This window comes from Anomaloglossus baeobatrachus, chromosome 6 (assembly GCF_048569485.1).
Source record: "Anomaloglossus baeobatrachus isolate aAnoBae1 chromosome 6, aAnoBae1.hap1, whole genome shotgun sequence".
NCBI classification, from domain to species: domain Eukaryota; kingdom Metazoa; phylum Chordata; class Amphibia; order Anura; family Aromobatidae; genus Anomaloglossus; species Anomaloglossus baeobatrachus.
Genome location: NC_134358.1, coordinates 210,233,747 through 210,305,835, shown reverse-complemented (window position 1 = coordinate 210,305,835; position 72,089 = coordinate 210,233,747).

Genomic DNA, 72,089 nt, shown 5'->3' with positions numbered 1-72,089 from the left:
CATTGAATATTTGGACATGTGCATTCAAAAGTTTTGAGAAAGTCACATTACGTTCACTTGAAAAGATCAGAAATCCTTTTAGGATCATACTGAAAAGCCAAATATCCCCAACTTTTCGTGAGTAATGTAAGTTGGATATGTAGCAATTCACAAATGTGGCTTAATGATAGTTTTTTTTGGCACTGTAATAAAAGCAGCTACTGTCTTGAAAAAAAGACACATGCAAGCAAAGCAGATAGACAAAGGAGGAACGGTTGGGCAGCGTAGTAAGAAACAGTCAAGGGCACTGAATCACAATTCATCAAGGCAATTTCACCAGAATTTTGGCATAAATTGCTTTGAAAAGTATCAATATTTCTGCATAACTCAAAGTTGCTCAAACATGTTGCTACTTATGGAATTTTCATAGCAGTTTCCCCCAGCTCTGCAAAAATGGGTGGAGGTCTGGCATTCTCTATGCAAAAAAATCTTACTATAGTCAGTGATTGGAGTAAAATTTGTGGACAGAATGTGCCACTGAATGAATCAAGAACATCTGACTTTAATACATCCCTCATCAAGACTGTAGAGAAAATCAATGGTCTTTATTAATTGGACTCATAGTTTGATAGGTAAAAATGTGGAGTAAAACTTGCAATTAAGGTGTTCTGACCCAGAACTTAGTGAGGGCCAAAGAATAGCATGTAAAACATTCGCCTGTTTAGCAGTGTGTATAGCTTGAATGAGAAGTGAAGAAGTTTGACGCAGACAAGCTCACCTGCACAAGAGATCTGCCATTGCTTGAAAAGTAAGATTGCAACTGCAAAGGGCAGCATAGAGATGTATTTCTATGAGTAAAGAGGACATCTGTCTGCTAAAAATGAATTAAGGCCCCGTTACACGCTACGATTTATCTGACAATCTCAGTAGCGATGTGACATGCCCAGATCGTAGTTACGATTTTCCGAGATCGCACATAGGTCGTTTAGTAGCGGTCACACATACAAATCTCACAAACGACGCAACATCGTTCAGCGATATATTGTTTGACCAAGGCAGTCGTCTGGATGTTGTTCGTCGTTGGCAGGGTGTCAAACGTAGCAATATGTCTGCTGCATTCCAAACGACGAACAATATTTTGAAACTGAACGACGTGTCAACGATCAACGATTTTCACCCTATTTGCGATCGTTCGGAGTCGCTCGTAGGTGTCACGCGCAACGACGTCGCTAACGATGATGGAAGTGCGTCACAGAAACCGTGACCCCGCTGACATATCGTCAGATAAATCGTAGTGTGTAACTGGGCCTTTAGACATCTAAGATGAGTGAAGGATGAAGAAAAGTGCCACCTCCAAAGCAGAAAGTCCTTAAGGGTATGACCGCACTTTGCGTTTCCACCTGCGTTTCAGCTGCTTTTTAGGTCCGTTTTGAACTGCAGCGTTTTCATGCCAAAAGGCATGGGTTTTGCTTTTCCATAATAGTCTATGGAAAATGTACATTTCTAGACCGCACTTTGCGTTTTAAAACGCTGCGTTTAATTTGCATAATTTGTAGCAAAAACCATGCGTTCGACGAAGCAGCATGTCAATTGTTTTTGCCATTTATGCAACACTTTGCTAACATTGAAGTCAACGAGAAATGGCAAAAACCAAGAAACTTCAAATTTCCTGCGTTTTACCTGCTTTTTAGGTGCAGAAAACATGCGTTTTTGACAAACAAAACGCATGCTTTTCTAACATTAAATTAATGGAATCATATGTCCCTTTACACACACACATAGTCCGACAATTAAATTAAAGAAAATTATGATTTTATTGCTATTTTAACATTAAATATTATAAAACCGCTATAATTTCATGAAATATAACTTTTTACTTTATTAATTCACAAAATATAAATGTATTGTTTTTTTTTATCTTTTTTCATTCTGTTTGACTGTGTAATCTTTATTTAGCAGTGTCTTGATGTTCAAAACGCATCTGTCAAAACGCAGGTGAAAAAGCATGTAAAAAGCGCTGAAAACGCATCTAAAACGCGGTAAATACGCATGCGTTTTTAGCGCTAAATTCCTGGAAAAGGCAACTTTGGCCAAATCAATTAAGGCAAAAACGTGCGTTTAGAAATGCAAGTAGGACGACGCAAAGTGCGGTCATACCCTTAAGGCTATGGGCACTCGCTGAGTATTTAACTGCAGAATTTTCAGCATCATATCTGTCTCTCTTGCAGGAAAAAGGCTGCATTTTTTTCAGTGCATTTTTGCCTCATTTCCGGTGCGTTTTTGATGCATTTATTGAATGCTTTTTTTTTTAATGCGCTTTTTAAGCATTTGTGGTGAAAAAACGATAGCAAAAAGGCTTAAAGAATTGACAGGCTGCAGGTTATTTTTTGCTGCAAATCTGCCAGGGAAAAAAAGCAACATGTGCACAAAACTTCAGGATTCTCATTGAGTTTGCTGGCATAAGGATTTCCATGCAGTTTTGTGACATAACTGCACTCAAAAACGCATCCAAATACATGATAAAAATGCACTGTGCACATAGCTTTATAGAATTAAAAAAAGAAGGAAAAGTGTATAAAAATTCAGATTCCTAAATCATCATCAACGCCCCCTCAAAACCCCCCCAAAAAATTCATTTTATATTTGCATACCTGTTTTATTAGTCCAAATTATCAATCGTACTCCCAACAACAGTATTGAATACTATTGAGGCTTAATCCTTTCCAGGTACATCCCTACCTAGAAATCTAGCTTTTTGTCAGTGTCCTTTTTGTCAAGCGATCCAAATACTCTAAATAAATAAAAGAAGAAAAAAAATGCCTGTTTTACTAATCCATTTTATCAACTGTACACACACTATAGTTTTTTTTATATGCTTCTGTGAAGCCCCACAGGTGTTGTATCGGTGCATACCTTCAGGGACTCCACGTAGCTGGTGCTGGTCACAGGTAGGGAATCTTCGGTTTTGATCGTGACGCCACTCTCAGTATTGCGGTCAGTGGGGACCGCCACTGCAGGTTAGGGGACGCCTGGGGCTGATGGTGGGTGCAGTCGGATGTAGTAGCCTCCTGAGAGTGAGGCAAGCCCCAGGGCCCTGTGTAGGTTTGTAGTACCACAAGTCGCAGAATGACTCACACAGGCAGAACTGTCTTTCAAGGGCTTTACTCACATTTGATGGCAGGGTGAGTAGCCCGGGCATAGCTGGGATGAACCAGATGGGAACCAGGTATCCTTCAGGCTGACTTTATGAGGGTGACTACTGACTCGCCTTCCTTAGCCCTTGGTGGTTTGGGGTGACCCCGACTTTGAGTCCCTATGGGGGTCACCCAGGGAAGATGCTGCAGCCTCTCTCCCCCTTTTGTTTGCCGTTTGCTTGTTCCCCGGACCAGGCCACTCCAGCTGCTTGCCTCCTGTGACCTATGGGCCCTCACTGCGGTTACGTGGCTGCGGCTTTTGTGGTGTTGTGGTGTGGGCTTTGAGAGCCCCACACCGGCAGGTTTAGCAGAAGAAAGCTGGATCTATCTTCGCTTCGGGATCTGCCGCCCGGTTGGGCCTGGTGCTCTCTAGCAGTCTCCTTACTTCCCACTCCGTGCTTTCTCTCTAGCTGAAGCTGGCTTTCAGGTAGCACTCCTAGTTAACTGTTCTCCCCCGTCAGTAGCCACTGCGCGGGCGCTGTTAGACAGCATCAACCCCACAGGTCTGCTCCTCACTGAGCCCTCTGGAGTTCTCCTCTAACTGACTCACTGCTCCTCCTCTCCTGTTCTTGCCTACGCCACCTAGCAACCAGACTCTCCACCACACCCCTTGAGAGGAGATGGAGGCTTTTGACCCCCTGCCACTATTCCAGTGGAGGTATAGGCTTTGCCCCCTCCTGGGACCCCCAGGGGTCCTCTCATGGGTACATGTGTGAGACCTGATCACTATGCGCCTGTGTTCCACACCCCGGTCAGCCTTCTGGATTACCTGTATTGTACTGTCCCCAGCATGGGTGCAGTACTCAGTGGTGCCTGACCAGGTCAGGGGCGCCACATTCCCCCTTAGTTATCACCAGCACGTCCTCGGGCTGCAAGACAACATTTTAAAAATGCATAAAACATTAAAACATGTAAAACATTTTTTTTAAAAGCACCAGGTACCATACATCACCACCCTCCACCCACAAGTCCGTTAACCCACCCAAAACCCTTTCACGTTGGCCGCGACTTCAGCCACTTCTGGCAGGATGTAGAGGCGGCTTACATGGGCTGGTGGTTTTCAGGGTATACCTGGCCTGGTGGATCCGCGCCTTCAGCCTCTTCTGGCAGGATGCAGAGGCGGCCTCCACAGTTGGTGCTGACCAGGTACCCTCTTTGTGGTGGTGAGCCAAGGCCCCATAAACAGGCGTGCTCTCTGGTCGCAGGTGAGCCAAGGCCCTATATACGGACGGGCTCCTCCTGGTTGCAGACGAGCCAAGCCCCTAAACAGGCTGACTCTGGTGGCGGTGGTGCCCTTTGGTGTAACTATTTACACTGCGAGAGTTTGTGGCTATAGCCAGTTCATAGCCTTAAGGTTTATGGTTTTCTCACAATAGTTTTTGTGGGCACATTACTTGAACTTGAGAATGTTGCAAACCAAAACTTTTCAAAACTTCATCTGGTAACTTCTTTCTTTACTTTACTTTACTCCTCTTTACCAGGGCTTGAGCCTGTATGGCGGTGGCACCTGCTGCTTTCCTGCTCTCTATCGTCGTCTGTGGTCGTCTCATCCGTAGGTTCTTTTTCTCTGCTTTGTCTTCCTTCTCTTTCTTTAGGACTTTGTGTTACGTCCAGGGCATACAATCCTCTTTCGCCTTGATGCATAGTAAACTGGACTGAATCTCCCATCTTTAGATTTCTGCCAGGGTGTCCTCTAGGCAGATGAGCTCTCACATCTCTTCTGTTGACAAATATCCCTTCTTTGATACCAGGTGCTACGATGAATCCATATCCACTTCTCAGATTAAAATCCTCCACTACTCCTCTGAAAAGGGGTCCTCTGGCCTGGGCTTTGGACCTTCTCAGGGCTCGTTTTTCTTGCAGGTCTCTGGCGGTGACTTCTCTCTGCTCTGGAGATGACGGTGCAGGGGATAGTTGCGTTCTGTTGCGGTGTGTCTTACGGGCTGGATTCTGTAGGGTGCAGCTCACAAACTCCCAGGTAAGGCTTTTGGGCAGTTCTTCTTCTGCAGATGGTGTCAGGTCTTCCTCATCCCAGCGAGAATAAGGCAGCATCTCTGGCTCTGGGTATGGCTCTGGAGTCAGCCCCTCAACCTCCTGGCCTCCTCCCCCCCTTAGTTCTTCCTGGCACTCCTTGGGTAGCAGTGCTGGGGATGGACTTCTTTCTGCCGGCCCAGGTGGGGAACTCTTTGCCGTGGTTGCTGCAGGAGCTGTCGGGATACTCTTTGGGGTGTGCGGAGGGAGCATGTACCGCTCCACCATCTCCCGTGGGAACTTAGCTTCCAGGTCGGCTTTTAGCTGCCAGTATGCGGAGTCCTCACCTACCAGGGATTGCCTAGCAGGGACTTCCTGAACCTGGGGAGCCTTGTCTGCTCTGGCCTTGCAGGCCGGGGTAAATGGTACGTCAGCCTTGTCTTGGCGGGCCGCGCCTGGCATGGCGGCGGCCTGGTCTTGGCGGGCCGCGCCTGGCATGGCGGCGGCCTGGTCTTGGCGGGCCGCGCCTGGCATGGCGGCGGCCTGGTCTTGGCGGGCCGCGCCCTGTATGGCGGCGGCCTGGATCGGCGTCGCAGCTGCGATGGGGTCTGTGCAGGCTGGGCTGGGCATCGCTGCAGCGGCCTGGGCTTGGCGGGCCGAGCAGGGCATCGTTGCGGCGGCCGGGGCTTGGCGGGCCGAGCAGGGCATCGCTGCGGCGGCCGGGGCTTGGCGGGCCGCACCTGGCGTGGCTGCGGCCTGGTTCAGCGTCGCCGCGCCGGGCGCCTCTTCAGGGACCGCGGGCGTGGCAGTAGGGGTCGGGGCACTTGCGCTAGCCGGGGCATCACTCGACTCACCCATCGTTGGCAGCATCGGGGTCTGAGTTGTCACCGCCCGATCTGGCACTCGGTGCGCGGCTCTCTCCTCGTAGGCCCGAACCGCCGCGGTCATCCATAGGAACTCCTCGCGTCCCTCCCTGATCAGCCTTCCGACCCTGGCTTCTAGTTGATCGCAGAACTCGGCAAGCTCCCGACACCACCAGGCAGCGGAGCCTGGCTCTGGGTCTCTGCTCTCAGACGCCATCTTCATTAGCAAGCTGCTGGCTTCTCTTCTGCTCCGCCGTCTCCGGACGCTTCCGCTCTCTTCGCTGGCAAGCTCAGAACTCTGCAGGGGATCTCTGGGTAGCCACACCTCTTCGTGGGCGGTAACTTCTCCCAGCGCGGGCTGCTGTTGTTTTTCAGCGCGCTTTTCATGGTGGCAATATGGCGGCGCTTCCAATTTTTCAAGCGGACCGCCCAGGCACATGGTCACCTGTCTGGACAGGTCTAGTCCTTATCCTGTTCGTGACGCCAGATGTGAAGCCCCACAGGTGTTGTATCGGTGCATACCTTCAGGGACTCCACGTAGCTGGTGCTGGTCACAGGTAGGGAATCTTCGGTTTTGATCGTGACGCCACTCTCAGTATTGCGGTCAGTGGGGACCGCCACTGCAGGTTAGGGGACGCCTGGGGCTGATGGTGGGTGCAGTCGGATGTAGTAGCCTCCTGAGAGTGAGGCAAGCCCCAGGGCCCTGTGTAGGTTTGTAGTACCACAAGTCGCAGAATGACTCACACAGGCAGAACTGTCTTTCAAGGGCTTTACTCACATTTGATGGCAGGGTGAGTAGCCCGGGCGTAGCTGGGATGAACCAGATGGGAACCAGGTATCCTTCAGGCTGACTTTATGAGGGTGACTACTGACTCGCCTTCCTTAGCCCTTGGTGGTTTGGGGTGACCCCGACTTTGAGTCCCTATGGGGGTCACCCAGGGAAGATGCTGCAGCCTCTCTCCCCCTTTTGTTTGCCGTTTGCTTGTTCCCCGGACCAGGCCACTCCAGCTGCTTGCCTCCTGTGACCTATGGGCCCTCACTGCGGTTACGTGGCTGCGGCTTTTGTGGTGTTGTGGTGTGGGCTTTGAGAGCCCCACACCGGCAGGTTTAGCAGAAGAAAGCTGGATCTATCTTCGCTTCGGGATCTGCCGCCCGGTTGGGCCTGGTGCTCTCTAGCAGTCTCCTTACTTCCCACTCCGTGCTTTCTCTCTAGCTGAAGCTGGCTTTCAGGTAGCACTCCTAGTTGACCGTTCTCCCCCGTCAGTAGCCACTGCGCGGGCGCTGTTAGACAGCATCAACCCCACAGGTCTGCTCCTCACTGAGCCCTCTGGAGTTCTCCTCTAACTGACTCACTGCTCCTCCTCTCCTGTTCTTGCCTACGCCACCTAGCAACCAGACTCTCCACCACACCCCTTGAGAGGAGATGGAGGCTTTTGACCCCCTGCCACTATTCCAGTGGAGGTATAGGCTTTGCCCCCTCCTGGGACCCCCAGGGGTCCTCTCATGGGTACATGTGTGAGACCTGATCACTATGCGCCTGTGTTCCACACCCCGGTCAGCCTTCTGGATTACCTGTATTGTACTGTCCCCAGCATGGGTGCAGTACTCAGTGGTGCCTGACCAGGTCAGGGGCGCCACACTTCTACCTATCAACCAAACGTAGCATTCCTGGTTATAGCATTTCGTTGGAGGAAGGCGGTTGACAATAATGTTTCAAATAACAAAAAAAAATAAAACACAGGCTTTCTTCTATTATAACTGTTTTACTATTTTTACTAGTCAATTTACAAACAGTACATGCCACAAGAATACTGTGAACAACAGATGGGATAATTGATTTGCAGGACTCTAGTCCATCAGTGAGGTCAATAATCTGTGACCACTGCAAACCTCCTTACATCCCAGCATTCCTAGCTCTCCTCTAGATTAGTTGGGTTGCCAAGATGTTGTGTGTGCATCGTAATGATGACATTGTGGCAGCCTGACTAACCAAGAGAAGAGCTGGCCAGTTAAAAAAGTTAAGTAGATTTACAGACCTCTCGCCCAGTGGTCACAAATAACTGATCAGGCCAATGGACTGAATTTCTGTAAATTAATTCTATTATTTATAATATGGTCTATTGCCATATGTTCCTTTACAGGCATAGACCCACCTATTAACGTAGCACGCTTGGTCTTTGGTTTTGGTCTTGGTCTTTGGTTGGAATGTTCTGGATAGTAGAATTTAAATTCTGTCAATTAAACCTTATTGATGGCAGGTGGGATGTGTGGATCCACTGCACCATGGGACTTGGGCTTAGCCTGGAGGGGCGTAGCTAAGTGACTACATTGTCTTCTCTAGAGCCTCTGGTGGTGAGGTTACGCTTGAGCCGGAGTTAGTCACCAGGTACTATTGCAGGGCAGTCTCTGGGCCTGCAGCAGGTGACCAGAGAATCAGGGGGAAGGAAACAAAAGGCAGAACCCAGAACCCACTGGTTGAGGATGGGACAAGCAGCACAGGTATACGAAGCAGACAAGGACTATATAGGAAAGGTCAGGAACAAACAGGAGGTAAGCCAAGGCTAAAACAGGCATGACAAAGCAGACACAAGGAAGGACTGAAAGGCAGAGTCCAATAGAACAGAACGAGAGGTAATACACAATGGGCAGACAGACAGAAGAGAACACAACTTGCAATTGAACAGAAACTAACTATGTAAAAGGTCAGACACTAGAGTGGAGGGAGGAGCAGTCAAATATGACACCTGCTTAACCCTAGAATGCATACCTGGGGCCTCGAAGGCCTGCTAGGTCATTTGTTTCCTATGGTAGATTGTTATGCTTGCGCGTTCTAGGGTTAAAAATGATTGGCCAGGTAAGTAGACTTTTGCTGGACACAATCATATAAATTCCAGTAGAGTCTGGATAAACCTCCCTATAGCAAGGTGGAGCATCTCCAGAGAGGAGGATGCAGCATAGCTGAGGGTGCTGCAAGGCAGCGCAGCAAAAAAACATTACTAGTGGGACAAGAGCAGAGAATGCGGTGAGTAGGACATTATTCAGAAGGCGTAAGACAACCTGTATTTTTGTTGCCTCTAAGTCCTCTACCCAAGATACCCAAGGGGGGTTAAAGAAAATATTTTACTAGAGAAATTCCTTACGGATGTTTTATTGCAGGAAATGAACAATCAGACTTAGTACTTGGATAACATGGGGCAGGCGGAAATAGAGGAGACCTGGTGATGTCATCAGAGGAGGAGATGCCTTCTCTCAACAGCAATTTTAAGATGTCTCCACAAGTGTTCATTGGGACTTAGATCCGGACTGATTGCTTCTGTTACAGAACTCTCCAGGACTTCATTTCCTTCCTTCTCTGTGTGTTTCTTGAAGTATGTTTGGGATCCTTCGCTTGCTGGAAGATCTATGACCTAGAAAGCAAACCCAGCTTTCTGACAATGGGCACTACAAAAATCCTTTGGTAGTCTTCAGATTTCATGATGCCTTGCACACAGTCAATGCACCCAGTGCCAGAGGCAGCAAGTCAACCCCAAAACATATTTGAACTTCCATCATATTTGACTATATGTACTGTGTTCTCTTTTTTGTAGACCTCATTCTGGTTTTGGAAAACAGTACAATGATCTGCTTTACCAAAAAGCTCTATTTTGGTCTAATCTGTCCTTAAGAATGATTTTGGCTTATGTACATATTGGCAAACTTGAGTCTAGCTTATTTATGTCTTTGTGTCAGTAATGGGGTATTCCTGAGACTCCTGCCATAGTGTTTCTTCAAATGCGGATGGTTCCTTTGCTCTGACACTGATGCACGGTCAGCCTGCAGGACACCTTGAATTTCTTTGCAACTTGAATGAGGCTGCTTATCCACTATTCAGACTATCTTGCTTTTCAGCCTTACATTTCTTTGCAATCCACATCCATGGAGATTACCTATAGTGTCATGGGTTGTAAACGTCTTGATTATATGAGTATTGCGCACTATGGAGAAAGGAATATCAAGATCTTTGAAAATGGACTTGTAACCTTGATATTGTTGATATTTTCACACTATTTTGGTTCTAAAGTCCTCAGACAGTTCTCTTTTACTCTCTCTCTCTGTTCCTCCACGCTCAATGTGCCACTATGTACAATATAGAGATTGAGTCAACTTCTTCCCTTTTTATCTGGTTTCAGGTGTGATTTTCATATTCAGCGCCTTGGCAGGGAGACTCGAGTGATAAAACTCCAAACTTTAATGTATCAAAATTAAAATACAAAAATACAGACCACTATGTGGGGGGACAAGAAAAAGTACCCCACGTACAGAGGAAAAATTCCTACATGTTTCGACCAGTAGAGGTCTTAGTCATGACTAAGACCTCTACTGGTCGAAACATGTAGGAATTTTTCCTCTGTCCGTGGATTACTTTTTCTTGTCCCCCCACATAGTGGTCTGTATTTTTGTATTTTAATTTTGATACAATAAAGTTTGGAGTTTTATCACTCGAGTCTCCCTGCCAAGGCACTGGATTTGCTTTCGTTTCTGCACCGTATGTTCCTGCCTAAGTCCGGGGCGTTTTCCTGTGCGCCGCCGGCTTTCCATGGAGTGAAGAGGGGTGAGCTGGAATTCTTTTCTATTGATTTTCATATTAGCCACACTTTTTACTTGTCATGGGTTAGTTTGATCGAATTTCTTGAAACAAAATTGTTCATCCAAAAGTTTGGAAAGGTGCCAACAATTTTGTCTGGCTTATTTTGTGGATTTTGTGTGAATTTACAACCACTTTACCTTTTTTTCCTCTGTTTTTTTGTTTGTTTTGTTTTTTTTGTGTACACACAAAAGAAATAACTGGGCATAACAAACCATGTGTAATTGCAATAATTTTATTGGAGAAATACTACATTTTCCTATGTGAATATGAAAGACTACCAGTAAGCAGTTAGTGATAATCTCCTGCTGATAAAATAGTGATTTTATTTAAAGTAAAGTGAGCAGCTCAGTAATTGCCATATTGATGCATAGCAAAAAGCTGGTGACCAATACCCTTTATGAACATTACTAGATGATAACTCAGCCTCCGCCTACTGTATTCTATGAAAGCATCAAGTATAGGATATATATGATTAGTTGTTTTTTTTGTTTATTTTAATAACAAAAGTTAAATTTTAATTATATTTTGTCATGAATACGGAAGTAAACTGACATTATCATTATCGTCATTGTTCCCTGATATTGATGCCAATGTTTTAATTCTATGTGATAATACAGCACACAAAATAAAGCCATATGATTACTTTATATGACTCTTAATTTAAAACTCATCGCAGAGTATTGCTGACTAGTGAGAAATATCTCGTCGAGTCCCGAATCTGCAGTCTTCAGTATTCTGAAATTAAAGTTTGGAAAAATGGATGCTTGTCTGGTCTTAAGATAACCTTTGCATTTCAGCCAGTTCAAAAAACATAAGCATAAGGAATCAGGAATGCTGAAACAAGCATAAAGCACTTGGATTCACTTACTGACAAGAGAATAGATAACTCTAAACACCCGAGGCTAGTTTATTCTGTGCACTTGGCACTTTACACAGCATATAACCCAAGCTTAGCTCTGTAAATGGTGACCCTGCCAACATTAAAAGGTGGAAAGTCTTCACTGAGCTGAACTGTTTTCTGCCTCAGTGTTGAATTATGTTCACAATTTTCTTTCAGTAATATAAAAATGCTGCGCTTACTTTGATAGACAAGAAAATTCTAAAGTAAGAAGATAATTTTTTATATTTATTTTACAAGTTTAATCAATGAACACTAAACTTGCTGTCAGGAGCAATTTTCGGTGATGCCATGAGAAATTGAGAAATAGCCCTGATACTATTATATCAGAAGACAATAAATATATATATAATATATATATATATATATATATATATATATATATATATGCACACACACACACACACAGTGGGTAGGGCTGAGCGGATCCGGACTGATGCAAAGATGCCTGGGTGCCGGACCCAGATCCAGGATTCCGGGTGCACGATCCGGATCCGGCACTGGGGAAAAAAATTGAAAAATAAAGAAAAACCGAAATAAAACAGCGTTTCATACTTACTGAGACTCAGTGTCATGGCGGCACACTACTTCCAGGTCGCGTATTCACTTCCTGTACTGTGCATCACATGCACACAGCTTTCCCTGTTTTCCCCTCCCACTGGCCGTCCTTTCATCTGTGATTGGTTGAAGGCAGACACGCCCCCAGCCTGTGACAGTATCTGCCTGCCGTGCAGTCATCGCGGTTCAGTCATTGTCTGCACAACCAGCGTTCATTCTCTATGGCTGCTGGCTGTGTTATGTAGCAGAGCTGAAGCGGTGTGGGAGCTTGTGTCGATTACATTGGACATGCAGGGTGTTGAGGTTAATAAAGAGGTGAAGGAGGGTTTGTTTTATACTTAACTCCAAATAAAGGATTTTTCTCTGTGTCTGTGTTTATTTACTATCATTTACAGGTTAGTGTGATGCAGGTATCTCGCTGATGCGTATGCTATCACTAACCTAGGGTTTAGTAGCAGCTGTATGCAGCTATTAACCCCTTATTACCTCAATTGGCACTGCTCCAGGCCAACGGGAAAAGCCGGTATTGCACCGGGATTGTCACATCTAATAGATGTGGTAATACCGGACGGCTGTGGGCTGAGAACACCAGCCCCCAGCCGGCTTTATCTTGGGTGGGTATAAAAATTAGGGAGGACCACACGTTGTTTTTTTAAAATTATTTATTTAAATAATAAAAAAATAAAAAGCCGCATGCGGTTTCTTTTAGGCCGGAGTCACACTTGCGAGGGATATCCGCGAGTCTGACATTGCAGCACAGCCGCGCACACTTCTGACAGGAGCGTGCATGTATTTCTAGGTACATGCACGCTCATGTTCGGAGAGTGGCAGGCCATGCCGGGTGCTGTCATGCCAGACTCACACGAGTCTGAGATTGCATCACCGCCACAGCCGCGCACACTTCTGAAACACATGCACGTTCACCATACTGACCAGCAGACACTTGCACTGCTTTCCTCGCCCACTGGCCGTCCTGCCGCCTGTGATTGGTTGCAGTCAGCTGACACGCTAACACTCAGGGTGGGGTCGCGTCTAACTGCAACCAATTAGACGCGCCGTGGGTGGGAAAAACAATGAATATTGAATTGTCGGCTCCGGAAGGGAAAAGCGTGACCCACAAGGAGTTTGCTGCCATGACACAGCCTCGGGTGAGTACACTGCGCGCTCCTACCCCCTATTCCCTCCACAAGCATTTTTACTATCCGGATTTTGGTCCCCACAGACTTATATAGGCACCGGAATCCGGAGCGGATCCAGACTTTTTTTTCAATCTGACAGTGATCCGCCGGTCCTGGATTTTGGTGGGTTCGATCAACTCTAAGGGGTACTTTGCACACTATAACATCGCAAGCCGATGCTGCGATGCCGAGCGCAATAGTCCCCGCCTCCGTCGCAGCCGCGATATCATTGTGATAGCTGCCGTAGCGAATATTATCGCTACAGCTGCTTCACATACACTCACCTGCCGTGCGAAGTCGCTCTGGCCGGCGAACCGCCTCCTTATTAAGGGGGCGGGTCGTGCGGCGTCACTGCGACATCACACGGCAGGCGGCCAATAGGGGCGGAGGGGCGGAGATGAGCGGGATGTAAACATCCCGCCCACCTCTTTCCTTCCGCATTGCAGCAGGGACGCAGGAAGGAGATGTTCCTCGCTCCTGCGACTTCACACACAGCGATGTGTGCTGCCGCTGGAGCGAGGAACAACATTGGACCGTCGCGTCAGCGTAATTATGTAATTCGCCAACGCTACACCGATGATACGATTACGACGCTTTTGCGCTCGTTAATCGTATCATTTAGGATTTACACACTACAATGTCGAGAGCGACGCAGGAAGTGCGTCACTTTCGACATGACCCCACCGACATTGCACCTGCGATGTCGTAGTGAGCAAAGTACCCTTTACAGTGAGGAAAAAAAAGTATTTATTCAGCCATCAATTGTGAAAGTTCTCCCTGTTAAAAAGATGAGAGAGGCCTGTAATTGACTTCATAGGTAAACCCCAACTATGAGAGACAAAATGAGAAAACAAATCAAGAAAATCACCTTGTCTGACTTTTCAATTTTTTTTTTTTTTAAATTATGGTGGAAAATAAGTATTTAGTTGTCTAAAAACATGCAAGATTTTTGGCTCTCACAGACCTGTAACTTCTTCTATAAGAGGCTCCTCTGTCCTCCACTCATTCAATGGCACCTGTTTGAACTTGTTATCAGTATAAAAGACACCTGTCCACAACTTCAGACAGTCACACTCCAAACTCTACAATGGTGAAGACTAAAGAGCTGTCAAAGGACACCAGAAACAAAATTGTAGCCCTGCACCAGGCTGGGAAGACTGAATCTGCAATAGTCAAGCAGCTTGGTGTGATGAAATAAACTGTGGGTGCTATAATAAGAAAATGGAAGACATACAAGACCACTGATAATCTTCCTCGATCTGGGGCTCTATGCAAGATCTCACCCCGTGGGGTCAAAATAATCACAAGAATGATGAGCAAAAATCCCAGAACCACATGGGGGACCTTGTGAGTGACCTTCGTGACCTTCATAAAGCTGGGACCACCATAAAAAAGTCCGCCATCAGTAACACACTACGCCGCTAGGGACTCAGATCCTGCAGTGCCAGACGTGTTAAGCCAGTATATGTCCGAGCACATCTAAAGTTTGCTAGAGAGCATTTGGATTATCCAGAAGTGTATTGGGAGAATGTCATATGGTCTGATGGAACCAAAGTAAAACTGTTTGGTAGAAACACAACTTGTTGTGTTTGGAGGAGACAGAATGCTGAGTTGCATCCAAAGAACACCATACCTACTGTGCAGCATTGGGGTGGCAACATCATGCTTTGGGGCTGTTTCTCTGCAAAGGGACCAGGACAATTGATCCGTGTACATGAAAGAATGAATGGGGCCATGTATCGGGAGATTTTGAGTGCAAACCTCCTTCCATCAGCAAGGGCATTGACGATAAAAAGCGTCTGGGTCTTTCAGCATGATAATGATCCCAAGCACACCACCAGGGCAATGAAGGAGTAACTTCATAAGAAGCATATGAAGGTCCTGGAGTGGCTCAGCTAGTGTCCAGATCTCAACCCCATAGAAAACCTTTGGAGGGATTTGAAAGTCTGTGTTGCCCAGCGGCAGGCCCAAAACATCATTGCTCTAGAGGAGATCTGCATGGAAGAATGGGCCAACATACCACCAACAGTATGTGCCAACCTTATGAAGACTTACAGAAAACATTTCACCTCTGTCATTGTCAACAAAGGATAAATAACAAAATATTGAGATGAACTTTTATTATTGATCAAATACTTATTTTCCACCATAATTTGCAAAAAAATCTTGGCAAATCAGAGAAGGTGATTTTCTGGATTTGTTTTCTCATTTTGTCTCTAATAGTTGTGGTCTACCTATGATGTCAATTACAGGCCTCCCTCATATTTATAAGTGGGAGAACTTGCACAATTGGTGACTGATTAAATACTTTTTTTCCCCACTATATATATATATATATATATATATATATATATATATATATATATATGTGACGTCCTGGGCAAGCCAGGGGTCACAGGTCATTGCACCACCACACCCTACACCCCAGTTAGGAACACCAAGGCTACCAAAATCCTTGTTGCCTTCCTCCAGGGGCTGATGTTCACACCAGGGGGTGGGCCAGGCGGTTGGCTCCGCCAACCAAGGAGTTCACAGCCCTGGAGGCGGGAGAAACCAGGCAGATGAGTGTTAGAGTTCAGTGAGGGAGGTGAAGGAGTAAACAGTGGAGTGAGGAAAGTGAAGTAAAGTAGAAGTGAAGTTGTAGTAAAGCTAAAGAGAGAAGCTGAAGTGACAGTAGTAAAGCCTGAAGTTGGTCCGGCTGTGTGCCAGGACAGTGACAGCAAGGTCAGCAGACGGCGGTGACAGTCTGAAGGGGGACTGCTCGGAGGTTGCTGGAAGGACCGCGGACGGGTAGTGGCCCGGCAGTCTGGAGCAGTATACGAAGAACAGTCAGCACCAGGGCAGGGGCCTTTCGGATCCCGGCAAGGCTAGGAGTCGCCATAATTTGCCAAATCCGTCAGTGAAGGGGACGTCTGTCTCCAAACAACCAAGTCCCGATTGAAGGCAACAGTCCGACCATTATGGAGAGACACTGCCACCGCCAGGACACCAGTTTCTCAGGGCCAGCGCCTGCGGGCAAAGTAGGGCTCTTCCGGCCCATATCCAAGCCGGGGAGCGGGTTACCGGTGGGAACCCATCGCTACCAATACAGAAACATTAGGTGCAGGAAAAGGGACATCACCGTCACCTACTGGGGAAAGCAAGTGCAGCCGTCCGTGGGAACCGTCTTTCCAGCCGTGTGTTTTACCGAAAACTGTGTCAACGTCTCAGGCTGAGTGAGTACCACAGTGCCGCAAGGCACAGCGCTGCCCCCGCGTCCCTGCGCCCACCAAGCCCTGCATCTCCCACCTCATCACTGGGCCCCGGGATCACCAACCCCTACCCACGGAGGGGCAACACAACAACTGGCTGCTCCATACCATCCTTCCCGGGATCCCCATACAGAGCAGCGGTGGTGTCAACAAATCACCACAACCGTGGGTGGCGTCACGGACAATAACCAATCCCCACACCCAAAATCCCCTTTCACTCACGGGCGAGGAGCGCCGCTAGAGTCCCCGGGATCCGGCCCACCGCTCGAGCCACCGAGCAGCAGCAGGCCGCAGCAGCCGCGGCAGACGGACCCGAGCAGTAGGGAGAGCGCGGCGTCCCCTCCTCCGCCCGCGACAACTTGGCGTCACGAACAGGATCTTACCGCTCTGCCGTTGGGTAGAGGTGCGCCTTGTGACCGCCGGAGGTATCCGGCTGAAAAATTTCAGAAGTCGCCATCTTTGGCGCGAAAAGTTCCCGCTCGAGCGTCTTCTCGAGTAGCAGAGGCGCGAAGGCCAAAAACCCCGCCCCGATAGAGGAGGGGCCGGAAAGAAGCTAAGGGGGACGTAAACAAGATGTCTGCGCCCGACGGAGCCGCTGGAGGAGCGGCGGTCGCAGCCGCAGTGGCACCCGTGGATGGGAATGGGCTTGCCCAGGTCCCGGCCGCGCTGGCGGGAGGTGCCGCGGCCCCCGCGCTCGCTCAGGTGATGCTGTTCTCCTTGCCCTATGCGCTTGGAGCTACCTGGCTACCGCAGTATGACGGGAAATCTGATGCTTTACAGGTCTTCCGGAAAAAGCTTAACCCGTTGCTAGAGCTGTACCCCCTGACCGATAAGCAACGTGCAGCGGTAGTGCTAGGCCAGTTAACCGGTGTGGCTGAGCAGGAGGCGGAGACCTGGGCCGAGGGGGACCGGCTCTCTGTAGCCACCATCTTTGAGAAGCTACAGACTGCCTTTGAGACCCGGACTGAAGCTGAGCTGAGGATGTAGTTTTACCAGTGCCGGCAACGGGCTGTGGATAGCATTCGGGACTATGCTTTACATCTGCAAACCGCCCTCCGCACGCTAAAGCGGGTGAATCCTATCAATGAGGCGGACAGCAACAAGATGTTAGTAGAGCAATTTGTGCAGGGGATGAGATCCCTCGAGGATCGCAAGCAACTCCGGCTGTGGGCCCTGGAACATCCTGATGTGGACTTTGCTGTGTTAAAGGAACGGGCCATTAAAGCACTACAGCCCCCAGCTTCAGAAGTCCCGGAGCCAGCCCCGTGGCCCATTGAGACGGCCCCCGTTGTGGTGGCCCCTGCCCCACCAACCTCTCCAACACCTGCAGCCCCAAGCAGCACTATGGAGGAACTGGCAGCCCAGGTCCGTCGCATGGACGGAGACCTCGCCAAGATTCTTGCTGCACTCCAACCTTTGACCAGATCTCAGCCTTCAGCACAGATACAGCTTGCCAACAGCCCTGAGGATGTCCCCTGGATGCAGCGGAGAAGTAATAGCAACCCGTGGAGCAGACCTCCAACCTGCTACAAGTGCCGTAAGCCTGGGCATTACATCCGACAGTGCCCGTTAAACGAGCAACCCCTGGGGCCCCGGGCCAATCCTCAGAAGTAGAACCCCGTGGCCCCCCGGACTGGCGGGACTGATATATCGGGGCCCGGCCCATCATCCCCGTGGCTGTGGACGGCGTCCCGGTGATGGCTCTCTTGGACACTGGATCACAGGTAACCACCATACCATACACATTGTACCAGCGGTATTGGGGAATGGACGAGCTGGCACCCCCAGATACTAGTATAACACTAATTGTTGCCAATGGACTCCCATTGACCCAAGTGGGGTATAAACAGGTGGCTATGACAGTAGGGCAAGCTGAACTGCAACACCAGGGTATGATTGTGATCATGAATGAACCCAGTGATCATAACCCGAAGATAGTTCTAGGAACCAATGTGATGGAGCACTGTATGGGTGATGTGTTGGCCCTACTGCAACAGCTGGCCGCCACGGCGGCGGGGAGCCGACAGAGAGCTGTGCAGCGTGAGATCCGAGCCTTGATGTACCACCAGCATGTAAACTCAACAGCAGGAAAGATTGGTGGAGTGAGAGTGATGGATGTTGCTCCGTTGATTGTGCCCCCTAGGAGTGAGATGATGATTTGGTGTAGGGCAGTAGTAGGGCCTCAGGGGCGTGACTACCCTGCCATGATGGAGCCCATACCCTCCGAGCACTGGCCCACTGTAATGGCCGCCCGAGGGGTGGTAGATGTGAAGAAGGGGAGAGTGCCCGTGAGGGTGCTGAACTGTGGGGAGGAAGAAGTCAGGCTTCCCCGGTATGCCACCATTGCCAAGTTGCTCACCCTGGATCCCCACACCATCCACGAAGCCAGTCCCTCAGTCTCTCCACCTACTACCAGCACTTCCCCACCTCCAGGGGAGGTAAATGAGTGGCACCAACAGCTACACGTGGGCACTGATCATACCCCTACACATCATAAAGCAGGAGTATACAGGGTGGTGCGGGAGTATGAACAGGTGTTCAGAAAACATACACTAGACTTTGGGAAGATCAAAGGGGTCCAACACCATATCCCCACCGGTGAACATCCCCCTATCAAAGAGAGGTACAGGCCTATTCCCCCTGCACATTATCAGTGTGCCAAAGATATGTTGAGGAATATGAAAGAGGCAGGGGTTATTCAGGACAGCTGTAGTCCCTGGGCCGCTCCGTTGGTACTGGTCAAGAAGAAGGATGGTACCATGCGGATGTGTGTGGATTACCGGAAGATTAATCAGATAACCCATAAAGATGCCTACCCACTGCCCCGTATTGAAGAGTCTTTGGCCGCACTGAGAACTGCAAATTACTTCTCTACCCTTGACCTCACCAGTGGGTACTGGCAAGTGGCCGTGGCCCCGGAAGACCGGGAGAAAACCGCCTTCACCACCCCGATGGGGCTATGCGAATTCAATAGTATGCCGTTCGGGCTGTGCAATGCCCCAGGAACCTTCCAACGGCTGATGGAGTGCTGTCTGGGACACCTAAACTTCGAGACCGTCCTATTGTACTTGGATGATGTGATTGTTTACTCCCAGACGTATGAAGCCCATCTGGAGCACCTGGCCGAGGTATTCGCATCCCTTGCCAAATAGGGGATGAAGTTGAAGCCCTCTAAGTGTCACCTGCTGAAGCCCAGAGTGCAGTACCTGGGGCACGTGGTAAGTGCAGAAGGTGTCGCCCCCGACCCTGAGAAGATCACTGCCATCCAGGGTTGGCCGAGACCAACCACCGTGAGGGAAGTAAGGCAGTTTCTGGGTCTGGTGGGGTACTACCGGCGCTTTATCAAAAGGTACACGAAGATGGCTGCCTCCATGCAAGATCTCCTCGTGGGACAGACCAAAGGTGGTAGACCCATCGGAGCCCCACTGGTGTGGGAAGAAAAGCATGAGGAATCCTTCTGCCAGATGAAAGCGGCCTTGACCGGAGAAGAGGTCCTAGCGTATCCTGACTATGGCTGCCCGTTCATCCTCTACACAGACGCCAGCAATGTGGGACTAGGAGCAGTCCTGTCCCAGGTCCAGGATGGGAAGGAGAAAGTGATTGCTTATGCTAGCCGGAAGCTTCGGCCAACTGAAAGGAACCCTGAGAACTACAGCTCCTTCAAGCTCGAGCTCCTGGCATTGGTATGGGCTATCACAGAGAGGTTCCGCCACTACTTGGCTGCAGCAAAATTCACCACTTTCACGGACAACAATCCGTTGACTCACCTGGACACGGCCAAGTTGGGCGCGTTGGAGCAGCGGTGGGTGGCCCGGCTAGCCAACTATGACTTCACCATCAAGTACCGTGCTGGTCGTGTCAACATTAATGCTGATGCACTCTCCCGAATGGCCCATTTGTCAGAGGAAGGGTGCGAGGATGACGACATTGAGGAGATCGAGTTGCCTGCATTTCACCAGCCACCAACTGAGAAAGTACAGGTACACCAACAACGGGTGGATCTGGACCCACAGCCCAGTCAAGAGTGGCAGGAAGCTCAAAACCAGGCGCCGGCTGTCCGGCTCGTCAAGACCCTGGTGGAACAAGGTGCTGTTGGAATGGACCCTGCCACCCCAGCTGAAGCCCAGCGCTTGTGGAAGGAACGGAAACGGCTGTATCTACATCAAGGGAAGCTGTACCGTGAGCTGATCAACCCGAAGACTCATGAGAAGATCTGCCAGTTGGTTATTCCCCAAGCTGATGTGGCTACCGTTTTGCGGGCATACCATGATGGTGCTGGACACTTCGGGTGGAAAAAGCTGGAGATGCTGCTGAGAGAGCGGTTCTACTGGAGTGGGATGCGGGAGTCGGTAGAAGCCTGGTGCCGAGAGTGTGGTCCTTGCACGCTGAGGAGGAAGGACGAGACCAGCCAGAGGGCGCCCCTACACCCAATCATCACACATCAGCCGCTGGAACTGGTCGCCCTAGACCATGTCAAGCTCACCCCCAGCAGAAGTGGGTACGCCTACGCGTTAACCATCGTCAACCACTATTCAAGATTCATGGTGGTTGTCCCCGTCAAGGACCTAACTGGTCGAACTGCCGCTCGAGCGTTCCAGGCTTATTTCTGCCGACCACATGGATATCCAGAAAAGGTGCTTACTGACCAAGGCCCGGCTTTTGAAGCGGAGGTGTTCCATGAGTTCTGCCAGTTGTACGGCTGTAAGAAGATCCGGACCACCCCTTACCATGCCCAGACCAACGGCATGTGTGAGAAGATGAATCACTTGGTCCTGGGACTCCTCAAGACGTTACCGCTGGAAGAGCGGAACCTGTGGCCGGAAAACCTACCCGACTTGGTCGATATGTACAACAATATCCCATCCAGCTCAACAAAGTGCACCCCAGCATATCTGATGAGGGCTCGCCCCGGCCGCCTGCCGGTGGACCTGGAAATGGGGTTGGAGGCCCCAGAAGCACTCCCTTCGACAGCTGAATGGGAAACTCGGCGGAGAGCACAATACCGGCAGATTCAAGAATATGTCGAGAAGAACTTGAGTCGGAGTCAGGAACTGCAGGAGCAGCGCTTTAATCAAAAGGCGTCTGCTGGCCCTTTTCAGCCCGGAGATGTCGTACTGAAGCGGAAGAGGAGAACCCACAAGCTGGATGATCAATGGGAACAGAACCCGTACGTCATACAGCCCACAGGATGGGAAGATGGGAAGGCCTACCAAATCAGTCGTGACCAAGGAGGCACTTTGGCCACAGTTTCCCGGGACCATCTGAGAAGGTGCCCACCAGCCCTAAGAGCGGCGGCAGAATTACCGGTTCCCCTACCAGCGGATAAGGCGAAAGAGGTGATCCACACTGTGATGGGAGACTTCCCAGCAGACTGGCCTACACAGAACGGCGCGGTGATTCTTCCAGTGATACTGTTCCCACAACCTGTGGATGAAGAAGTGGTGGAAGCGGTCAACCGTGAGCCAGAACCATTGCCAGTGCCCAGGGATGAATCTGTGCCCAGCTCCCTTATGCCTCCGCCTGCCCCACACGATAGCCGGGAGGAGGAACCGATTGTTCCCTCTGCCCCACTGCCTAGCCACACTGACACCGGACCCCGGAGGTCCACCCGTCCCAACCTAGGTAGGCCCCCACTTAGGTACAGGGAAACCGTTCTTTAAAGGGGGAGGAGAAAGAAAACAGGTGTGTTAAGTGTGTTTGTTTGAAAGTTAAAAATTGAAACGAAGTAATCAACTGATGGAGTAACCTGATTCAACCGTGATTAGGAAACCGGCCGTTGCCGGCACCGTTGTCCCCGTGGGGACCGTTTAAAAAGTTTTGCATGGAGAACTTTCCATGGACAAGCCCGTGAACTTGCAGGGCAACCACAAACGTTAGTGGCTTGTAAATAAGTTGTTTTACCGTTACCGTTTCCGCAGTTACCGCCTCCGGAGAGGCAGGTTGGAGGGAGGGCCCTCAGCAGAGCAGGCTGGGGCCCAGCCACCACAGGAACCGGTGGCTACCCTCTGGAGGGGAAGGACAGATCCCGCTCGGGTAACTTGTGCTGGACTTGGGTCAAGGGGTGCTGCCTGGGTTTTAGGGGCAGCATCAGGACCAGGTTGCTTGGGTGGGAGAGAGCGGAGACCGTAACCGTAAACCGTTTTGCAACGTTTAAGAAATGTGCCTCCCGTTGTGGGATGATGTTATGCTTTAAATGTTACCGTTTACCTTTTATATTTACAGAAAATAAAACAGGTGTTGGACGGGCAGCATTTTGCTAAGGGGGAATGTGACGCCCTGGGCAAGCCAGGGGTCACAGGTCATTGCACACCCACACCCTACACCCCAGTTAGGAACACCAAGGCTACCAAAATCCTTGTTGCCTTCCTCCAGGGGCTGATGTTCACACCAGGGGGTGGGCCAGGCGGTTGGCTCTGCCCACCGAGGAGTTCACAGCCCTGGAGGCGGGAGAAACCAGGCAGATGAGTGTTAGAGTTCAGTGAAGGAGGTGAAGGAGTAAACAGTGGAGTGAGGAAAGTGAAGTAAAGTAGAAGTGAAGTTGTAGTAAAGCTAAAGAGAGAAGCTGAAGTGACAGTAGTAAAGCCTGAAGTTGGTCCGGCTGTGTGCCAGGACAGTGACAGCAAGGTCAGCGGACGGCAGTGACAGTCTGAAGAGGGACTGCTCGGAGGTTGCTGGAAGGACCGCGGACGGGTAGTGGCCCGGTGGTCTACAGCAGTATACGAAGAACAGTCAGCACCAGGGCAGGGGCCTCTCGGATCCCGGCAAGGCTAGGAGTCGCCATAATTTGCCAAATCCGTCAGTGAAGGGGACGTCTGTCTCCAAACAACCAAGTCCCGATTGAAGGCAACAGTCCGACCATTACGGAGAGACACAGCCACCGCCAAGGCACCAGTTTCTCAGGGCCAGCGCCTGCGGGCAAAGTAGGGCTCCTCCGGCCCATATCCAAGCCGGGGAGCGGGTTACCGGTGGGAACCCATCGCTACCAATACAGAAACATTAGGTGCAGGAAAAGGGACATCACCGTCACCTACTGGGGAAAGCAAGTGCAGCCGTCCGTGGGAACCGTCTTTCCAGCCGTGTGTTTTACCGAAAACTGTGTCAACGTCTCAGGCTGAGTGAGTACCACAGTGCCGCAAGGCACAGCGCTGCCCCCGCATCCCTGCGCCCACCAAGCCCTGCATCTCCCACCTCATCACTGGGCCCTGGGATCACCAACCCCTACCCACGGAGGGGCAACACAACAACTGGCTGCTCCATACCATCCTTCCCGGGATCCCCATACAGAGCAGCGGTGGTGTCAACAAATCACCACAACCGTGGGTGGCGTCACGGACAATAACCAATTCCCACACCCAAAATCCCCTTTCACTCACGGGCGAGGAGCGCCGCTAGAGTCCCCGGGATCCGGCCCACCGCTCGAGCCACCGAGCAGCAGCAGGCCGCAGCAGCCGCGGCAGCCGGACCCGAGCAGCAGTAGGGAGAGCGCGGCGTCCCCTCCTCCGCCCGCGACATATATATATATATATTAGTGCCTTGAAAAAGTATTCATACCCCGTGAATTTTTCCACATTTTTTTCATGTTCCACCCACAAACTCAAATGTATTTTATTGGAATTTTTTGTTGTATATCAACACAAAGTGGCAAGTATTTAGAAAGTGTAAAGTAATGATTAATGGTTTTCTAAATATTTCAAAAATCTAGATCTGAAAATTGAGTCATTCATTTGTTTTCAGCCCCTCTGAGTTAAAGGGAACCTGTCATGTCCAATATGCACCCAGAACCATGAATAGTTCTGGGTGCATATTGCTAATCCCTATCTAACTGTCCCTGTATACACTAGCATAGATAAAGAGATCTTTAGAAAAAGTATTTATAAACATCTTATATCGTATGCTAATGAGCGCGGGGACTAGTCACCTAGGCACCAGTTCCCCTGGCCAGTCACCCTCATTAGCATGTTAGTACGCCCCTGTTGGCGTGCTATTATGCTAATAACTATGCAGCGCCACAGCATGATCTCACTCACCTCTCCGCTGCCATCGCGTTTGACAGCGGATTTTCGGCTCATGACCAGAGTTTGGGTCATGCGCACAATGAAACCGGGGAGTATGCATCCTGGCTTCAAACTGAAGTAGTGCGCATGACCCAAACTCTGGGGTCATGCGCACTGAGCTGAAATCCAGGGACGGTTAGGCAAGGATTAGCAATATGCACCCAGAACTGCTCATGGTTCTGGGTGCATATTGGACCTGATAGATTCCCTTTAATATTTTGTAGATCACCTTTTGCTGCAATTACTGCTGCAAGTCTTTTGGGGTATGTCTCTACCAACTTTGCACATCTAGAGGCTGCAGATTCTTTTTTGAAAAATAGCTTTAGCTTTATATAGTAATAAACACACTTTACATATATTATTAAACAGTTCCGTACTGCTGTATGACATTTCTCCCCTTTTCTGACCAGACTTTATTTTTTTATACATGCAGTTTAAAAAGCTGTAACATGTTAACTCGTTTAGATAGTCAAACCATTTTTGCATTTTTTTCATGAAACATAAGGCATTATTTTTGAAACCTTTCAAATAATTTTACTCTAGTAGTAAAAGAAGAATTGTGGTCGAAGTATTTACGCCGTATACATGAGTCCTAAAATGCAGTCATATTATGATGATCTCCCAAATTTTAACCATGCTGATATAGGCCCTGATTCATTAACCATTTAATGACCAAGCACATACGGGACGTACTAAATCATCTCTGGTGGCTGCTATGAGCTGGCAGTAATTACTGCACATAAGCTGATTTGAACAGTTGACGTGTGTCTGCTAACCCCTTAAATCACGCTGTCAAATTGTGACAGTGTGATTTAAATGCCCGCAGGAGGTATCACGCACTTACCTGCCACCATCGAAAGCCCTATGATGTGATCACAGAGAGCCGATGGTTGCCATGGTAGCACAGGGTCATGTGATGATTCCTATGCTATTATGGCTCACTTCCTGTAACAGCCGGCAGAGCAGCCGCTCTTACAAGAGATGAGCATTTCTGGTGATCTGAGCTGTGTAGCTGTGATCAACAGAAATGAAAAAGCAATCAGACTGCTGATCCTTATAGTCCCCTAGAGGGACTAGTAAAATTGAAGAAAAAGTTAAAAAAAAGTTAAAGAAATTAAAAAAACCTAAAAGTTCAAATCACCCCCCCATTCGCCCCATTGAAAATGAAGGGTTAATAAAATATAAAATATAGACACATTTGGAATCGCCACATTCAGAAATGCCTGATCTATCAAACTCTAAAATCAATTAATCTGATCAGCAAAAAATTCCAAACACCAAAATTACATTTTTTGGTCGCTGCAAATTTTGCAAAAAATTGAATAACAGGTGATTAAAACATAGCATCTGCGCACAAATAGTACCATTAAGAACGTCAGCCCGAAACGCAAAAAATAAGCCATCACTGAGCCATAAATTCTGAAATATAAGAAAACTATGGGTCACAGAAAATGGCACAAAAAGTACGCCACTTTTTTTGGACAAACTTTTGAATTTGTTTAACCCTTTAGATAAAAGTAAAACCTATTCATGTTTGGTGTCTACAAACTTGTACTGAGCTGAGGCATCCCACCGACACAGATCAGTTTTACCAAACGGTGAATAAAATATCCCAAAAACAATCATGCACCTTTTTTTTGCAATTTTTCCGCATTTGGAATTTTTTTTGCTGTTTTGCAGTACACTATATGGTAAAACTTATGGTTTAATTTAAACGTACAACTTGTCCTGCAAAACACAAGCCCCCACATGGCAAGATTGATGGAAAAATAAAAAAGGTATGGCTCTTGGACAAAGGAGAGCAAAAAAACAGAAACGGAAAATCGCCCATGGGTGAAGGGGCTAACAGTGCTTATGCCAAATTCTTAAAACACTTTAAAAAGCTGCAAAATTTTTGTGCAATGTGAGGTTGCGCAAAAGTGATGTGACTTTTGTCATTTTCATGCTCCACGTCAGTTTAGGCCAGTTTTTTCAAAACGGTCAGACCTATAATTCACGATGAGTTGGGCCATACAGTACATTATGTCTTATGCCTCCTTCACACGTCCGTGTCTCCGGTACGCGTTTGGTCCGTTTCCTCAAGTGCCGGAGACACGTGCGTGTTTTGCCATGGACCATGTGTCCATGTGGAGCATACATGTGCCCGTGTGCTCCACACGTAGACATGTCTGTTTTGCTCCGGCATACACGGACCGCACGGATGTGTTCCGTGTGACACACACCGGAGAAAAACACACGTGTCTGTAAAATAAAAAGAATTTCTATACTCAGCTTCTCCAGCCCTGCTGTCTCTGCTGCTGCTGTCACTTGCTTCTGACCCTGCTCATTATGCTCATTGCATATTCACTCTACTGCAGACCGGAAGCAGCAGCAGCGTGGAGTTGGCAGGACTGGACAGCAACGCCAGGACAGGTGAGCAGAAAGTTCCCGTTCTCCATGTGTTATCACGGATAACACACGGAGAACACACGTGTGCCATAAACACGGCACATGGAGGGCAATACACACCTTTGACACGTCCATGAAAAATGTGCTTGATTTTTATGGATGTGTGAAAGAGATCTTACACAAGGTCTTTTGAGGCTTTTCCTTCCATGTGACCACAGAATAGTTTTGCAGAAACAACTTCTACTTTGGTGGTGGAGCCCTTGCTTCCTTTGAATGAAAGTAACCCCTTTAAAACCTGTAATGGATATTTATTAATAATAATAATAATAATAATACTGTATAATAAATATTTGTCAATATGGATATTATCAATATAATATATTATTTCCTTTCTTTCCTAATTTCAAAGTGGTGTGTGATGTAAATATTTAATAAAATATTATAGATTACCCCCGCAGTAAAATTATTTACTTAACACAACATAAAAGAAATCATCTATGTTTTGTAGCAAATGAAGTTTTCTATAGAAATTTTTACTGTAGCACCACTTAATGTTCATACTAGCAATGATTAGCATGGAATAAACTAATAATCACAATCCTTCCCACAAAGGCTCCTTGTGTTCACACACCAGTCCATTACCTGCTTCAATGAACCGTCTTGTTGTTAATTTGCAGGTCTTTCACCCCTAGGTGATGGAAATACCTGCCCTCTTTCCAGCCTTCTATTAAGTATCATTTTCATTATTATGTATAATTCATGAGAAATTGTGTTTGTCGGACATTCCACACGGCATCTAACATTACAGATCAACTGATAATGTTCTCACCGCTGTTGCCTAAAATTAACAATTACAATCTTTTTTTTTTTCTTTCCGGCTAATTGTTTTGCTCCTTCCCAAGCTTAGAATTTGAGTTCATTATCACGACCTTCTGTTTGTATTTACTCATGTGAGTTTATACAAACTTGTGATCTCATTTTTTCTACCATTTACTCCGGTATTAAGAATGTGTGACCATCTTAACTGTTATGGTGTTTCTTGAATCAAAGTGGTACTTTATGGGCCAGTGGATGTTCTGCATCTGAATGAGAGCGGTCTATGGTTAAATAGTCTCCCATAAACTAGCAGTCAAAGGTTTATGATTTGGTGAGAAATACTCTTCAGGAACTTTACCCTTAGCTAAGCAAGTGGAACTCCTATAAAACATGGCTGTGGGAAAATAATATATTCGTCTCTCGTCACCTCTGAGGCATCTGTGATATGTCTGCTGCTAACCTCGCTGATCCACAGGTGTCTGTTACGATGATTAGGTTAAAATAGTTACAATTAAAGTCACCACCTGTAATAGGAGTTGCCTTGCTTTTCCTGTTAATGCTATTTTCATTTACTTTCCCTTATACAAGGACTATAATTTGAAAAGTACCAAAAAGTTAATTAATCTCTCTACTATGACATTATGATATTAATCTCTGACAATCCAGCATTGATGAGAACATAGAAGTTGCCAATGAAAGAAATGAGTTACAATATAAAAAAATACTACTTAGACAGTCGATAATTACATGACATTGTATGTGTCAATTCAGCAGACTTTTCAGAATAATCTGTGGACTCATAAGTAGGAATGAGTGTTCCCAAATTGTAAATTTCTAGATTTGTACTGAACAACGGGTGCCCGGGGCTTGAACCTGAATATGTACTTTGAAAGAAAGTCAGCATCAGGGTGCTCGAGTATGCTCGGTACTTGGCCCAGTGAGAGCCGCTTATAGTCTCTGAATGGCTCTCACTGGAGGTAAAAATAACATTTTAGAATGTAGTGTGTACCAAAAAAAAAAAACCAAAAAATAAACCCCTGCCTTTGCTCCCCCGGAAATGCTCTGTTTATAATCGGCTGTAGGTGGGCAATCATTGACTTCCATTATAATTGTTATTGGAGTCGAGCCCGTTAGCTCTGGTCCACATTGACCTATATGGGGTTTGTGGTCTGGGAACAAGTTCAGGTGAAGTCTGGGTCCCGAAATGAACTTTTAACCAAAACCCGAACATAGATGGTCCACTCATTTCTACTCATAAGGAATAACACTATTTCTGATTTTTATATGACTTTCATCCTGGATCTTTCACACGTTTTCTCTTCTGAAGACACTCGCTGTAATTTTCAGATATCTCTCAGCTAGTTGGAAGAGACCAGCTGCTTTAATATCTCCTAAATAGTGATGGGTGAACTCGCAGATAACATGGACCAGTGGACCTAACCAGATTAAAAAAGAATTCGGTTCCGGCCTGGAATTGATCCAAGCTATCTGGCTGGACCCTGGTCCCAATGTAAATCTATGGGGACTAAACTCCGGTGCTTAAAAATGGTGGTAGAATGAATAGGGCGATTGGAGCAAGAGTTTCATACTTACCAAGTCTCCTGTGCTGCTGTAACTGCTCCTGTGGCCGCTCATGCTTTTTTTGGGGCCACTCATTATTGCTGATCCATATTCACTGCTTCATCCTCCCTCCAGCAATAGAGATGTCTGTGGTCTGTGATTGGTTACAGTCAGACCTGCCCCCTAGACACAGGGTCTCCCTTCCTTTCCCTTTCACCGTCCATGTACCTAGCGTGACAAGCAGGGGGCATATATAGCAGTCTGACTGCAACTAATCACAGATGCTGGAACAGAGGGTGGACAATTAAACAGTGAATATGCATTTGTTTAAACAGAGGGTGAGTACAGCGGTCTAACAGCTGTCTTATCTTCAGGGAAACAAGGTATGTATAATTGTCCTGCTCTTTCCTGCCTCCATTTGACTCCTTTTACAGCCCTCTTGCCCTTAGTAGGACCATTTTACAGCACTTACATTCAGATTCCCATTAACATAAATGGGGTTCAGATCCGGGTTTGAGACAGGGTAAAATCCGGGTACCCAGACCAAACTTTGGATTAAAGTCCGGCTGAACCCAGCAAACCCTAACATCCACGCGCATCCCTAACAGAGAGGTCTACAGAAATCAGACATGTTAACTGCCTCATTGAATAACATTGGTCCAATTGTGATCTGATGATTTGTCGGATAGCGCTAGGACTATAAATACAGTCATTTGCAAAAACTCTTAAAGGGAATTTGTATGCAAGTTTATGCTACATAATCTGGGGACAGCATTATCTGGCAATTAAAGCACCAAATTCAGGGATGTGTCACTTTTTAGACTATATGCTGTTGTTTCCACACAGGGAAGGTGTTATCACCAGGAGAATATCAATGCCGGTGCTGCAGCTCACAAAAGTCATGGTCAAACCACGCCCCCTCATCTAACAAGCAGCTCACTGTGAATATACAATGTACACACAAAGCTGTTGTGAGGACGGGGTTTGCCACATCTAAGAATGCTAATTGTGTTCCAACTACTGCACCCAGTAAACTAAGGCTAGTTTCACACTTGCGTTGAATGGCATCCGTTGCCTTGCGTTGTGTGACGGATGCCACGGATGCGTTGCATATAATCGCACAATGGATGCAACGAATCGTAGAAAACAACGGAAAGCTTTTTTTTAATTTTATTTTTTTTTCTTCTTTAAAGTTTTACCGGCAGCAGACTATTGTGAACAATCAGCTGATCACCCGGTGGCCGGGCGCTTAGCTGATCGCTCTCAAAAGCCGGCTGCCGGGCCCTCAGCTGAGAGCTCTCACATGCCAGCGGCCGGGCGCTCAGCTGAGAGCTCTTACATGCCGGTGGCCGGGCACTCTGCTGAGCGCTCTCACATGCCGGCAGCCGGGTGCCCAGCTGAGCGCTCTCACATGCCGGCTGCCGGGCGCTCAGCTGAACGGTCTCACATGCCGGCTGCCGGGCCCTCAGCTGAGCGCTCTCACATGCCGGCGGCCAGCCGCTCAGCTGAACGTTCGGCCACCGAGAGACAAAATAAAGTTTATGTGATTTAAAAAAAAAATAACATGCGCAGTGAAATCCTACGGATTGCGTTGCTCACAAAACTGTTACATGCTGTGTTCCTTCCGCCCAACGCAGCGTCAAAATAACGAGGCTGCGTCGTCCAGCGGATGCAACGCTGACACTTGCGTTACAGTGTGAAGTCCATACAAGTCTATGGAGAATAGCGCTGTGCGTTAACAGACTGCGCTATTCTCCATAGTGACAGACTGCGCTGAACGCAAGTGTGAAAGTACCCTAAGTGACTGTTGGAATCCGTGTCACTTGCTGCTCTTAGATGAGGGAGCAAAAACCTGGTGACAGATATCCTTTAAAGTGTTTTTCTTTGCAACATACCAGATACACATGTACACACATACCTTTATTTACATTAGGGGGTAAAAATGAGCATACAGATTTCCAGTACAGCTCTAAGTAGGTATAATAAGGCTCTGCTTCTATTAAATAGTTCATAAATGTTTGACTTTGGATTACATATTCCTTTCTTACTATTGCTGTCCATGGTACTGATCTAGAATAGGATCTGTAAAGATAATGTATTATTCTCCATTGTGCGCTATTACAATTCTTTATTAATCGCTGCCAAGTAAATAATTCCCAATAACTAGGACATTGCGCCAAGATTTATATTTAAAGGCAATCTGTCATGAGGTTTTTGCTCCCCCATCTGAGAGCAGCATAATGTAGAGACAGATCCTGATTCCAGTGATGTGTCACTTACTGAGCTGTTTGCTGTCATTTTGATGAAATCCATGTATTCTCTGCTGCAGATCTGGCAGTTATACAGAGATCATGAAAATGCTGGACTACCTGGCAGCAGGACAAGTAGTCCTCTAATGATATTTTACTGCTGCTCTATTTCTTGATCTAAATACTTTTGATCATAAATTGACATTAAGTAGACATTTTGCCATCACAAACAGTTTGATTGACAAGACTACCTTGGTAAATAATAAGTTTGTACATCAGGATGTGAAACCTAGCTCTAATTTTTACTCAATACACCATGGGGGGAGTCACTATTTGGACACTTTTTTTTTCTTTAGTGGCAGAAGAGCTCAGGACTTTAATGCAAACAGGTACAGAGAAATGAAATACCCTAGAATTCCTTAGAATGAAGGACAGAAATATAATCAAACAAGCAAATAACGCGGGAGGAGTATTGAAAAAACAACACTGATTATTTGAAGAAACCCTAGAACATTTTGTCTGGTGAAAAATATTATAGGGTGATTCACGTTGATCTCTCCACACAATATGATTTTTAGTATCAGAAACTCATCAATAAAACTTTCAAATGCCAATCATTAATAAAAAAGAATAAGGTTTTCTCACCAATTCTCTTCAAGTAGGCCTATATTTTACTGTCTACTTAAAATCCATAAGGACCAAATAAACCCCCGGGTCATCCTTTTATATCAGGGACTGGGTACCTTACTAGTTCATTATCACATTATATTGATTTTTTCTTTATAATTCAGTGGTACTGTCGCGGGCGGGGAGGAGGGTGTCAGCACACCGCGCTCACCCCTTCTGCTCGGGTCCGGCAGTTGCTCCTGGTGGCTCGAGCCGTGGGCCGGATCCCGGGGTGTCTCGAGCGACACTCATCGCCCGTGAGTGAAAGGGGGTGTTTGTTGGGTGTGGGGATTGTTATAGTTCGTGACGCCACCCACGGTTGTGGTGGTTGCACCACCGCTGCTCAGTGTGGGGGTCCCGGGGATGGTGATGCGGAGCAGCCAGGTGTTGTGTTGCCCCATCCGTGGGTAGGGGTTGGTGATCCCGGGGCCCGGTGATGAGATGTGAAGTGTAGGGCCTGGAGGGCGCAGGGGCGCGGGGGCCGCGCTGTGCCTTGCGGCACTATGGTACTCACTCAGCCTGACACACGGACACAGTTTGTACGGTAAACCAACGGCTGGTAGGACGGTCCCACAGACGGCTGCACCTGCACTCCCGGTAGGTAACGGTGACGTTTCTCTTCCTTGCACCTATGTTGTCTGATGGTAGCGGTGGATTCCCTCCGGTTACCCGCTCCCCGACTGCAATCTGGGCCAGAGGAGCTCTACACTTTGCCCGCAGGCGCTGGCCCTGGGGAAACTTGTGCCTTGGCGGTGGCGGTGTCTCCCCGGTAATGGTCGGGCTGTTGCCGTCAATCGGGACTTGGTTGCTGGGGGATCTGCGTCCCCGTCACTGACGGATTTGGCAAATCTGGCGACTCCTAGCCTTGCCGGGGTCCGAGAGGCCCCTGCCCTGGTGCTGACTGTCCTTCGGAACACTGCTCCAGACCACCGGGCACACAGCCAACGGGGTCCTTCCAGGAACTTCCAAACTGTCCCCCTCCAAACAGTCACCGCCGTCGCTGACCTTGCTGTTCTGGCCCTACACAAAGCGGGGCTCTCAGGCTTTCTTTCTCTTCTGTCACTTTACTAGCTTCTCTCCTTTACACTTCTCTACTTTCACCACTTTCACTTAGCTGTTTACTTTCTCTCCTTTTGCTCCTCGCACTTGCCCTGCCTGGGCTACTCCTCCACTCCTTCCACTTCCTCCTCCCTGACAGAACTCCTCTTCACTCTCTCATGTCCCTCGCTCGACTCTAACTGCCTGGTTACTTCCTGCCTCCAGAGTTGGGAGCTCCTTGGTGGGCGGAGCCAACCGCCTGGCCCACCCCCTGGTGTGCATCAACCGACTCCTGGAGCAAGGCAACAAGGATTTCTGGTTAGCAGATGTGCCTACCTGGAGTGTGGGGTGTGGTGGTGTTGTGACCTGTGTCCCCTGGCTTGCCCAGGGCGACACATTCCCCCTTAGCAAAATGCAGACCGTCCGCGGGCTGCCGTCCTACACCGGTTTTATTTTTCTGTAAAAGGGGATAACAAGGGTTAATCAAACATCAATAACATTTTTAATCAAAAACTCTTCCCAAGACGGGAGGCACATTTACTTAACGTTGCAACGGTATACGGTCACGGTTTCCGCTCTCTCCCACCCAAGCAACCTGGCCCTGATGCTGCCCCTAAAACCCAGGCAGCACCCCTTGACCCACAGTCCAGCACAAGTTACCCGAGCGGGATCTGTCCTTCCCCTCCAGAGGGTGGCCACCGGTTCCTTTGGTGGCTGGGCCCTGGCCTGCTCCGCTCAGGGCCCTCCCTCCAACCTGCCTCTCCGGAGGCGGTATTGCGGAAACGGTAACGGTACCCAACATATTTACAAGCCACTTAACGTTTGTGGTGCCCTGCAAGTTCACGGGCTTGTCCATGGATAGTTCCCATGCAAATAAACTTAAACGGTCCCCACGGGGACAACGGTGCCGGCTCCAGCCGGTTGCAAATCACACGGTGAATCAGGTGAAGTACTCGGTCATTTTCATTTTCATCATTTCAAACTTTCAAACTTAACAAACAAACAGCAAACTTTTAGTGGTCCCCACGGGGACGGTGCAACGGGCATCCGCTGCCCTACTCCGGTCCGTCTGCGGCTTCTTCTGAGGGAGGGGGTGCAGAGCTCACCTTGCTCTCCGGGCTGCCCCTCAGCTTCACATCTAGGGCAAACCACCCCCTCTCTCCGCAGTGCCGAGTATACCGCACCATGTCTCCCGGTATCAAATTGCGGCCAGGATGCTCTTCGGGGAGATGGGCATGCACGTCCCGCCGGGCCACAAACACCTCGGCCTCCAGGCCCGGTTCGTATATGAATCCGTAGCCCCGGCGGATATCGAATCGCCTCACCTGTCCCTCGTAGAACGGGCCCCGGACACGGAACGTCGCTTGCCGCAGGTTTTCCTTCTCCCTTATGGCTCGGGCCACCAGCTCGGCTTTCCTTCGCTCCCTCTCCGCAATCTCCAGGCCCAGCTTGGTCGGCTCCCTGTCCCAGTATGGCTCCGGCGCACGGGTTGAGCCCCGCGGGACATCCAGCACGTTACCCACTGTCAGGAAGGTGGGCAGCGTATCCCGCGGTGTCATGGCCTTGGGCGCTGCCTTGCAGCGACAACCCGGCGCCACCTCAGCCGAGGTGTGGGGGATGGGCACAGGGGCTTTCCGCAGTTGGGCCCTCGGCTCGGAGCGGGTCATCGCCTCCGGCTCGGGAAGCTGCTCGGGGACTGTCTCTGGCACAATCTTCGGGGCCTTCCAAGGCAATGCCTCCGGTTTGCTACGGGCTCCGGCTACAGGTCGGTCCGCTGGGGCGGACGGGCTGGGTATCGCTACCGGTTGCGGTGGTAGCGGGCCTAGTGGCGGGGTCACGGCCTCCGAGACGGGTGGCGAGGGAGGCAACGGGGGGAGAGGGCTTGGACCGGGTCCCTCAGCCGCAGCGACCGGTCCCTCCGGGACATAGGGGCGTGGGTCACTCACCCTCCCTTCCTCCGCTTCCTCCTCGCGTCTCCGCACGGTGGCTATAACGTCCGCCATGTCGGTCTCCCACTCCTCCAAGAGGAGCTGCATCTTGACCTGCAGCCTTAGGTGGAGCTGCGCGGTCCGGATTTCCACCCACGCTGCGGTTCCTGGTACGGGGGCCACGGTGTTTCGGGACGGCATCCACATGGTGTCTTTTCTGTTTGCTCCCAGGAACGGTTTTCTGGCAAGGTCCTGGCGTCCTTGCTTTTATAGCCGCAGCTACATGCGGCCGGCCGCCATCGCGTCCCCCTTAGCTCTTTCCGGCCCCTCCTCTCTCGGGGCGGGGTTTTGGCCTTCGCGCCTCTACTGCTCGAGAAGACGCTCGAGCGGGAACTTTTCGCGCCAAAGATGGCGGCTTCTGAAATTTTTCTGCCGGATACCTCCGGCGGTAACAAGGCGCACCTCTACCTGACGGCAGAGCGGTAAGATCCTGTTCGTGACGCCAAGTTGTCGCGGGCGGGGAGGAGGGTGTCAGCACACCGCGGTCACCCCTTCTGCTCGGGTCCGGCAGTTGCTCCTGGTGGCTCGAGCCGTGGGCCGGATCCCGGGGTGTCTCGAGCGACACTCCTCGCCCGTGAGTGAAAGGGGGTGTTTGTTGGGTGTGGGGATTGTTATAGTTCGTGACGCCACCCACGGTTGTGGTGATTGCACCACCGCTGCTCAGTGTGGGGGTCCCGGGGATGGTGATGCGGAGCAGCCAGGTGCTGTGTTGCCCCTCCGTGGGTAGGGGTTGGTGATCCCGGGGCCCGGTGATGAGATGTGAAGTGTAGGGCCTGGAGGGCGCAGGGGCGCGGGGGCCGCGCTGTGCCTTGCGGCACTATGGTACTCACTCAGCCTGACACACGGACACAGTTTGTACGGTAAACCAACGGCTGGTAGGACGGTCCCACAGACGGCTGCACCTGCACTCCCGGTAGGTAACGGTGACGTTTCTCTTCCTTGCACCTATGTTGTCTGATGGTAGCGGTGGATTCCCTCCGGTTACCCGCTCCCCGACTGCAATCTTGGCCGGAGGAGCTCTACACTTTGCCCGCAGGCGCTGGCCCTGGGGAAACTTGTGCCTTGGCGGTGGCGGTGTCTCCCCGGTAATGGTCGGGCTGTTGCCGTCAATCGGGACTTGGTTGCTGGGGGATCTGCGTCCCCGTCACTGACGGATTTGGCAAATCTGGCGACTCCTAGCCTTGCCGGGGTCCGAGAGGCCCCTGCCCTGGTGCTGACTGTCCTTCGGAACACTGCTCCAGACCACCGGGCACACAGCCAATGGGGTCCTTCCAGGAACTTCCAAACTGTCCCCCTCCAAACAGTCACCGCCGTCGCTGACCTTGCTGTTCTGGCCCTACACAAAGCGGGGCTCTAAGGCTTTCTTTCTCTTCTGTCACTTTACTAGCTTCTCTCCTTTACACTTCTCTACTTTCACCACTTTCACTTAGCTGTTTACTTTCTCTCCTTTTGCTCCTCGCACTTGCCCTGCCTGGGCTACTCCTCCACTCCTTCCACTTCCTCCTCCCTGACAGAACTCCTCTTCACTCTCTCATGTCCCTCGCTCGACTCTAACTGCCTGGTTACTTCCTGCCTCCAGAGTTGTGAGCTCCTTAGTGGGCGGAGCCAACCGCCTGGCCCACCCCCTGGTGTGCATCAACCGACTCCTGGAGCAAGGCAACAAGGATTTCTGGTTAGCAGATGTGCCTACCTGGAGTGTGGGGTGTGGTGGTGTTGTGACCTGTGTCCCCTGGCTTGCCCAGGGCGACACAGTACAATTACCTTCCTACGTCAGGGATTTTATCCAACGTATTGAAGAAACTAGGTAAATCCTATGGTAGGACATGTTTCTATTTATGATGCTAGATGTTACATCTCTGTATTCATATACAAATCATCAATTGGGTCTTCAAGCCATTGATTATTTTTTATCTGCTAATCCTGATGTTGGGTTACAACTGATGCAATTTCTTCTCAATGAGCTAGAGTTTAGAATAAAGCACAATTTATTTTCCTTCCAGAGCAAACTCTATCTTCAGCAGTTTGGTATGGCAGTGGGGACTCGGGTCTCCCCAAGTTTTGCTAACCTCTTCATGGGGTGATTTGACTCCTTATCCTTTATTACATCTAATACCTATAACAAACATATAAAATACTATTGCCATTATATTGACGATCTCTTCATAATTTGATGTGGTACAGTCACTGAAGCTCATTCATTCATTGAATTCCTAAACAACAACAAGTGGAGTCTATCTTTTACTGCACATATCACTAATGATAACATCATTATCTGGTTTTAAATTTATTTAATGTAACTGAAGCAATCAGAACAAAAACCCATTTTAAATCAGTTGATGGAAATGGCTATTTAGATTACTATAGTGCACATTTTTCCTAAGTGAAAAAAAAGATACCTCTTAGTCAATTTCACCATATCAGGAGGAATTGTTCATAAACAGGAGATTATGTTTTTAGAAAAGGTATCCTAAAGGGTTTATAAAAACAGCTTTTCCAAAAAATCTAGAACTGACTCAAAGTGATTGTCTACAGAAAAAACAAAATAACATCCAAAAAGAACAAAAAAGTGAAAATCACTGTAAAAAATAATTTTATAACCACTTACTGTATAATAATGTTCAAATTGTCTCTCCAGGAAAGGAGACAAACTCTAGTGCAGCGCCACCTATTGGAAGTAGCGATCCTAAAAGTCAAATGTGGATTTTTAACAATCCTTTGCATATGACCTAGGATATATAAGCCAGATCAGAATCCCAATTTGCAGACACGGTGTTTCGGGGTGCTTGCCTCTTGTCAGTGCAAAGTATAGGGTGATCTGATCTGGCTCATGAGAAGCTTTGTGAAGCTTTGTATAATAATAGAAATCAAAATATTTGAAAAATCCTTAAAAAAATATTGTATCTTTTGGAAAAAAAAAAATGTTATTCTTAAGGGACTTGCTCCAGCAGAACCAGGCATTACCTTCTATAGAGGAACTACTGTTAAAATTATGATTGCACTAAGCAAATAAAATAAAATTCAGGGAAACTAAAAATAACACCTAATATCTTATCCAGTAAGAAGAGCATAATCAGTTGTTGTAAGAATATTATTCATGGTTAAAGCAAATCAGAGGCAATAGCACTGTCAAAATATTTAATATAACCCAGAATTTAACATGTAACCCTGATTATGTTCTCTATGTGATGATTGTATTTGTGGTCTATAATACGTGGGCTGCACCACACAAACATCACGGGCCCATATGAATGAACACAGACATAATACTAAAAATGGTTATTTGAAACAAAGCCTTTCACAACATCTTGCTGTCAACACAAAAATAACTTTCACATGATTAAGGTTACACTTCTGAAACAAATTAATAATACAATATTAAATAGAAAGAAAACATAAACTTAATTGTAGAGCGTCCTATTGGATTTCCCAACTACAAAGCTTACAACCTGTTAGTCTAAATGACAATGTAGAGCAACTATAGTTTGTCAGAATGTGCACATGTATTTTCACATAGAATCATTGAAAACATAATTTATTCACATTTTTAACAAAGCAATTTGAAAAAAAACTTTTTTCTATTAAGGTCAAGTCTTTTTTTCTCTTTTTATTTTTCGATTATCATTACCATATGGATCTGTAGTCATCACTAACCATTATGTCTACATTATTTTTATGTTTAATATCTCAATATGGAAAGAAGCACTCACTTGCATTCTGCCAGGAGATGAACAACGCTTTCCATGGGTATTGGAGTGTTTTGAGCCTCCGTACATAGTTCATTATGGTATTTCCACGGTGTATATGTTTATAAATTATTTTTTTCTTTCATGTACTGTATCTCTATTTATTATCATATATTGTTTAAACATTATCGTGAATCATAAAGTAATTATCAGTATTAAGTTAATTATATACCTCAGACACTTTTTATTATTATGTTAATATATGTCTCTTTTTTGTATATATGTAATATGTTTTTTGTGCATGCATTTTATGAACTGTCAATATTAAGAATATATTTAATTACCACCGAGTGTTGCTTTATCTTGTAGGTGTTTATAAGAACAACACCATCCATGGCTATTAGTGCCTTTTGAGCATTTGTAGAAAATTAATCATATCCACACTATATACGTATGTAGATTTTTCTTACATTTTTCCTTCAGTCTATTTTATTCCAACTCACTTCATATTATCGGAGATAAATATATATATATATATTTATATATATATATATATATATACATATATTTCCAATATTGTAATGAACCGCTATCATTATTGATGCAAATAATATTGTATTTGTGATATCATATGGGCAACATTTGAATACTACATATTTTGTATATGTTTCAAAGATGTTATTAGTAAGGATATTTGTAATCACTAATGCTTTTTTGTTTTAATGATCTAAAACCATTCTTTTTAAATCAGTGAAATGCATAAAAAAAGATCATTTTATGTACAGTATAATTACCTGAGGAAGACACTTTCACAGTCGAAACACATTTTTTTTTAATATTTTTTTTTAATAAAAACATTCTTAATGGATATCTGGTCAACCAACTTTTGTGGGAGCACTGCATATTTGGAATTTGTCATTGAGTAACACTGAAAGGTGAAGTTTCAAAATCCCCTGTGTGTATAATGCTATAGTGAGCATGTGGGACCATGGCTTCATGCACTGTCCATAGGAATGGTGGTTGTACATTTACTGTGGTTAATTTGGACCCCATTTGGACCCCTCAAGAGGGTCTCATCAGAAGATCTCATAGAAATGAGATTTGATTATGGAAAACCCCCCTTTAACTGCTCTTCAGAGAACTGCTAGTGAGTAGTGATATGCTTTTTGACAACCTATTAAAAAACTTTAATTTATAGACAGCTTGTTTCCAGCCTTCATTGTAGCATCCCAGAATATTATACCATATTCACAGTATATACAATAAATTGTCTGAAAGATATCAGTTCCATCTCTAATACTTATACCTATGTTGAGAGCGCGGGTCTCTTCCCCACTGTAAGTTAGGTGAACTATGTCTGTTACACCCATGGAGGTGAACGCAGAGACGCGTGCACATTCCCAGCCACTTCTTTTTTTATCTGCCTGGAAATGTAAGTGGTGGCCTCCTCATAAGACAGGATGGGAGTCACGGACATAGAATCATGGTACACTCCAGTAAGGTGTACAAAGTTAAAGCAAGTTGGTACTGTACAATACAATACGATGAAATGCAACAAAAGCTATAAAGAAATAAGTGGTGCACATTGGATTAAGAAGTTTGTTATCTATGACTGTCTTACATCATATCATGCTATGATTATACAAAGAAAAAATGTAGCAGTTAGAATAATAAAAACAGCAGCAATGATTGGATGACTTCATTAAAAGCGGAATTTTAAGTTCCAGATAAGAAATGTACCCGTGCCTAGGGACAAACAGCTGCTAAACAGAAACCTATCAAGTTAGGCAAGTGGTTACACAACTAAACTGACTATAGTTGTGTAGAAAACTAATGAGGTGAATGAAAAGCCGTTAACATTGAGTTAGCAGGTAAGAACTTGCTGAAATGTAACCAATGAAAATATATTAATTAATAAAACTTGGACAATTTGAAAACATCACCTATATTCCAGCACAAAAAAAAAAGTTGTCACAATTTGTTGGCGAAGTTTGATACATATACTGGACTGTCAGATTGTTACTATAGTTTAGTGGCCATATATTTATCTTTGCAGTGATGTTTGTATAACCCAGTTCTTATCCTCAAGGCCACATGCACACATGGATAGTGATGGGTGAACCCACCGATGTTCGAGATCGCCGGAGCCTCACCCGAACATTTTGTAAAGTTCGTGTTCAGGGTCAAAGATAACGCAAACTTGCGTCGGAACCCCGAACTTGGACTTTGCAGTTATGGGATGGGGTGGGGGGGCTGTAAAATAAAGAATATAGTTAATAATAACATTGTCATTATACTTGCAGGTCCCGTAACGTGCCCGGCAGGCTCTGTCTCCTGGTCGCTTCCGCTTCCGGGTCCGATCATTGCTGTGCCCCCGGGTAGCCACCAGTGACTACAAGACCTTCCATTGCGTCATAGCCATGTGACCAGTCTGGTGTGAATGTGATATTACCTCATGGGTTATAGACTAGTCACATGGCTATGAAGTCATGGAAGGTCCTGTAGTCAGTGGTGGTTTCCCTGGGGCACAGCTGACCGGCCTCAGCTATACACTCGGGTGAAGTCTCTGACAGCTCTCAGCTGAGTCTGTCTGAGCAGACCTGTGTTTGTCTTCTCCCACAGATGTAGCAGAGCTGAAGATGCTCGCCCACCTTTGGACTACGTCGGAGGTTTTTTTTGTTTAATAAAAGATGTAGTCTTAAATGTCTTCTTTTTTTATTTCTAATAAAATATTTTTTTCTCTGTGATGTTGTTTTATTTTATTGTTAAAATAACAGACAATCACAGACGCTGTCACAGATTGGATACTGTCTGTGATTGGATACTGGAGTAACCTGAAACCAGCCCATACATTCTAGCATCTAGAATGTATGGGCAAATTCAAGGTTACTCTAACAGCCAATCACAGACGCCCATTCTGCATAACAGCATCTGTGATTGGCTGTTGGGTCCCTCACACATAAAGTAGTGTAAAATAAATAATTAAAACAAAATGACATAGTATTTTTGATTCTCAGCGCAGATAAAGCGGATGGTTACGGTCTGCCACCCTCATATGCCTGGCTTTACCTTGGCTGGCAATCAAAATACAGGAAGCCCATTAATTTTATTAATTATTTAAAAAAAAAAATTAAAAAAATGCGCGATCTTCCGCTGTATTTTGATCACCAGTCAGGTAAAACCAGGCAGCTGGGGGCTAGAATTTTCAGCATAGTAAGGACCAAGCATACTGGGCCCCCCATGCTAAAAAAAATGCATCCCGCAGCCGCACTTGGTAATGGTGCATTGTTTCTTAGCGCCATTTCCAGGCACTTTACCAGCGGCCCTGATGATGGTGGCATGCTGGGTAATAAAGGGGTTAATACCAGCTTTGTATTCTCAGCTGGTACTAAGCCCGAAATTCATGGGGTCATGCCAAATTAGACATGGCAACCTTGAATTTCTAGTAAACAGTAAAAAAAACAACACATAGTATTTTTTTTATTAGAAATATAGCAAAAAAAAACATTTAGAGACTCCATCTTTATTATAAAAAAATATCCTTAGTCCGACGTAGTCCACAGGTAGAGCAATGTCAGCTCTGCTTCATTTCTCTGTTTAGACAAGTGACTCTACAGAGCAAAAAGCAGGGAGAGCAATGTCAGCTCTGCTTCATCACTCTGTTCAGACAAGTGACTCTACAGAGCAAGAAGCAAGGAGAGCAATGTCTCTGCTTCATCACTCTGTAGAGACAAGTGTCTCTACAGAGCAAGAAGCAGGGAAAGCAATGTCAGCTCTGCTTCATCACTCTGAGGCTATGATTCCACTTGCGTATGTCTCATGCGAGTCTCACATTGCATCACCCTGCATGGTGCACTCTTCTGACAGCAGCACCTCATCTGCATGCAAATACATGTAGCCGACCCGCTGCTGTCGGGAGAGTGTGCGATGTGCCTGGTGAAACTGATAGGAGACTCGCATTGACAGTCAAAATTCAATCGAGTCCGTGAGCCATGGACTCGGGTGAACCCTGACATCACCGCGAACACGGCTGAAAACTGCCAAAGACTGCCGAGTGGCAGCAGTTCAGTGAATACCACTGGACATTAATGACCTGGAAGCAGAAGCGGCCAGGAGACAGAGTCTGCAGGATGCGTCACGGGACCTGTAAGTATAATCTTAATGGTTTTTAATAATGTACTTGTTTTTACAGCCCCTGGTGATGTGAATATCATCAGAGATGGTGCAGTTCCCGAGAGTGTGTCTGGGCTCCCTCTTGTGGCTAGTGATGGTAGTGAGTCTGATTCTGCATATGTCACTCAAACAGGTGCAGGGGATGATTTCTGTTCCAGGACGCTTATGGAGTCCAGCCTGGGGGAATAAAGGAAGACAGTTTCTGTCTAGCCTTTGCCGGTGATAATTGTTTCTGCTCCATGAGAAAATGTCCTGAATTTTGTCCTCCAGCTTTGAGGCTTTGCCTTTCCCTGTAGGTTCTGTTTTTGCATTTTTTCTGTTCCTTTTTGGATTCTCCTAGAATAATTTCTGCAGTGTTTTTTTTCGTTCCTTTGCATCGGTTTTGTTTCCATGTCATCCTGGTCTCCAGCTATGCTTGATAAGTATTTTTGTGTTTTCCTTCTGAGATTTAATTAGTTCTCAAAGCACCTTTTTGTTTCTTGCATATGAATAAGAGCTCTCCGTGCACTTTGTTTGGAGGATGATTTATTCCCAGCAAGAAAGGGACTTTGCTCCCTGTCTGATCTAGAGTGTGTATTTTTTTTTGTATCTCATGTATTTGCACAAGAGTTCCTGATATAGTGGGAGGAAAGATCGTGTGATCTTTGAAAGGAATTTTTGATTATTTGATTATCAGGTGTTTGTATTTTTATTTAGGGTTTTTACTGGCTGCAACCAGCAAATCTATCCTATCTTTTTACATCTAGCTAGCAGGGCCTCCCTTTGCTTATTCCTATACTTTCGATCTGTGTGTTGTTTTTTCTTATATCACCATCATTATATCTTGGGGGATTGTCTCTTTCCTTTGGGGCTATTCTGAGGCAAGTCAGAATTCCTCATTTCATCTTTGAGGTTAGTTAGTTCTCCGGAGGTGATGAGGCATCTAGGTTAGTTGGGAATGCTCCACTGCTACTTCTAGTTGTGTTTGTGCAGTTAGTGGATTGCAGCCACCTAAGTTTCCAACTACTCTTGTGTATTTTCTTCCATCATTTTTTATGTTTTTTTTCAAGATCTTTTGCGGTCTCCTAACCATAATACTTTGGACCCTTCACAGAAAGCTTGTGTTCGGGATCGTATGCACGAACACTATGAACACTTTACAGTTCGGGTTCGCCCATCACTGCACATTGAGTAGTTGGTTAGTTTTTTACCTCACATTTGTAGCCAAAACCAGGAGTCAAATGTTCAGAGGAACAGTATAATAGAAACACGGGCTCCACTTCTGCATTTTTTACTCACTCCAGGTTTTAGCTTACAAATACTGAGGTAAAAAAAACTCACAAAATGCTCAACTTGTGCACTGGAAATATAATTATGGCAGAAGAGCTTATATACTGCACAAAGCTTTCCAAGGCTGCAGCAATCTCTGATGAAACAACATAACTGTCTCTTTTTGATCTTATCGTTATGTTTTACTGGATTCTCAGTATACGTTTAAAGATCATTTAAAGGGTTATTCCCATCTCAACCTTTCATTGCTGAGATGGGAATAATCTGTCCAGACTTCGACCACTCGAAGGGGAATGTCAGAAACTGTCAAGAGTGGCTGTTTCTGTAACTTTTAAAACATTTGGCCGAGCTATGAAACATTATGAGATGAGATATCACTATCTTCTGGCTCTAAGGGTATATTCACATAAGGAGGATTTTGAAGCAGATTCACTTCAAAATCTCCCCTTTTAACAATGCTTCAAATACTCCTTGATGTTGATTTTGGATGCAGATCCACTTCAAAATCCCTGCCAAAAAAAATCAGTTTGCGCATTGCTTAAGTCCCCAAAAGTAAAATTTTTGCAAAGTGCAAGTATAACCAGTTATTCTTATTTTTCTCATTTTCAATAAGGTCAGTTGATTTACCACTTTTGAAATGCCAGTAGACTTTAAACATCTGCATATTACTCTGCAATGACATTTTAGAACTTCATTGCAAAGTAAGCTTGGAAAGTTTTTTGCCACTTATCTGTCATGCAGTGTTCAGGTCCACAGTCGCAGGGTTCCGTGGTGGCGGCGAACTCTGTTCACATTGCAGAGTCTGGCAGACAACATGAGGTCTCCTAGTTGCACAGTCTCAGCCGGGCATTGGCTAAGTCTTTTCCACTACTTTCCAGTCCTGCAGGAGTTAATTCCTGTGGAGTAGAGTGCAGTTTTTGGAGACTCAGGTTGCTAACTCCTATTCAGCTATCTCCTCCCTATTTAAGGCTGAGGAGGAGTCTTTTTGCTGCTGATAATAGCTTCAACTTATGCTCCTGCAATTCTGGTCTTGATGGCGAACCTATTTGTGATGACCTGTAGGTTTGCTGTTTGAGTGGTGTGGAAGTTTCCCCGTTGTATCTTTACTTTCTTCCTTATACTTTATTCCTTCTCATACACGTATTGTCTCTTCTCTGTGTTTGTGTACAGTGTGTAAAATTTTTGTTTTCTTCCCCTGTCCATGTTGTTTGAGGAGTGTGCTATGGTGTGTCCAGCCCATCCCAATGGTGGGCTGGAGGGGGAGTAAGAACAGGGCTCAGACAGGAGTCAGGGTCATGGTGGGGGTTCAGACCTGGCTACCATCAAGCCTAGCTTTGAGATAAGGGACAGTGAGGGATCCCAGTCTGAGGGCCAGTGTAGGTGTCCCTATTTAGTCATTTTATACCCCGTGATATTATCAACCTTGCTTAAATGGGTCCTACCCAAAGTGGTTCCTTAAAAAAAAGTTTACGAAAATAAATGAAAACACAGGGATGGTGGATGACAAAAGAGAAATACATATGTTGCTCACATAATATACCTTATGTTCTCACAAAAAAGATGAATGGCCTTCTTCAGCTTGTATTGTATTTTTTTTCAACTTTGTTCTACCTGTTTATTATGCTCTGGGGTCTTGAGAGTCCTTAGAGCATAAAAATGCACATTCAATTTGCATTGAATACATTTGATCACAATACAATTTTACAACCTCAAGCGAATTTTCTGAATTCAATTTTGGTAGATTTGCTCATCCTTAATAATATTTGTAATTATATATATATATATATATATATATATATATATATATATATATATATATCTAATATATAAAACTCAGTGTATGTACGTGTGTGTATGTATGTATGTCCGGCAAAGGAATCCGCACCGTTGCATGTACAATCACGAAATTTTGCACAGACACTCCATGTGACTCAGGGAATGTCATAGACTATGTTTTGGCGGGAAAATTTAACCCTGTGCTTTCCAGTTACTCTACAAAAATCCTGCAGCCGTTAAACTGAATGGAGCTGGGAGCTGCAGGCTATAAATAGCAACTGTCAGTGGTTGCTATATGAACAAAATAAACTGTTAGTATAAGAAGCTTATGTGTGAGGTAAAAAGATGTCGGTGGTGAGATGGATAGAGAGAGACAGAGGCAGACAGAAAAAGACAGAGACACAGACAGAGACAGCCGAGGAAAGAGACAGCCAGGCAAAGAGACAGCCCTGGAAAGAGACAGCCCTGGAAAGAGACAGCCCTGGAAAGAGACAGCCGGGCAAAGAGACAGCCAAGCAAAGAGACAGCCCTGGAAAGAAACAGCCCTGGAAAGAGACAGCCCGGGAAAGAGACAGCCCGGGAAAGAGACAACCGTGCAAATCGACAGCCGGACAAAGAGACAGAGAGAGAGACAGACAGATACAGAGATTGCGACAGATAGACTGATGCAAATACAGATAGAGAGATAGAAACAGACAGACAAGGAAAGAGACAGACAGCGAGACAGACAGCGAGACAGACAGACAGAGAGACACAGACAGACTGGGAGAGAGACAGAGAGACAGTTACGCCGGGTGCTACAGCTAGTATATATAATATTTATATATATATATGTATATATATATATATATATATATATATATATATATATATATATATATAACTGAAAAAGCCCAAATATAAAGATAGGCTATGATTAGATTTTAGAATTTGCCAAAAATTGTCTTGCATTTGCAATCAAAACATGTAATAAACAGCTTTTAATCTGATCATCATTTAGTCATTTTCTTTTCTTCTGTAAAATCTGTAAAGAATAATTTTAGGCACCCCCCATAATGCAATTTTTTTTTACAGAATAGCATAATTTAATGATACAATAAAACCTTGTTAATCCATTTCAGCTGACCCTTGCACATCATTGTACACCTATAACATAGAAACATCAATTCTGTTTAATTTCTTTTCTATGATGAATAAAGCTGAGTCTGTGGCCCAGTATTGCAGGTGGTAGATCTTGATAAATAGAGCATTTGGTGATTTATTTGACATTGACAGTAGCTTACTATATGAGGTTGCTGGCATAATACTTAAAGAAATAAGCGAGTACTAACATCTTGCACTTTTACTGACTATCAATATATCATCCTTTGACAGACTATTAACAATCTGTTGACCTAGGGAAAAATTGGTGTTCAAAAACAGGAAAAAGAAGCTCTTCCAACATGTGCTTATCGATAAAATGCTCGTGCTGCATAGACATCCCAGTATCTTGAATTAAGTTTCCCTTGTTTAACAAATTCAAGAGCCTGTTTATTGTCAATATCTGACCCAAAACCAATGATTCATGTTCCAAAGAAAATGCTGTTCGTATATATTTTTTCCAGTAGCTACAATTCACAGTTCAGGTCCAACTTACCCTCCCCCACCTCTCATAGACGTGCATCTGGGGGACATAAAAGAAAGCTTAAAACTCTGATAAACTTTGTTTTCCCTCATTCATGATCCTTTGAAGTAACAGACAGTTTTGTGATAATTGATAATCTAATCTCCGCCCGGCCACCGTTTTTTGAGTCTGGTTTCGAGCAGAAGAGGAAATATTACTGAATATGTATTGATTTTTACACACAGAGGTCACTACATGGTGATTACATGTTCATCACAAGGTCCTTGTTAGAGGTGAAGTGTTTGCAAGATCCTAATAACAAGTTCACAGAGGTAGTTAGGTGTGGGAAGTGTAAGAGGAGGGGTGGGGGGAACAAGAATTTTTTTTTATACTTTTTTACCTTTAGGCTATACATGGCAATTACTAATGCGGACACAATAAAGAACTTGTTAATTACACGTTTTATACCCTAGTAGCCAATGTGGGAATGGGAAGTCTAAAGGTTGGACGCTGATTCTTTGTTGAAAATGATCAAGTCATAAGTGATAACTTGTAGTGTAGTTCAATCATTATAACTAAGCTCTCTAGTGATAAAAAGAGGCTTGGACTTATTGGTAGGATTTATATTTTTTTTCTCCTGTGCAGAGAAAGGTTATCGTAATCTCTTTGCCTGTGTTCAGTGAGAGTTTATATATCACAAAAGAGGCATTTTCTTGGAAGCTGAAAATCAATAAAAGTATAATGACATTTGTACAATTATTGCTTAAGAAGACTTTACTGAGATTCATCCTGCATCACTTGTTGAAAACAAATATTTCTCAATTGTTCTAGTTTTAGAATGTTTTTTGCTCATATGAGGAGTAAGACATACAGGATCATGTGTGTAAGAGGATATTTACAAAAAAAACCCCTGGCTATACAGCAGGTGAAATAAGTATTTAATACGTCACCAATTTTCGAAGTAAATATTTTTCTAAATCTGCTATTGACAGGAATGCATCACTAGATGTCGGTAACAATGCATTCAATCTACAAACGCAAAGAAATCAAACCATATAAGTCCATAAATTTAGTGATGTGTAATAATGAGAAATGACACAGGCAAATGCCTTTGTTGGTTATGACAGCTTCAAGATGCCTCCTGTATGGAGAAATTAGTCGCATGCATTACTCAGGTGTGACTTTGGCACATTCTTCCACTCAAACACTCTTCAAATCCTGAAAGTTCCCTGAGCTCCTTCTATGAACTCTGAGCATTAGTTTCTTCCAGGCTCGGTCTGGCCCACCGGGAAACCGGGGAATCCCCCGGGAGGCCCGCTCTTCTGCCTCCTTAACATTGCTTGCCGGCGCTGCCCTGATTGCATGCACCAGGGGTGCATGCTTTTGTACATACCCGGAGGACGGCTGCACTGCTCTTCAGCAAGTGATGGGAAGAGCAGGTGCAGTGCCTTCACATCACCTGGTGATGAGGCTTCAGTTGTGGTCATCGCGCCAAGCTCCCTACAGGCAGCACAATCACAGCTGACTGAGACCGATGGGACACAGCTGTTCCACCCTCACCTGTTCACAGCGTCTCTGGCTCCTCTTCCCTGCCCTGGACAGCAGTGGATTAGCCTAATACTGATTGGTTGCAGTGAGGCAATCAGCATTAGTGTTCAATATGTGACCTCACAGCACAGCTCAGGCAAGGAGCTATGCTGTGATTGGTCAAGCTCCTTCCCAAACAGCGACTGCAGATTGTTCAGAGGAGCAGAAAATACATTGCTGTCTCCAAAGTATGACAGAGTGAGTACATACAATATATAATGTCTGATAGTTCTCGGCCACTGCAGTTACATGCTCTGGGGCACTAAGGAGAGGGGGTGCTCATGCAATATAAAGATGATGGGGTGGGGGAGAAAGGAAAGGTGCCCACAGTAAATTGCTAATTTACTATGGACTCCCTCCCCATTGTGTCACCTCTAATTTACTGTGGACCCTCCTCCCCCACTGTATCTCCTAACTTACTGTGAACCCCCCTCCCCTACTGTGTCTCCTTATTTACTGTGGGATCCCTTCCCCATTGTGTCTCCTAATTTACTGTGGACCTCCATCCCCCACTGTGTCTCCTAATTTACTGTGGATCCCTCTCCCACTCTGTGTCTCCTCATTTACTGTGGGCTTCCTCCCCACTGTGTCTTCTAATTTACTGTGGGCCCCCTCTTCCACTGTGTCTCCTCATTTTCTGTTGGATCCCTCCCCCACTGTGTCTGCTCATTTACTGTGGGCCCCTCTCCCCCACTGTGTCTCCTAATTTCCAGTGGGCCCATGGCATGCCCTTTTAAAATCATGCAAAACACCGCAAGGGTTACTCCAAGCGGAGTCTCTCTTTTTTTTCCAAAAATTGGGCCACACAGACACCCACCCCTTCAGTGGCAGCACTTGTGCCCCAGTTGTACACTTCACAGGTAGATTTACATCAAGCACATTCAAAAATACGCCATACTTAACCATCCCCAGGAGGACACCGGGGTACGTAGCTAAGTCTTTCCTGATCCTAGCTCTGTTCATCTTGGATCATTTTTAAAAACAATGTAAGCAAGGGTTACTCAAAGCGGAGTCTCCCTTTTTTCCAAAAATTGGGCCACACACACACCCACCCCTTCAGTGGCAGCACTTGTGCTCCAGTTGTACACTTCACAGGTAGATTTGCATCAAGCACATTCAAAAATACGCCATACTTAACCATCCCCAGGATGACACCGAGGTAGGTAGCTAAGTCTCTCCTGATCCCAGCTCTGTTCATCTTGGATCATTTTTAAAAACAATATAAGCAAGGGTTACTCAAAGCGGAGTCTCCCTTTTTTATAAAATTGGGCCACACACACACCCACCCCTTCAGTGGCAGCACTTGTGCTCCAGTTGTACACTTCACAGGTAGATTTACATCAAGCACATTCAAAAATACGCCATACTTAACCGTCCCCAGGATGACACCGAGGTAGGTAGCTAAGTATTTCCTGATCCCAGCTCTGTTCATCTTGGATCATTTTTAAAAACAATGTAAGCAAGGGTTACTCCAAGCGGAGTCTCCCTTTTTTCCAAAAATTGGGCCACACACACACACCCACCCCTTCAGTGGCAGCACTTGTGCCTCAGTTGTATATTTCACAGGTAGATTTGCATCAAGCACATTCAAAATCCACAAGCATATACTCTCCAAAGGATGACACAGGGGTAGTAAATTCCTTGTGGATCCATGACTTGTTCATTTTGATGAACATTAGTCTGTCCACATTGTCACTGGACAGACGCGTGCGCTTATCTGTCAGCACACACCCAGCAGCACTGAAGACACGTTCAGAGACAATGCTGGCAGCTGGACACGACAAAATCTCCAAGGCGTAAGTGGACAGTTCTGGCCATTTTTCAAGATTTGAAGCCCAAAATGAGCAAGGCTCCATTTGCAAAGTCATGGCATCGATGTTCATTTGGAGATACTCCTGTATCATCATCTCCAGCCATTGACTATGTGTCAGACTTGTCTCTGGTGGCCTTGCAAAGGATGGTCTAAAAAAATTATGAAAAGATTCAATAAAATTGCTGTTACCAACACCAGATACGGTGCTGCTGGTACGGGTAGACTGTTGAAGATGACGAGACCGTCCCATGTTTGTCAAGTTACAACTGGGAGATTCACTCCCTGCACCACGGTTGTTTGGTGGAAAAGCCGAGCTAAGATCGAGTAACAGCTTTTGCTGATACTCTTGCATACGTGCGTCCCTTTCTATGGCTGGAATTATGTCACAAAATTTGGACTTGTACCGGGGATCTAATAGTGTGGCAAGCCAGTAGTCATCATCACTTCTAATTTTGACAATACGAGGGTCATGTTGGAGGTAGTGCAGCAAGAAGGCGCTCATGTGTCTTGAGCAGCCATGTGGACCAAGTCCACGCTGTGTTTGTAGCATAGAGATGCTAACCGTTCTTTCTTCCTCTGACATCTCCCCCCAACCTCTTTCAACTGAAATTTGACCAAGGTCTTCCTCATCCGCTGAGTCTTCCATGTCCATGGACAGTTCGTCCTCCATTTCTTCATGTTCTCCTGCACCTTCCTCAACATTTCGCCTGCTACTATGCGCCCTTGTTGATCCCTGTCCCCCATGGTCCCATGCCTGCCGCGTTGGTGATGATGAACGTCTGGACCTTGGTGATGTTGTTGTCTCTATATATGATATGATATGATATGATATGAATCCTCCTGTAGTTCCTCCCTTTCCTGTTGTCCCACCCCCTGACTCCGAATAGTGTTTAGCGTGTGCTCCAGCATGTAAATGACTGGAATTGTCATGCTGATAATGGCATTGTCAGCGCTAAACATATTCGTTGCCATGTCGAAACTGTGCAGAAGGGTGCATAGGTCCTTGATCTGAGACCACTCCATCAGGGTGATCTGCCCCACCTCTGCATCTCGTTGGCCCAGGCTATACGTCATGACGTATTGCACCAGGGCTCGACGGTGCTGCTACAGTCACTGTAACATGTGGAGAGTCGATCTCCAGCGTGTCGGCACATCGCATTTCAGGCGATGAACCGGCAGGCCGAAAGACTTCTGGAGCGATGCAAGTCGCTCAGCAGCGGTGGTTGAACGGCGGAAGTGAACAGACAGTTTTCGTGCCCTGATCAGAAGGCCATCTAGGCCGGGATAGTGTGTTAAAAAGTGCTGGACAACAAGGTTCAACACGTTAGCCATACAAGACACGTGTGTCACCTTGCCCAGGCGAAGGGCCGCACCCAGGTTTGCAGCATTGTCGCACACGGCCTTACCAGGCTGCAGGTTAAGTGGAGACAACCATTTATTAAACTCAGTCTTCAGAGCTGCCCACAACTCAGCCGCTGTGTGACTCCTATTTCCAAGACATTTCAAGCTAAAGACCACCTGATGCCGTTGCGCTCTGCTGCCAGCATAGTAATGAGGGGTGCGTGATTCCTTCTGCGCAGTTAGAACGCTGGTGGCCTGACCAGGCAGGCTTGGGGCGGAGATGGAGGACCCAGACGAGGTGGAGGAGGAAGAAGCATTGGCGGAACTTGGACAGACAGAGGATTGACACACAAGTCGTGGGGACGGCAAGACTTGTGCAGCAGACCCTTCACCATCTATCACCATAGTTACCCAGTGCCCAGTCAGCGACATGTAACGTCCCTGTCCATGCTTACTGGTCCAAGTATCAGTGGTGAAATGCACCCGTTCACACACATAGTTTCTCAAGGAAGCGGTGATGTTGTGTGCGACATGCTGGTGTAGCGCAGGCACACCTTTCTTAGAGAAGTAGTGGCGACTGGGCATCTGGTACTGGGGCACAGCGACAGACATAAGGTCCCTAAAATCCTGGGTGTCCACCAGGCGGAAAGGCAGCATTTCGATAGCCAAGAGCTTACAGAGGGATAAAGTCAACCTCTTAGCTTTGTCATGGGTCGCAGGAAAATGGCCTTTTATTTGTCCACATCTGAGGGACAGAGATCTGGCTGCTCTGTGTAGACGGTGTTGAGTAGGGTGTCCCTGACAAAAATGCAGGTTTGTGAGGAAAGTGCAGGCGTAGACATGATGTTGTCTTCATCCAACGTTGATGCTATCGATGTCTGAGAGAGCTGTACACACGCACTTGTTTCCCCTTACAAACCAACTGACGACCTACCAAGCAAACTGCCTGTTGCGGTTACAGTGGTGGAAGTTGTGAGTGGAAAACCAGGTGTGACAGCTGTCCCCACAGTCCTAGAAGATGAAGAGCGCACGGATGCACTTGAAGGGGCAGGCGGTAGATGGTTCGCTCTGCTAGACCGCATTGCAGCACGGTGAGCTTCCCACTGGGACATATGATATTTATTCATGTGACGATTCATGGAAGAAGTTGTCAAACTGCTGAGGTTTTGCCCTCTACTAACAGAATCACGACAAATTTTACATATCACATGATTTGGGCGATCTTTTGCTATGTCAAAAAAGGTCCAGCCTGAGCAAGGCTTAGAGGGCATGCGACCTGCTGAGCCCCCCCGACTAGTGCTCAGAGGCAGAGTAGTGGCTGAGGATGCAGTTGTAGACGTGCAACCAGTACTACTCCTCTGTCCAGGAAGGTGCAAGGTAACTTCGTCGTCAGTACCATCCTCCTCCACCGCCTCTGTTGACCTCCTCGAGTGCCTGACTGTGGGTTGACAGTAGGTGGGATCTAGAACTTCCTCATCAATCGTTGTGTTTGCACTCCCCTCACCCTCAGACCGAGCCTCTTCCTGACGTGAACCAATATTTAAGTTGTCATCCCAATCTGGTATCTGCATCTCATCGTCATCAGTATGTTCCTCATTGTCTATCACAACAGGTGTTACAGTTTGTGAATAAGGGTCAACATTATGCTCAGAAACTTGGTCCTCACGACCTGATTCAGAGTCACAAAGGTTCTGGGAATCACTGCAGACCATTTCCTGGTCTGTACTCACTGTAGCTTGGGAGCAGACCTCTGATTCCTAGGCTATAGTGTGACTGAACAGCTCTGCAGACTCAGCCATCTCAGTTCCACCATACTGTGCAGGGCGGATGGAGACTTCAGAGCTGGGATCAAGCAAGTGTGATTGGGATGACAACTCAGAGGACTGGTGTTTTTTGGATGCGGTAGTTGAGGTGGCGGAGAGGGCACTTGTTGGACCACTTGAGATCCATTCAAGCATCTTCATTTTTTGGCCTTCATCAACCTTTGTTCCAGTTGTTCGTGTCCGTAAAAAAGGGAGCTCATCGGATTGTCCACGGTAAGTAGTAGACATCTTACTTTTGTTGGAAGATGGTCTATCTTCAGCAGATGTTAATGGAGCTTTGCCACCTTCCCCACGGACAAAACCTTTTTTTCCTTTTCCAACACGCCTCTTCCCCTTTCCACCAGCATCTGTCATTTTGCCACTTATTTTGATTGCGACAAGATTGTGCACTTAAAATGTGGTAGTAAAAATTGAGAGGTGGTGTAGATTGCAGCGGTGGTCTATCTTTATTAACATCAGAATAAACAACAATAACTATCCCTGACAATGCAACTACGGCCCTTAAACTGGCAGCATAGTTTGCTATTAGAATGACTTAGTAACAATGAGTTTCAGTGTGCAATGCAGAGGTGCCGCAAATATCTTTGCACCAGTGGGACAATAATGAAGTCCAACAGCCACTTTTAGGATGCCACTAAGTTTACTTAGTGTTTGCTAGTATAATGTCTTAGTAACAATGAGCTTCAGTGTGCAATGCAGAGGTGCTGCAAATAGATTTGCAGTAGTGGGACACTAATGGAAGTCCAACAGCCACATTTAGGATGCCACTAAGTCTACTCAGTGTTTGCTAGTATAATGGCTTAGTAACAATGAGTTTGAGTATGCAATGCAGTGGTGCTGCAAATAGCTTTGCATTAGTGGGACAATAATGAAGTCCAACAGCCACTTTTAGGATGCCATTAAGTTTCCTCAGTGATTGCTAGTATAATAGCTTAGTAAAAATGAGTTTGAGTGTGCAATGCAGTGGTGCTGCAAATAGCTTTGCACCAGTGGGACAATAATGTAAGTCCAACAGCCACTTTTAGGATGCCACTAAGTTTACTCAGTGTTTGCTAGTATAATGGCTTAGTAACAATGAGTTTGAGTGTGCAATGCAGTGGTGCTGCAAATAGATTTGCACCAGTGGGACAATAATGAAGTCCAACAGCCACTTTTAGGATGCCACTAAGATTCCTCAAGGTTAGCTAGTATAATAGCTTAGTAAAAATGAGTTTGAGTGTGCAATGCAGTGGTGCTGCAAATAGCTTTGCACCAGTGGGACAATAATGAAGTCCAACAGCCACTTTTAGGATGCCACTAAGTTTCCTCGGTGTTTGCTAGTATAATAACTTAGTAACAATGAGCTTGAGTGTGCAATGCAGAGGTGCTGCAAATAAATTTGCACTAGTGGGACACTAATGGAAGTCCAACAGCCACTTTTAGGATGCCACTAAGTTTACTCAGTGTTTGCTAGTATAATGGCTTAGTAACAATGAGCTTGAGTGTGCAATGCAGAGGTGCTGCAAATAGAGTTGCACTAGTGGGACACTAATGGAAGTCCAATAGCCACTTTTAGGATGCCACTAAGTTTACTCAGTGTTTGCTAGTATAATGGCTTAGTAACAATGAGCTTGAGTGTGCAATGCAGAGGTGCTGCAGATAGATTTGCACTAGTGGGACACTAATGGAAGTCCAACAGCCACTTTTAGGATGCCACTAAGTTTCCTCAGTGTTTGCTAGTATAATGGCTTAGTAACAATGAGCTTAAGTGTGCAATTCATAGGTGCTGCAAACAGATTTGCACTAGTGGGACACTAATGGAAGTCCAACAGCCACTTTAAGGATGCCACTTAGTTTACTCAGTGTTTGCTAGTATAATGGCTTAGTAACAATGAGCTTGAGTGTGCAATAAGGAGGTGCTGCAAATAGATTTGCACTAGTGGGACACTAATGGAAGTCCAACAGCCACTTTTAGGATGCCACTAAGTTTACTCAGTGTTTGCTATTATAATAGCTTAGTAAAAATGAGTTTGAGTATGCAATGCAGTGGTGCTGCAAATAGCTTTGCACCAGATGGATAATAATGAAGTCCAACAGCCACTTTTAGGATGCCACTAAGTTTCCTCAGTGTTTGCTAGTATAATGGCTTAGTAACAATGAGCTTGAGTGTGCAATGCCGAGGTGCTGCAAACAGATTTCCACTGGTGGGACACTAATGGAAGTCCAACAGCCACTTTTAGGATGCCACTAAGTTTCCTCAGTGTTTGCTAGTATAATGGCTTAGTAACAATGAGCTTGAGTGTGCAATAAGGAGGTGCTGCAAATAGATTTGCACTAGTGGGACACTAATGGAAGTCCAACAGCCACTTTTAGGATGCCACTAAGTTTACTCAGTGTTTGCTAGTATAATAGCTTAGTAAAAATGAGTTTGAGTATGCAATGCAGTGGTGCTGCAAATAGCTTTGCACCAGATGGATAATAATGAAGTCCAACAGCCACTTTTAGGATGCCACTAAGTTTCCTCAGTGTTTGCTAGTATAATGGCTTAGTAACAATGAGCTTGAGTGTGCAATGCAGAGGTGCTGCAAACAGATTTCCACTAGTGGGACACTAATGGAAGTCCAACAGCCACTTTTAGGATGCTACTAAGTTTACTCAGTGTTTGCTAGTATAATAGCTTAGTAACAATGAGCTTGAGTGTGCAATGCAGAGGTGCTGCAAAAAGATTTGCACTAGTGGGACACTAATGGAAGTCCAACAGCCACATTTAGGATGCCACTAAGTTTACTCAGTGTTTGCTAGTATATTGGCTTAGTAACAATAAGCTTAAGTGTGCAATGCAGAGGTGCTGCAAATAGATTTGCACTAGTGGGACACTAATGGAAGTCCAACAGCCACTTTTAGGATGCCACTAAGTTTATCAGTGTTTGCTAGTATAATGGCTTAGTAACAATGAGCTTGAATGTGCAATGCAGTGGTGCTGCAAATAGCTTTGCACCAGTGGTACAATAATGGAAGTCCAACAGCCACTTTTAGGATGCCACTAAGTTTCCTCAGTGTTTGCTAGTATAATAGCTTAGTAAAAATGAGTTTGAGTGTGCAATACAGTTGTGCTGCAAATAGCTTTGCACCAGTGGGACAATAATAAAGTCCAACAGCCACTTTTAGGATGCCACTAAGTTTCCTCAGTGTTTGCTAGTATAATGGCTTAGTAACAATGAGCTTGAGTGTGCAATAAGGAGGTGCTGCAAATAGATTTGCACTAGTGGGACACTAATGGAAGTCCAACAGCCACTTTTAGGATGCCACTAAGTTTACTCAGTGTTTTCTAGTATAATAGCTTAGTAAAAATGAGTTTGAGTATGCAATGCAGTGGTGCTGCAAATAGCTTTGCACCAGATGGATAATAATGAAGTCCAACAGCCACTTTTAGGATGCCACTAAGTTTCCTCAGTGTTTGCTAGTATAATGGCTTAGTAACAATGAGCTTGAGTGTGCAATGCAGAGGTGCTGCAAACAGATTTCCACTAGTGGGACACTAATGGAAGTCCAACAGCCACTTTTAGGATGCTACTAAGTTTACTCAGTGTTTGCTAGTATAATAGCTTAGTAACAATGAGCTTGAGTGTGCAATGCAGAGGTGCTGCAAAAAGATTTGCACTAGTGGGACACTAATGGAAGTCCAACAGCCACATTTAGGATGCCACTAAGTTTACTCAGTGTTTGCTAGTATATTGGCTTAGTAACAATAAGCTTAAGTGTGCAATGCAGAGGTGCTGCAAATAGATTTGCACTAGTGGGACACTAATGGAAGTCCAACAGCCACTTTTAGGATGCCACTAAGTTTATCAGTGTTTGCTAGTATAATGGCTTAGTAACAATGAGCTTGAATGTGCAATGCAGTGGTGCTGCAAATAGCTTTGCACCAGTGGTACAATAATGGAAGTCCAACAGCCACTTTTAGGATGCCACTAAGTTTACTCAGTGTTTGCTAGTATAATGGCTTAGTAACAATGAGTTTGAGTGTGCAATGCAGCGGTGCTGCAAATAGATTTGCACTAGTGGGACAATAATGAAGTCCAACAGCCACTTTTAGGATGCCACTAAGTTTCCTCAGTGTTTGCTAGTATAATAGCTTAGTAAAAATGAGTTTGAGTGTGCAATACAGTTGTGCTGCAAATAGCTTTGCACCAGTGGGACAATAATAAAGTCCAACAGCCACTTTTAGGATGTCACTAAGTTTACTCAGTGTTTGCTAGTATAATGGCTTAGTAACAATGAGCTTGAGTGTGCAATGCAGAGGTGCTGCAAATAGATTTGCACTAGTGGGACACTAATTGAAGTCCAACAGCCACTTTTAGGATGCCACTAAGTTTACTCAGTGTTTGCTAGTATAATGGCTTAGTAACAATGAGCTTGAGTGTGCAATGCAGAGGTGCTGCAAATAGATTTGCACCAGTGGGACAATAATGAAGTCCAACAGCCACTTTTAGGATGCCACTAAGTTTCCTCAGTGTTTGCTAGTATAATGGCTTAGTAACAATGAGCTTGAGTGTGCAATGCAGAGGTGCTGCAAACAGATTTGCACTAGTGGGATACTAATGGAAGTCCAACAGCCACATTTAGGATGCCACTAAGTTTACTCAGTGTTTGCTAGTATAATGGCTTAGTAACAATGAGCTTGAGTGTGCAATGCAATGGTGCTGCAAATAGCTTTGCACCAGTGGGACAATAATGGAAGTCCAACAGCCACTTTTAGGATGCCACTAAGTTTTCTCAGTGTTTGCTAGTATAATGGCTTAGTAACAATGAGCTTGAGTTTGCAATGCAGTGGTCTGCAAATAGCTTTGCACCAGTGGAACAATAATGGAAGTCCAACAGCCACTTTTAGGCTGCCAATAAGTTTACTCAGTGTTTGCTAGTATAATGGCTTAGTAACAATGAGCTTAAGTGTGCAATGCAGAGGTGCTGCAAATAGATTTGCACTAGTGGGACACTAATGGAAGTGCAACAGCCACTTTTAGGATGCCACTAAGTTTACTCAGGGTTTGTTAGTATAATGGCTTAGTAACAATGAGCTTGAATGTGCAATGCAGAGGTGCTGCAAATAGCTTTGCACCAGTGGGACAATAATGGAAGTCCAACAGCCACTTTTAGGATGCCACTAAGTATACTCAGTGTTTGCTAGTATAATGGCTTAGTAACAATGAGTTTGAGTGTGCAATGCAGCGGTACTGCAAATAGATTTGCACTAGTGGGACAATAATGAAATCCAACATCCACTTTTAGGATGCCACTAAGTTTACTCAGTGTTTGCTAGTATAATGGCTTAGTAACAATGAGCTTGAGTGTGCAAAGCAGAGGTGCTGCAAATAGATTTGCATCAGTGGGACAATAATGAAGTCCAACAGCCACTTTTAGGATGCCACTAAGTTTCCTCAGTGTTTGCTAGTATAATGGCTTAGTAACAATGAGCTTGAGTGTGCAATGCAGTGGTGCTGCAAATAGCTTTGCACCAGTGGGACGATAATGGAAGGTAAACAGCCACTTTTAGGATGCCACTAAGTTTACTCAGTGTTTGCTAGTATAATGGCTTAGTAACAATGAGCTTGAGTGTGCAATGCAGTGGTGCTGCAAATAGCTTTGCACCAGTGGAACAATAATGGAAGTCCAACAGCCACTTTAAGAATGCCACTATGTTTTCTCAGTGTTTGCTAGTATAATGGCTTAGTAACAATGAGTTTGAGTGTGCAATGCAGTGGTGCTGCAAATAGTTTTGCACCAGTGGGACAATAATTAAATCCAACAGCCACTTTTAGGATGCCACTAAGTTTCCTCAGTGTTTGCTAGTATAATGGCTTAGTAACAATGAGCTTGAGTGTGCAATGCAGAGGTGCTGCAAATAGATTTGCACTAGTGGGACACTAATGGAAGTCCAACAGCCACTTTTAGGATGCCAGTATGTTTACTCAGTGTTTGCTAGTATAATGGCTTAGTAACAATGAGCTTGAGTGGGCAATGCAGAGGTGCTGCAAATAGATTTGCACTAGTGGGACACTAATGGAAGTCCAACAGCCACTTTTAGGATGCCACTAAGTTTACTCAGTGTTTGCTAGTATAATGGCTTAGTAACAATGAGCTTGAGTGTGCAATGCAGAGGTGCTGCAAATAGCTTTGCACCAGTGGGACAATAATAAAGTCCAACAGCCACTTTTAGGATGCCACTAAGTTTCCTCAGTGTTTGCTAGTATAATGGCTTAGTAACAATGAGCTTGAGTGTGCAATGCAGGCAGAGGTGCTGCAAATAGATTTGCACTAGTGGGACACTAATGGAAGTCCAACAGCCACGTTTAGGATGCCACTAAGTTTACTCAGTGTTTGCTTGTATAATGGCTTAGTAACAATGAGCTTGAGTGTGCAATGCAGAGGTGCTGAAAATAGATTTGCACTAGTGGGACACTAATGGAAGTCCAACAGCCACTTTTAGGATGCCACTAAGTATACTCAGTGTTTGCTAGTATAATGGCTTAGTAAAAATGAGCTTGAGTGTGTAATGCAGTGGTGCTGCAAATAGCTTTGCACCAGTGGGACAATAATTGAAGTCCAACAGCCACTTTTTGGATGCCACTAAGTTTACTCAGTGTTTGCTAGTATAATGGCTTAGTAACAATGAGCTTGAGTGTGCAATGCAGTGGTGCTGCAAATAGCTTTGCACCAGAGGGACAATAATGAAGTCCAACAGCCACTTTTAGGATGCCACTAAGTTTCCTCAGTGTTTGCTAGTATACTGGCTTAGTAACAATGAGCTTGAGTGTGCAATGCAGAGTTGCTGCAAATAGATTTGCACTAGTGGGACACTAATGGAAGTCCAACAGACACTTTTAGGATGCCACTAAGTTTACTCAGTGTTTGCTAGTATAATGGCTTAGTAACAATGAGCTTGAGTGTGCAAAGCAGAGGTGCTGCAAATAGATTTGCATCAGTGGGACAATAATGAAGTCCAACAGCCACTTTTAGGATGCCACTAAGTTTCCTCAGTGTTTGCTAGTATAATGGCTTAGTAACAATGAGCTTGAGTGTGCAATGCAGTGGTGCTGCAAATAGCTTTGCACCAGTGGGACAATAATGGAAGGTAAACAGCCACTTTTAGGATGCCACTAAGTTTACTCAGTGTTTGCTAGTATAATGGCTTAGTAACAATGATCTTGAGTGTGCAATGCAGTGGTGCTGCAAATAGCTTTGCACCAGTGGAACAATAATGGAAGTCCAACAGCCACTTTAAGAATGCCACTATGTTTACTCAGTGTTTGCTAGTATAATGGCTTAGTAACAATGAGTTTGAGTGTGCAATGCAGTGGTGCTGCAAAAAGATTTGCACCAGTGGGACAATAATGAAGTCCAAGAGCCACTTTTAGGATGCCACTAAGTTTCCTTAGTGTTTGCTAGTATAATAGCTTAGTAAAAATGTGTTTGAGTGTGCAATGCAGTGGTGCTGCAAATAGTTTTGCACCAGTGGGACAATAATTAAATCCAACAGCCACTTTTAGGATGCCACTAAGTTTCCTCAGTGTTTGCTAGTATAATGGCTTAGTAACAATGAGCTTGAGTGTGCAATGCAGAGGTGCTGCAAATAGATTTGCACTAGTGGGACACTAATGGAAGTCCAACAGCCACTTTTAGGATGCCAGTATGTTTACTCAGTGTTTGCTAGTATAATGGCTTAGTAACAATGAGCTTGAGTGGGCAATGCAGAGGTGCTGCAAATAGATTTGCACTAGTGGGACACTAATGGAAGTCCAACAGCCACTTTTAGGATGCCACTAAGTTTACTCAGTGTTTGCTAGTATAATGGCTTAGTAACAATGAGCTTGAGTGTGCAATGCAGAGGTGCTGCAAATAGCTTTGCACCAGTGGGACAATAATAATGTCCAACAGCCACTTTTAGGATGCCACTAAGTTTCCTCAGTGTTTGCTAGTATAATGGCTTAGTAACAATGAGCTTGAGTGTGCAATGCAGGCAGAGGTGTTGCAAATAGATTTGCACTAGTGGGACACTAATGGAAGTCCAACAGCCACGTTTAGGATGCCACTAAGTTTACTCAGTGTTTGCTTGTATAATGGCTTAGTAACAATGAGCTTGAGTGTGCAATGCAGAGGTGCTGAAAATAGATTTGCACTAGTGGGACACTAATGGAAGTCCAACAGCCACTTTTAGGATGCCACTAAGTATACTCAGTGTTTGCTAGTATAATGGCTTAGTAAAAATGAGCTTGAGTGTGTAATGCAGTGGTGCTGCAAATAGCTTTGCACCAGTGGGACAATAATTGAAGTCCAACAGCCACTTTTTGGATGCCACTAAGTTTACTCAGTGTTTGCTAGTATAATGGCTTAGTAACAATGAGCTTGAGTGTGCAATGCAGTGGTGCTGCAAATAGCTTTGCACCAGAGGGACAATAATGAAGTCCAACAGCCACTTTTAGGATGCCACTAAGTTTCCTCAGTGTTTGCTAGTATACTGGCTTAGTAACAATGAGCTTGAGTGTGCAATGCAGAGTTGCTGCAAATAGATTTGCACTAGTGGGACACTAATGGAAGTCCAACAGACACTTTTAGGATGCCACTAAGTTTACTCAGTGTTTGCTAGTATAATGGCTTAGTAACAATGAGCTTGAGTGTGCAAAGCAGAGGTGCTGCAAATAGATTTGCATCAGTGGGACAATAATGAAGTCCAACAGCCACTTTTAGGATGCCACTAAGTTTCCTCAGTGTTTGCTAGTATAATGGCTTAGTAACAATGAGCTTGAGTGTGCAATGCAGTGGTGCTGCAAATAGCTTTGCACCAGTGGGACAATAATGGAAGGTAAACAGCCACTTTTAGGATGCCACTAAGTTTACTCAGTGTTTGCTAGTATAATGGCTTAGTAACAATGATCTTGAGTGTGCAATGCAGTGGTGCTGCAAATAGCTTTGCACCAGTGGAACAATAATGGAAGTCCAACAGCCACTTTAAGAATGCCACTATGTTTACTCAGTGTTTGCTAGTATAATGGCTTAGTAACAATGAGTTTGAGTGTGCAATGCAGTGGTGCTGCAAAAAGATTTGCACCAGTGGGACAATAATGAAGTCCAAGAGCCACTTTTAGGATGCCACTAAGTTTCCTTAGTGTTTGCTAGTATAATAGCTTAGTAAAAATGTGTTTGAGTGTGCAATGCAGTGGTGCTGCAAATAGTTTTGCACCAGTGGGACAATAATTAAATCCAACAGCCACTTTTAGGATGCCACTAAGTTTCCTCAGTGTTTGCTAGTATAATGGCTTAGTAACAATGAGCTTGAGTGTGCAATGCAGAGGTGCTGCAAATAGATTTGCACTAGTGGGACACTAATGGAAGTCCAACAGCCACTTTTAGGATGCCAGTATGTTTACTCAGTGTTTGCTAGTATAATGGCTTAGTAACAATGAGCTTGAGTGGGCAATGCAGAGGTGCTGCAAATAGATTTGCACTAGTGGGACACTAATGGAAGTCCAACAGCCACTTTTAGGATGCCACTAAGTTTACTCAGTGTTTGCTAGTATAATGGCTTAGTAACAATGAGCTTGAGTGTGCAATGCAGAGGTGCTGCAAATAGCTTTGCACCAGTGGGACAATAATAAAGTCCAACAGCCACTTTTAGGATGCCACTAAGTTTCCTCAGTGTTTGCTAGTATAATGGCTTAGTAACAATGAGCTTGAGTGTGCAATGCAAGCAGAGGTGCTGCAAATAGATTTGCACTAGTGGGACACTAATGGAAGTCCAACAGCCACGTTTAGGATGCCACTAAGTTTACTCAGTGTTTGCTTGTATAATGGCTTAGTAACAATGAGCTTGAGTGTGCAATGCAGAGGTTCTGAAAATAGATTTGCACTAGTGGGACACTAATGGAAGTCCAACAGCCACTTTTAGGATGCCACTAAGTATACTCAGTGTTTGCTAGTATAATGGCTTAGTAAAAATGAGCTTGAGTGTGTAATGCAGTGGTGCTGCAAATAGCTTTGCACCAGTGGGACAATAATTGAAGTCCAACAGCCACTTTTTGGATGCCACTAAGTTTACTCAGTGTCTGCTAGTATAATGGCTTAGTAACAATGAGCTTGAGTGTGCAATGCAGTGGTGCTGCAAATAGCTTTGCACCAGAGGGACAATAATGAAGTCCAACAGCCACTTTTAGGATGCCACTAAGTTTCCTCAGTGTTTGCTAGTATACTGGCTTAGTAACAATGAGCTTGTGTGTGCAATGCAGAGTTGCTGCAAATAGATTTGCACTAGTGGGACACTAATGGAAGTCCAACAGACACTTTTAGGATGCCACTAAGTTTACTCAGTGTTTGCTAGTATAATGGCTTAGTAACAATCAGACAGTATTGGAGACAGGAGCTACGCCAGCGGTGACTGACACCCAGACGTAGAAGGCAGATAATGGCGTCCTGACGGGAAGAGACCTGTTTTTATAATGCAGGGACATGTGACATGGACATCGTATCACACATGCCGTTGCTTCTCTGGCTTAAAGTCCACTTAGCTGTGTGTGTCAAAAAATCATGTAAAAAACACGTATAGGAGACTAATTCAGATTAAAATATCAAATTTTATTTATATAACCAATAGGGTAAATTCGTTATACATACATACAAGTATGAGGTAAGTGGATTCTATATTCACCCACCCATCAATGAACCACCCAGGTCAGCCCATCACATTATCAAGACCATAGATAAACAGCCAGTGCAGCCATAGTAAAAGCACACCATGTGAACAAATAGTCACATCAGATAACAACCATATATGGACTTACCCATGGTGTAAGAATAAGAAGCCAGACAAAGGTGGTTCAGAGGTGGACAGGCAAATACCCTTCAACCCGGACGCGCATGTCGCCAAAGCTTCATCAGCGGGGTGCAGGCGACACCCCGCTGATGAAGCTTTGGCGACACGCGCGTCCGGGTTGAAGGGTATTTGCCTGTCCACCTCTGAACCACCTTTGTCTGGCTTCTTATTCTTACACCATGGGTAAGTCCATATATGGTTGTTATCTGATGTGACTATTTGTTCACATTGTGTGCTTTTACTATGGCTGCACTGGCTGTTTATCTATGGTCTTGATAATGTGATGGGCTGACCTGGGTGGTTCATTGATGGGTGGGTGAATATAGAATCCACTTACCTCATACTTGTATGTATGTATAACGAATTTACCCTATTGGTTATATAAATAAAATTTGATATTTTAATCTGAATTAGTCTCCTATACGTGTTTTTTACATGATTTTTTGAGTCAAATTTTGGAGTATATTCTATAACGTCCGTTGATTGGGGTATAATATTTAATCCACTAGGATGAAATTATATTATGAGATTTTCCCCTATTTGTCTATGCTATATTTTGTTAGCTGTGTGTGTGTCTGGGATTGGCTGACATGCTAGCCCACCCCACTACACGCGCGCGCTTAGGGAAGGAAGACAAGGAAAAAAAAAAAATGGCGATCGCCATTATCCTAGCAGCAGTGATCTTAATGCGCTGTTCCCACACACTATACGCTGAAATTTCATAATAGTGTGAGTTACAGAGTGACTAAGTTTACTCAGTGTTTGCTAGTATAATGGCTTAGTAACAATGAGTTTGAGTGTGCAATGCAGTGGTGCTGCAAATAGCTTTGCACCAGTGGGACAATAATGAAGTCCAACAGCCACTTTTAGGATGCCACTAAAGGCCCCGTCACACTAAGCAACATCGCTAGCAACATCGCTGCTAACGAACAACTTTTGTGACGTTGCTAGCGATGTTGCTGTGTGTGACATCCAGCAACAACCTGGCCCCTGATGTGAGGTCGTTGGTTGTTGCTGAATGTCCTGGGCCATTTTTTAGTTGTTGCTGTCCCGCTGTGAAGCACAGATCGCTGTGTGTGACAGCGAGACAGCAACAACTAAATGTGCAGGCAGCAGGAGCCGGCTTCTGCGGAGGCTGGTAACCAATGTAAACATCGGGTAACCAAGAAGCCCTGTCCTTGGTTACCCGATATTTACCTTTGTTACCAGCCTCCGCCTCTCTCACAGTCAGTGCCGGCTCCTGCTCTGTGCACATGTAGCTGCAGGACACATCGGGTTAATTAACCCGATGTGTGCTGTAGCTAGGAAAGCAGGGAGCCAGCGCTAAGCATTGTGCGCTGCTCCCTGCTCTGTGCACATTTAGCTGCAGCACACATCGGGTAATTAACCCCATGTGTGCTGTACTAGGAGAGCAGGGAGCCAGCGCTCAGTGTGCGCTGCTCCCTGCTCTGTGCACATTTAGCTGCAGTACACATCGGGTAATTAACCCGATGTGTGCTGTAGCTAGGAGAGCAAGGAGCCAGCGCTAAGCATTGTGCGCTGCTCCCTGCTCTGTGCACATTTAGCTGCAGCACACATCGGGTAATTAACCCCATGTGTGCTGTAACTAGGAGAGCAGGGAGCCAGCGCTCAGTGTGCGCTGCTCCCTGCTCTCTGCACATGTAGCTGCGTGAGCTGGTAACCAAGGTAAATATCGGGTTGGTTACCCATATTTACCTTAGTTACCAAGTGCAGCATCTTCCACGCGGCGCTGGGGGCTGGTCACTGGTTGCTGGTGAGCTCACCAGCAACTCGTGTAGCCACGCTCCAGCGATCCCTGCCAGGTCAGGTTGCTGGTGGGATCGCTGGAGCGTTGCAGTGTGACATCTCACCAGCAACCTCCTAGCAACTTACCAGCGATCCCTATCGTTGTTGGGATCGCTGGTAAGTTGCTTAAGGTACCGTCACACTAAGCAACTTACCAGCGATCCCAACAACGATAGGGATCGCTGGTAAGTTGCTAGGAGGTTGCTGGTGAGCTGTCACACTGCGACGCTCCAGCGATCCCACCAGCAACCTGACCTGGCAGGGATCGCTGGAGCGTGGCTACACGAGTTGCTGGTGAGCTCACCAGCAACCAGTGACCAGCCCCCAGCGCTGCATGGAAGATGCTGCGCTTGGTAACTAAGGTAAATATCGGTAACCAACCCGATATTTACCTTGGTTACCACCGCACGGAGCTACACGTGCAGAGAGCAGGGAGCAGCGCACACTGAGCGCTGGCTCCCTGCTCTCCTAGTTACAGCACACATCGGTTTAATTACCTGATGTGTGCTGCAGCTACATGTGCACAGAGCAGGGAGCAGCGCACAATGCTTAGCGCTGGCTCCCTGCTCTCCTAGTTACAGCACACATCAGGTTAATTACCCGATGTATGCTGCAGCTAAATGTGCACAGAGCAGGGAGCAGCGCACACTGAGCGCTGGCTCCCTGCTCTCCTACTTACAGCACACATGGGGTTAATTACCTGATGTGTGCTGCAGCTACATGTGCACAGAGCAGGGAGCAGCGCACAATGCTTAGCACTGGCTCCTTGCTCTCCTAGTTACAGCACACATCGGGTTAATTACCCGATGTGTGCTGCAGCTACATGTGCACAGAGCAGGAGCCGGCAGCACAGGCAGTGAGAGCGGCGGAGGCTGGTATCGAAGGTAAATATCGGGTAACCAAGGACAGGGCTTCTTGGTTACCCGATGTTTACATTGGTTACCAGCCTCTGCAGAAGCCGGCTCCTGCTGCCTGCACATTTAGTTGTTGCTGTCTCGCTGTCACACACAGCGATGTGTGCTTCACAGCGGGAGAGCAACAACTAAAAAATGGCCCAGGACATTCAGCAACAACCAACGACCTCACAGCAGGGGCCAGGTTGTTGCTGGATGTCACACACAGCAACATCGCTAGCAACGTCACAAAAGTTGTTCGTTAGCAGCGATGTTGCTAGCGATGTTGCTTAGTGTGACGGGGCCTTTAGTGTGACTGGACCTTTAGTTTACTCAGTGTTTGCTTGTATAATGGCTTAGTAACAATGAGCTTGAGTGTGCAAAACAGAGGTGCTGCAAATAGATTTGCACTAGTGGGACACTAATGGAAGTCCAACAGCCACTTTTAGGATGCCACTAAGTTTACTCAGTGTTTGCTTGTATAATGGCTTAGTAACAATGAGCTTGAGTGTGCAATGCAGAGGTGCTGCAAATAGATTTGCACTAGTGGGACACTAATGGAAGTCCAACAGCCACTTTTAGGGTGCCACTAAGTTTACTCAGTGTTTGCTAGTATACTGGCTTAGTAACAATGAGTTTGAGTGTTCAATGCAGTGGTGTTGCAAATAGCTTTGCACCAGTGGGACATAATGAAGTCCAACAGCCACTCTTAGGATGCCACTAAGTTTCCTCAGTGTTTGCTAGTATAATAGCTTAGTAAAAATGAGTTTGAGTGTGCAATGCAGTGGTGCTGCAAATAGTTTTGTACCAGTGGGACAATAATGAAGTCCAACAGCCCCTTTTAGGATGCCACTAAGTTTACTCAGTGTTTGCTAGTATAATGGCTTAGTAACAATGAGCTTGAGTGTGCAATACAGAGGTGCTGCAAATAGATTTGCACTAGTGGGACACTAATGGAAGTCCAACAGCCACTTTTAGGATGCCACTAAGTTTACTCAGTGTTTGCTAGGATAACAGCTTAGTAACAAAGAGCTTGAGTGTGCAATGCAGAGGTGCTGCAAATAGATTTGCACTAGTGGGACACTAATGGAAGACCAACAGCCACTTTAAGGATGCCAATAAGTTTACTCAGTGTTTGCTATTATAATAGCTTAGTAACAATGAGCTGGAGTGTGCAAAGGGCAGGAGGGTACAGTGGCAGGGTTGTGGGTCTGTGTAGAGGAAAGGAAGCCTCACTTTATATCCCTCCTAATGGGGAAATGCAGCGAGGAAGTCCCTGACCTTAGCTGCACAGACGCACTTATCTGTAGCTGTTAAAATCTTTTTCCATGGATCTGACTGTCACCTATGGCTCTGAGCCTGCTGTTATTAGCCCTTACAAGGGCTAATAGAAACTTCTATACCTATTCTGTATAGCGCTGTGTGTGGAGCGTACACAGCAGTATCGTAGACAGGAGCTACGCCAGCGGTGACTGACACCCAGACGCAGAAGGCAGATAATGGCGTCCTGACGGGCAGATACCTGTTTTTATAATGCAGGGACATGTGACATGGACATCGTATCACACATGCCGTTGCGTCTCTGGCTAAAAGTCCACTTAGCTGTGTGTGTGTCTGGGATTGGCTGACATGCTGGCCCGCTCCACTACACGCGCGCGCTTAGGGAGGGAAGACAAGGAAAAAAAAAATTGGCGATCGTCATTATCCCAGCAGCAGTGATCTGAGTGCACTGTTCCCGCACACTATACGCTGAAATTTCATAATAGTGTGAGTTACAGAGTGACTTACACTATTACAGCGGAAAGCCAACTAGTAATTAGCTTGGCTTTTTGCTGCTAGAACCGTTCCCGAACGTAACTAGAACTATCGAGCTTTTGCAAAAAGCTCGAGTTCTAGTTCGATCTAGAACAGCCCCCAAAATCACTCGAACCGCGAACTGGAGAACCACGAACCGCGCTCAACTCTACTCATTTCACCTTCATCATCCTGGTAGATGGCAACAGATTTTTATCAAGAATATCTCAATACATTTGTCCATTCTTTCTTCCTTCAATTATATGAAGTTTTCCAGTGCCATATGCTGAAAAACAGCCCCACCCCATATTCCCACCTCCAAACTTCACTATTGGTAAGGTGTTTTTGGGGTGATATGCAGTGCCCTTTGGCCTCCAAATATGGTGTGTATAATGGCAGAGTTCAATTTTGGTCTCATCTGACCAGACTATATTCTTCCAGTATTTCCCAGACCTGTCTAAATGTTGTTGAGCAAACTTTAAATGGGCTTGAACATGCTTTTAAATACTTTTTGTAAGTCTTTTTTTTCAAGTGATCAATACTTTTTCCCTGTGTCATTTGTCATTATTACACATCACTACATGTATGGACATCTATGGTTTGATTTCTTTGCCAGTGTGGATTGAATGGATTTTTACCAACCTCTGGTCAGAAATTCATGTCAATAGCCCTATTATAAATATATTTTCTTAGAAAATTGATCACATGTTCAAAACTTATTTCACTAGCTGTATATGTCAGGGACAAAGTGTAGAACATAATTTAGGACAAAGCCAAAGGAGTTATCAAAAACAGGCAAGGTGAAAAGGTTATAGGTAGAGATGAGTGAGCCTCTAGAGGCTCGAGTTTGGTTCGGTTCGTCGAACGGAGGCTGCGTTGGAGTTTGGTTTGGCGAGCCGTTCGACGAACCTCTCGAACCCCATTGAAACCAATGGGAGGCAATCACAAACATATAAAAACACATTATAAATGTACACATACAGTTAATAAACATTGCCATAACACTTACCTGTCCCCGCGATGCATCCTGGACTCTGTCTCCCGCCGCTTTTCCTTCCGATAATCGCTGCGTCCTCCCGGTAACCAGCACCAGCATACGACCTATCGTGACATCAAAATAGCTATGTGATCAGTTACGTGTCTATTATCTCATTGGCTACAGACTGGTCACATGGCTTTGACGTCATGCTAAGACCTGTCAGTACATCTCTCCAGTACGCGGTGATCGTTTGTGTATCTTCGTGTACCGGCGACATGCTCTGGCAAACGGTCGACTCCCCGTTCTGCTTCCCCGTTCCGTTATTCACCGGCTTCCATAGCCGGTCAATGACGGAGATCACCGTTGCTATAGCATCGCGCCTGTCAGCGGTGACGTCACCGCTTACAGCCAGCAGTACTGATCACTCACGGAGTGAAAAGGCTGCATGGGGAACAGCAGCGTCTTCCTCCCGTGCAGCGCTGCTGATGTAGCAGAGCTGCATGGGTTAAAGGAGAAAGAAGACAGATCAGTCCAATGGAGTATGCTGAGCCTTGTAGTTCTGCAGCTGCTGTCTGCTCTTCTGCATACACTAGTGAATGGAGCATGCTGAGCCTTGCTGTTCTGCAGCTGCTGTATGCTCTCCTCCACACAGACAGCAGCTGCAGAACTACAAGGCTCAGCATACTCCATCTAGGACTGTATGCAGGAGTTTTTTGCCCCCCCCCAAAAAAATTATGTGGGCTTCGCCATTTTTTTTATGCTAGCCAGGTACAGCAGGCAGCTACGGGCTGCCCCCAACCCCCAGCTGCCTATTTGTACCCAGCTGGGAACCAAAAATATAGGGAAGCCCTTTTTTTTTATTAATTATTTCATGAATTTCATGAAATAATTAAAAACAAATGACGTGGGCTTCGCCCAATTTTTGTGTCCAGCCAGGTACAACTAGGCACCTAGGCATTGGAATCCGCAGCTCAGGGTGCCCAAGCTTTCTGGGCACCAATGCTGCAAATTGTAGTCCGCAGCTGCCCCAGAAAATGGCACTTTCATAGAAGCGCCATCTTCTGGCGCTGTATCCAACTCTTCCAGCTGCCCTGAAGCCGGGTGGCTCGCTGGGTAATAATGGGGTTAGGGCTAGCTGTATATTATCAACTGGCCCTAAGCCCGAAATTCATGGTGTCACGCCAATATTAGACATGGCGACCATGAATTTCTAGTACCGTTAAAAAGAACCACAACACACAGAAAAAATATTTATATTATAAATAAAACACAATACAATTAGTGACTCCATCTTTATTGAGATTAATAACCCCCCTCTGCAGTAATCCTGGGTCAAGGGTCCTTCGGCGTCCAATCCGGATCCAATATCATCTGATCAGTTTGCTGGAAGGCAAAGTGATTAGATGATGTGTCAGGTTCAAGGGCCTG